At 38.5% G+C, this 72,089-nt stretch overlaps 3 protein-coding genes and 2 long non-coding RNA genes across 5 annotated transcripts in view; 3 read left to right on the top strand and 2 right to left on the bottom strand.

Moving 5' to 3' along the window:
* Nucleotides 1–3,488: 3,488 nt before the first annotated feature.
* On the top strand, nucleotides 3,489–12,483 carry Sfxn1-3 (Sideroflexin-1-3). The gene is made up of 4 exons (XM_046609439.2): nucleotides 3,489–3,954; nucleotides 4,310–4,486; nucleotides 8,433–8,821; nucleotides 8,940–12,483. Exons 1-4 carry the CDS (start codon nucleotides 3,773–3,775, stop codon nucleotides 9,182–9,184), a joined length of 993 nt encoding a protein of 330 aa, XP_046465395.1. The 5' UTR covers nucleotides 3,489–3,772; the 3' UTR covers nucleotides 9,185–12,483.
* A 1,455-nt stretch (nucleotides 12,484–13,938) lies between these two features.
* mRpL2 (mitochondrial ribosomal protein L2) lies at nucleotides 13,939–16,460 on the bottom strand. The gene is made up of 2 exons (XM_069133443.1): nucleotides 16,141–16,460; nucleotides 13,939–14,652 (listed from the first exon to the last, which is right to left on the bottom strand). The coding sequence occupies exons 1-2, from the start codon at nucleotides 16,371–16,373 to the stop codon at nucleotides 13,977–13,979; spliced, it is 909 nt and encodes a 302-aa protein (XP_068989544.1). The 5' UTR covers nucleotides 16,374–16,460; the 3' UTR covers nucleotides 13,939–13,976.
* A 955-nt stretch (nucleotides 16,461–17,415) lies between these two features.
* LOC138190548 (uncharacterized) lies at nucleotides 17,416–20,533 on the top strand. Its single transcript, XR_011176581.1, has 4 exons — nucleotides 17,416–17,907; nucleotides 18,301–18,405; nucleotides 18,646–18,719; nucleotides 19,181–20,533. It is a non-coding gene; the product is annotated as an uncharacterized lncRNA (long non-coding RNA).
* Nucleotides 20,534–27,008: 6,475 nt separating this feature from the next.
* LOC138190533 (uncharacterized) lies at nucleotides 27,009–29,817 on the bottom strand. The gene is made up of 4 exons (XR_011176540.1): nucleotides 29,625–29,817; nucleotides 29,127–29,231; nucleotides 28,813–28,886; nucleotides 27,009–28,351 (listed from the first exon to the last, which is right to left on the bottom strand). It is a non-coding gene; the product is annotated as an uncharacterized lncRNA (long non-coding RNA).
* Nucleotides 29,818–71,020: 41,203 nt separating this feature from the next.
* Nucleotides 71,021–72,089, top strand: part of LOC124222073 (uncharacterized) — an 8,239-nt gene continuing 7,170 nt past the window's right edge. Inside the window, exon 1 of the mRNA XM_046632665.2 lies at nucleotides 71,021–72,089. This exon is cut by the window's right edge and continues 334 nt beyond it. Coding sequence (XP_046488621.1) covers nucleotides 71,469–72,089 — 621 coding nt within the window. The 5' untranslated portion in view covers nucleotides 71,021–71,468.

Raw genomic sequence — 72,089 nt, forward strand, 5'->3', positions numbered from 1 at the left:
ACTAATTTAATAATAACTTGAAAAATTAGTGTCGTAGGAAAAACAATTTGGGATAAAGAAATTATTATTTTTTTTTTTTTTTTGTAAAATGCAAATTTGTTTATAGCAACTACACCTTTCTGTTGAAAAAACCATGTTAACCTCGAAATGACATTTTGAACCTCCACCAAATAAAAAGTTCGGTAGTACAGTGTTTTGCCCCTTTCGAGCCATGAAACTTTTATCGCAAACATGTTTCTCTAAAATGCATTGTTCCCAAGACATTCTGCTGTGTCAACTTAAATAGACCACCCTGTATTTACTTGTTATGAATTCGATATTTTTTTTCTTTTTATACAGTTGATTGGTATCGATGACTTTTCTTCAATTTATTACTCTCACTGAATTCAAGAATCCAGTTGCACATAATATGTGGTAATTTCGAAACCTCATATTGTATCGAATCTACAACAAAAGTAAAGATTGTGTTACGATTACTTTCGAAATACTACAATTCACTTTTTTATCACTTTTTCTGTTACGCCTGAAGACGAAACTGGTGCACTGAAAATTGTTTGGAAGACTACATACTTCAAGATCCAAAATATCGTAATCTGGCATTCGTTAATCAAACTCTCGAAACACTTTTCAAAATTATTGAATTCAAAAAACAAGAAAATCACAAAGTTTTAAATGTATTGAATGACTGGTTATTCTCTAAAAGCCAAATTTTGAAACAACATAATTTCAACCCATGAATGCAAACCCAATTGAAATACTTAAATAGTTTCCTCAGAAGAAATATTTAGTCCAGTCAATATGGAGTAAAAAAGGTCTTTGCCTTAAAAAAGGTGGGGTAGTACTGATTTCGATATATGTTATTTAATTCCGGGCCCCGCGGAAAAATCTAAGATTTCGACCTTGGCGGAGATGGGGGGATCCGCCATCTTGGAGCAATAGTTCAAAAAATTTTGTTTCCAAATCATTCCTGAACGGTTGGTTGTACAACAAAAGTGTCTCATACAAATTTGGAGAAAACTAAAATTCCTACCTTTTTCGTTTAATACTTTTTTGGTAAGTTAATGTGTAACGAGTTATTTGGAAAAAAAAAATTTTTTCATAGCATTAATCCAAGATGGCGGATCCCTCCGGTCCAAGGTCGAGATTTTGAAGTTTTCATCTGGGCCTGGAACTAAATAATTTATAACAAAATCACTATACATATAGTGATATATATATTACCCCACCTTTTATAGGGCAAAAACCCCTATTAACGGGACTAATTGTCGGACAACTGTTTTGGGGGATTGAGAAAACTGACTTCATGAACAATACGTTTAAAAAATTCAGAAAAATCATCCACCATAGGCTAATCATTTGAGGTGATTTTATTCCGATTTATAAATATAATTTATGTTGACAATTGAAAATTATTTCAACTGGAGTATATCTATTATTCAATGAAATTTTTTGGGCTTAGATTATCGTCAATTCCAAAAAACAACTTTTGCAAGACAAAAGCTGTCTACTATCAGTATTGTTTGGGAAATGGTGAATTATTTCGAAATCGGATATCTCATCGCGATCATTTAGAAAACTTTTTGACTTTAGTGTTGATTGAGATCAGTTTGATTTCCAAAAAAAAAAAGTTACAGTCAACCGTTTGTCTATAGTACGATCATAGCGACAACAGAATAATACAAGATTTGCATTTCAAAGTGTTTTCAATAATCATACGAATCGGCGCTATTAGTTTTGTATACTTTGATGTTGGTCCGAGTGACATGATGTACCTACTTGCTAGAGAATACCTCGTTTGCAATTGATCTGAGAAATAAATGAGCATATTTTCATTCTCGCCACGATAAATTGGTGCTCCTGTTTATTGCTACCAATACCACCTGATCAAAAGTAGCTGGTTGAGATGTGGCGAACAGAAATTCGAGATGAACTTTTAGAGCTCATAAGTCGCGAAGAATCACATAGAAAACTGATTTTAATTTACGTAAGTGGAACCAATCCCGAGGCCAGTTCGGGAATTCGATATAGTGTTTTATTCAACACGCCGAAATACAATTCAACAAAGCCAATGCTTAGTAGCTGAAAAGAGGAAGGCGTACAAAATAGAGATAAAGAATCCTCTAACGGACATTAGACGAATAGATTTAAGAGGGGAACACAGTTATCCACAAACATTCTTCATTCTGTACAATTGGCGTACCTTTTAAAACCTCATTTTGCTATGGGCAAAAGTTTAATTACCGAAACTCCTGAGGGGCTAAAGTCACGTACGAGCTCGTAGAAAGGCACCGATCCTACAACCACACAAAAAATTTATCAAGAACTACTTCGGTATGCAAACTCTCAAATTTTATGCCACCTCTGGATCACGCGGAATAACCACAAAGAATTTTTAAGCAAAAGAGCTCCCTCATGAAGAGCTGTTAACCGACTACAACCACGGGCTGATGGAATCTTCAATGTTTGGTAGTACTTCAATTTTAATGTTAAAGTAATTTAAACATGAAATTTTAGACAAAAATATCCAAACATAGTATCAATGGTTTTACACAAGCCTTTTGCCACAAAGTCTAGACTCACGAGTAAGATGTTCCTGGTATACGTTTGTTTCTATAAAATGAGTTTTGAATCGCTTATAACGTATTCTTATCGGCTTGAAAAACTTACTCGTGCACAGAATGAGCCGCAGGTTTGATACCAGTTTTAAAATATTACCTCAACAGCGTGAACTGTATGTGGAGCCTTGTTTGCAAGATACAGCCTGCAGTTTACCTCTTTTCAAGTTATCACCTCTCGAAATACGTCAAGAACACGTTATTTTGTAACATTAATCTCAATTTATAACCAGACTAAACGTAGTAGAGACTTTCAATTACAAATAACTGGTTAAATCTCGGACGACTTTTGGTTGTCAACCTGTATTGTCAGAGTTTCATAATACCCATTGTCGATGTAACCACTCCGTCTCAATTTGCCTAGAGTACAGTGAAAGTGAACCCATTCTCGCCAAATAACAAGAAAAATATGTAGAAAGTATTTTGATCCTTATAATGCTAACGTTGCTTAGATTTCCATATATAACTTGCAGTGAATGGGAACGAAATGGAACAAAAAATTATCTTTACGACTACACTGGCGCAAGATAAATGGACAAGGAATAAACAATTTCTACATTAATACCCAGTCGTAATGATTATTTTAAAAATTTGATTTTTATTCCCTGGCTTTATTTACGTTGTCTAACAATAAGCGAAACAACGAACTGCCAAGGTGTTCCAACGCTTCGGGTACCAAGATGTCCACCTACTGTTAGTGGTTGGAAACTTGGAAATACCCGCGAACCTCTTATGCTCAAAGTATGAATAATTTTAACGACACAACCTCGACCTTGCGGTCGTAAGCTGAACTAAAGTTGCGCGCGCAGAAGTTACACACCTACGCATGCATTACGCTTATCGACGAGAATTCAGAATTCAGATTCGAACGAGTCCAGCGCACGCGTTCGCTCTGGCCCCATTCCTCGTACTCGCCAGTCTTCCCAATTCCCTTCTCGGCGAATGGGTAGCTGCTCCATAATAGCAGCGCACCATTGCCAGCGGTCAGGCATAATCAATACCTGTTTTTCATCGATACAGATTCGCTTTATCTCGAAATTTTTCAATCAAACGTGCAATTTGAATACCAGCTTCAGTTACACGGACAGAATCGGGGGCTGTTATATCTGATTCTTGTATTGAAAAGTGGTAAACAGCAGGAATAATTTCAAGAAAACATGTCCGTGAACGGAAAAAGTAGTGAGCGAAAAAGCCAATTTATTGATATTGAGAAGCCAAAATGGGACCAAGGATCGTACCTGGGTCGGGCTCGCCATTTCTTCACACTGACCAATCCGATGAACGTTTTTGCCACCGCTGAACAACTCGCCGAGGCTAGCGATATTGTTCATAAATATAGGTAGATTAATGCAAATATATTTACACGGTGTTCCTATACGTGCAATTTATTCAGCTGCTACCAAAGATGTGCCAAGTATTCACTCGTAACATAGGCATTCTTTTCAATTGAGTGTTATACACTTTGAACAATCGATTCTTGGAGTCATTAAAGTATAGCAGTATCGAATTATCCACGCGATTGCGTTGCGTAACTTTTCACACGCGTATGGTGTTTTGAACCATTTGAACCCGTTGAACGTGTCACCCGAATTATAATTTCAGGATTTACCATTTCCGTGACAAAATATTCATTGATGTATGATTATCAGTCACGAATTACACTTGTGAACTATAATTGTTGAAATTTGAATCAGGAAAGGTGAAAGCCTGGAGAAACTGGGGATAACGGAAGATAAACTGTGGAGCTGCAAGTATCTTTACGACAGTGCGTATCATCCCGACACCGGGGAAAAGATGATCTTAATTGGACGTATGAGTGCTCAGGTGCCTATGAATATGCTGATCACTGGCTGCATGATGACCTTCTACAAGTGTGTAAATATTTATAATTTATGGCAGCTAGTGTTGTACCAGTTTTGCCTACAACTTATCAGTTGAGCCTACTATACAACGCTGACACCGTAAACGCTCGTACATTTAATCAACGAGCAGTTCGATAACATTTTGCACTGACCCAAAACCTCAAGACTGTAGATTGATCGAGCCGTGTACCGAGAATATATAATCATAAATCAACCTCTCTCGTCAACTTGAAACGAATGACAAATTGCCCCTCTCGATGGTTTCATTGATCACCTTAATCGAAAGATTACCTGTTACTTTATCGATAACCTGTGATACAATACGTGCAGACCATACTGCACAGTCTACGAGTCTCGAATTGGAGATACAAAATCTCAGCAGACCGAAACGGAAAAGTTGAAGCTCGAAAAATTTTTTATGAATCGCTATTGAGCAACCAAAAAATTGTCCGAAGTGTAATAAACCGCGAATAAGAACTTTAATGAAACAGGATATGCTTGTGCACAATTTGGTATAATTTTTAAGTTATGAAATTTTTAATTTTTTTTTTCTGCTAATATTTCGCTTCGTCAATATTACGAACTGCAAACTTCATTCAACATGTTTGTAAACAAGTTTACTAAATGAAGTTTATAAATATACTAATCAGTCATGCAAATTGCTTAGCCTCGCAATTATTCATGCAACGAATGCATGAACTGACGATGAGTTCCTCGGATAACCGCATGTCACATCTACGGTCACACACAAAACAATCTTGACCCTGAGTGTAATAATAAATGACGCAACACGTAACTTTGAGATGTAATATTATAAAAACTCCACCCTTTAACCTCATAGAAAAATGCGTCTTGCAACATTCACACGGCTGAGAATTAATTGGTTCAGCAACATTATAATCGAGAATTGGATTGAGAAACATTGTATTCCAGGATTTAATTCAAAATCATCTCAGAATTTGGACCAAAAACATCCTATATGATATAAATATCAATATTTCGTTTGCAAAGTTTTTCTCATACTAAGACATTTTTGAATACATAATTTTTGTAAGAATAAAAGTGCTGGTTAAAATATAAACTGGAATGAAATTTCAATCTTTCTTTACTAAATTTTTATGTGCCACGTTGACTTTATTTCATAAATTATTTATCAATTACGATTTTAAATAGTTATAGCATTAATTTTTAGATATAAATTCCACTATAAAATAACTTTATTAATTGTATTAAAAACTAACGTCAAACAAAAAGAGTGACGGTGAATTTTTTTTATTAAATAATCGTTGTCATCTGTTATTCAATATAATATGAATTATGGTTTATATATATTGTTGTTCACCCATAGAGAAGAGAAGAGACAAAGTAAACTGAACCGTAATACAAAAACTCCATTAGTACTTGATACTTACAAAGCTATGATATGCTGTGATATAAGCTTTCGTGCATTTTCGGTAATCAGCTGTTTTCCGCAAAGAAACGACAGAGCCGATTTTTTGGTATACAAACCCAGTAATTCGTAAATAAAACATCAAATACGGTCCAATATTGCATTATGATTGAGTAAAGTCATGCTAACAGTTAATCGCATTTGACAAGTTAACCACCACTTTTAGCCTTTGAAAATCATATTCACCAATCTCTGAGATGGAATGGTTTTGAGTACAATTCTGACGTATGATATATTTCAATAATTTTGAGGTACGATGTTTTTAAATTCAGAGCTGAAATAAGATATTGTTAAACCAAATCCTAATGTACAATGTTGTCTTGCTCAGCCGCTAATTTATTGTGTGCCATGCCTGTAACCGTTACATAATTTTTTTCCGCTTTCACCTGAAAAACTATCCGTACAAAGCAAAAAAATTATTCTTGCTCACGGATATCTCTTAATCGAATTATAGACACATCACTCTCGGAATTCGAGGTAACTAGGTTTTTAAAAAACACGATGATGTTATTATGTTTGTGAATTTTGACCACTTAACCATTTTGTAGAGAATAAATACTCTACATTCAATTCACGTCAAAGTGCTCCATTGAACAAAATTCATGTCAATCGTACGTAAAAATCCAACTTTGAAGGTTTTGATTAGCTAAAATATTGACTTTATTGCAAAAATTAAAGTAACAAAGTTGTGGGAAATTCAATTACTCTACAACAAAGTTCCAAGGATCAAATTCTGTAGATTCAACAGTCCGCAAGTTATCATTTCGCAAATCAATTTCATGTAAAAATTAAGTAAACGTGCTTCGTGATTAAACTGTCGATTTTACATTAAAAATTCAAATTGCACTTTTGCAAAGAATTTTCTACAAAATGCTTCCACGATCAAATTCATATACTCGGACCTCAGTGCTTTTCTTGCGAATTCATTTAGTTGGGCCCTATATGTGTACGCATTTTTGGAAATTTTTAAATATGAATAATAGATACATGATACTAATTGATTTCATTTTCTGTGCATACACTGAAAGAAATTTTTAGTTTCGGTTACCGCTCAGTCCTTAACTATTTTCATTTTTTACCACAATCGAAAAATATGGTTCTAGGTACAAAATGAAAATCAGTTTTGTAGCTGTTACCAGAAAGTCTGGTATCCGTTACTATTCTTTCTAATTACGATCACTGTTACTATATTTTCTTGTAATGTTGCGAAACTTTAATGCTTGTGCAGCAATAAATTGATGTTAAAGCCTCATTTAACTAAAAAAGTAGAGTAAAAGTAAAGCAAAGGACTGATTTTGTGTTATAATTACCAAAAACGGATCGACAATAGCACAAAATGGTTACGCGTACCTTGTTTTTCGTAATTCCAACAATATTCAAACAGTTTTTTTAACGATACCTGTGTTACTGAATTTTTCTAGTTACTGTACCAAATGAAATTTTTCTCAGTGTAAGAACCCGTATCGAGACCATTTGACTGCCCAGAATGACGCAGATCGTCCGAATTTCTTATATATTGCAACCAAGTTCCATAAAAGAACCTCAACTTTCACCTTAAAAATTGAATATCTTTTTAAAATGCCCCTCAACCCAATGTTTTACCATATTATTTAGAATCATCGTAATTTGTGACGACTATGATATATTGGACTCCTTTTAAGGGGAAAAATTATTCAATTAAAGTGTTTCGGTGTCCGCCATCTATATGCTAAAAATTGATCAAAATCAATATTCGAAGAAATATTTTAACTTAGAATATGTGAAACTTGAAGTGACCAACTTTATACGCACAAACTTTCAGATTTGGTTAACGGATATATAAGAAAAAAACACGCAATATTCGATCCGATACTTTCAATGTTCAAATTTCGAGTTCAGATTCGTAATCAGTGACCGCAAAAACCATGTAACGTATAGTTTTATCGAAATTAAATAATTTTTTCAATTTGCGTCTGCCATATTCGATCCACCATTTTGGATTTTCAAGTTTCGAAATTCGTAACCAGCAACCGCAAATGCCGGGGCACGAAAAATTTCAAGTGAATCGCATGTAAGGAAAAATGCACATGGTAGTTTCTAATGTTTTTCGTTATACGATTATTAGCGGTTCCGTGTGGATGAAACATGAATAATCGATTGAAAGGACGTCCATTGGAGGTCCAAATAACTTCTCCGTAAAATCCATGAGGTTTCTAACGAAGATCTGTGTATGTAGTTATCTTGTAGAGTTCTACAGCAGATACTTGGATCTCAAATAGACCTCTATTGCACCTCATTTCAGTTGAAATGCATGTCTAATAGAGGCATTGCATATCCATCATGGATGTCCCCCTGAAGGTTTGTTCGCGTTAAAGCCCTTATACCTACATACCTTCTCCGCACTTTGATTGGGGTCTTTGATTGGTGCCGAGTGAATTACTGGCGCAGATACCACGTACGGAATATGTATCCACGAAATTAGTACGTAAATAAATGTACAATCTACCAACGGTTCAAAACTTGCAGGTCAACTCCGGCAGTCGTATTCTGGCAATGGTTCAATCAGTCTTTCAACGCTTTGGTTAACTATACGAATCGGAGTGGATCCAGTCCAATCCCAGTATCAACTTTGGTACAAAGTTACGTGGGGGCGACCGGGGGCGCCCTTTTTACGGCACTATCCTTGAACCACCTTGCAAAGAAAGGACCGCCGTTGGCGGGGAGATTGGTACCGCTTGCAGCAGTTGCTGCTGCTAACTGTGTCAACATACCCATGATGCGGATAACCGAATTACGCGAAGGTATCGAGCTTCAAAATGAAAAAGGACAAAAAGTAGGAAGCAGCGTTTCCGCCGCAAAACAGGCAATCTTCTCCGTTACCTTTTCGCGAATTCTGATGGCCTCGCCTAGCATGGGTTTGTACATTTCAATTTATACGGTTTCCTCAGCGTGATATTAATGCCGCGACAATGGACCTTGGCCTTTGTTCGAACCAGTAATAACCTACTTTCAACTTTTAAATGTTTCTTCCAGTATTAGCACCGCTGCTCATGAACTACATGGAAAAGAGAAACTTATTGAGGCGGATGCCATGGGCAGCGGGTCCGATTCAAGTCGCCCTTTGCGGTGTTTGCTTAACATTTGCAACTCCCCTTTGCTGTGCATTATTTGCACAGCGCGTTGCCGTTCCCGTGAAAGAGTTGGAACCAGAAGTGCAAGAACAAATACGATCCAGGGATCAAAACGCCGAAATAGTATACTATAACAAAGGTTTATAAGAAAACAGAAATTTAGATTTCACCTCATATTGTATAGTCGGGTTGAATATATTGCAAATCGAAATAATAATTGTATCGACTGTGTTGGAAAAAGTCTAGAGAATTAGCCAACTTAAAATTCATGACGATCTGTCAGAAATTTTTCTTGTGGTTTTTGTAATCGAGTTACATACACCGGGCCATGCCACCAGACCTGTCACTCGATCAGCGAAATTTTTTTTCAGTGATTTTACCGATTCTCGCGTAGCGAATGAAGACGTAAGACACAAGCATACGTGTATACGTACAGAGTCATTTATTCGTAACCCTGCATGTATTCACTTGATACGTGTAGTATCAGCGCTTGTATAATTAATTATACACATAAAATGACAATAATAGTGAAGATATTGCTTCTCGTGGCAAATTTTCTTGCCATATTATCCAAATTTTAGAATAATAAGTATTAAATAATAGTAACATCGTTTTAAACTGATTGCAAATATTAGTTCTCAGCCACATTTCGCAAACGATGTTATGTTACATAACTCTCTCGCCAATCAATTTTCACGTAATAAGCTATAGCCGCGTACATTAGTGGCACTTGACCTTTGCAGTATGAATTGTCTACTCAAGCTGTTAAGGCTCGGAACGGAAACTTTGACCGATTGCTGAATTACACGTCGTAAGCCTGATTTAGTTTTATGACTAAACATATCGTGGTCTCAAAAGTCCACTTGAATTTTCCGCAATAACGTGATAGTTATGCAATTGATAGTTTTATAATATCATGTATCCTCATTTATACGTCATGTCCCAGTGAACACGTTTATGTCAACTTTATGTCAACATTATGTCGTTCAATATCATGCTTTGCGTAAGATGTAACTCATTGTTTTTTCGTACTTATCGACGTCAGATACTGACGACGTAACAAAAATAATATTCCTGATATCAATTTGACATAACGCTGGTGTAATAATGACGGTTATAATTTTTTTAGTTTATAACTATGCCGTCAATATGACTTTGTGATTACATATACCTGATATCATGCAGATATAATGTAGTGGATTGGAACACAGGCGTACATCTTACACAAGAATATCACACAATACAATACTCTTAAAACTTCACCTTGGTACAATACATTATACAGATCAACTATACACTTGTAACTCAAACGTAGAAATACGTAACAGAATTATTTGGTAACTTCTATACATACTAAACTTGAAATGTTTCACCTCCCACAAGAAAGGATATCATGGATTAGACTCTGAATAACTCATTAAAAAACAATTTTTCTGTAAAACTACATTTGGAAGATGGACTTGATTTTTGAAAGTTGATATCACGAGAATGTAAAGATTTCTTTCAATTCTTTGAATTTCTTGATTTTTTTTAGTTTATTATTAATAAATGACAGAGTTTCTTTTCACCGGGGATGACTTTATATGACCTGATATGGACGTATATATCCTGATATTCTCAAACGTTTCGAATATACAAAATCATACGCGGACATATCTGGCTGAATGTATCGAAACTTGATTTTTTATTGACATTTTTTGACACGGACATACATTGAAATATCGGGGCATATATGACCTTCATATCAGAAGATCTATTGACGAGATAAAAAAGCTATATGTAGGCCATGTGCGGCCGGATATAGCTATAAATGCTTATATATAATGAAATCTAAGCATATATAGCTGCAGTAGAGCGTCGATTATCCGAAATAATTGAGGCCGGGAACCATTCGGATAGTCAAAAATTCTAATTCGTTCAATGCACACATGCATAGATAGGTATTTCAAACAGATGAACTATCTTCTGATTCGATGCATAGTACTTTTGGTCAACATTTATAACGCTTACGTAATAGAATATATAGTGTATAAAATATATGTATTTAAAAACAAGTGGCAGATGTATGTATAATACATATTTCGTTTACTTCTTTCGAAAGAAGTCCACAATTTTCATCCTATTTTACAACGGAACCTCGGCCTGTTATGCGAAAAACCAAGAACTAAATAATCTTTCGGATAGTTGACGTTTCGGATAGATTCAGATCTTCTGATTGGCAGGTTATACATAGTCTGACATATATACCGATATCAAAATGCAATTCCGGTAAAATATTTTCTGATATAGATACGTATACGAGAATATTAGGGTATATATATATGTCCATATCAGGTCATATCAAACCGTATCAGAAAATTATATCGGCCTATCAGACTATAAATGGACTTAATTAAGTATCAGACATTTTTTTCACGGGGATGTAATAAAGCTAACGTCCCTGTGATGTAACCACTGTGGCAAATTATTCTCGATAATTAAATATTGCGATTTTAAAGAAAAAGTTTAGATTGTTTTTCTTTGGTTTTATTAAAATTGCTAAGTATATATTTATAAACATTTTAATGCCGACATTCCTCATGGCAAATGATTAAACATTATTGGCCTTGCAATATCAAAAAACTTATTTTACGCTGCAATTTCAATGTTCCTCGAAAAAGTTGAAGAACTTTTTTTTTGTTATTCGAGAGACAATACGAAAGAAAATATTACCTATTACGTAATATGATTTCAATGTTATGTCAAATGTACATAGACAAATAATCTCAGTGTTATAGCACGGCGTTATGTAAATATTATGTAGCACTTTAATCATTTTTAAGTCAGTATGACGTCAGAATGATATCTTATAATTTTGCATCATATCTTAGTCAGAAAGGATGTCACTATTATGTCAAATTTACGTCAAATTTCGTTACCTACCTGTGACCTACTAATGATGTAAAATCAAGGTCATGTGTTCTCACTGAGGTGTATTTTTTCTGAATAGAGATGTCTTATGTTCGATATAGTTTTAAGCGCCGGTGACTAACGATCCACCATCACAATACAAGATATGAAAACTAAAAGAATCTGAGTCTGTGTCGCTTATCGATCGTCATATTGAGACTGCATGAAATTCTTCTTTTTTTTCGCAATTGTAAAAGTATAATTTTAAGCGTATAAATAGTTCTTGATTTAGTTGTGAGTTCGTTCTAACGAACAAGCCAAGTGGGGCAGCCTGAAAATCTAAGCATCGGTAGCATAACTTTAACATTGATACGTTCTCGCAGAATGTGATTAGTTCATGGTTAAAAATTTGTTAAGTTTGATTATTATAATTCATATGGAATAAGTATTGTAGTAAATTTTATGTACAATATCGATAAGATATTATAATTAATGATCAGAAACGTTGTCTGCCTCTGAGTTATACAAATTAAACGATTTACTGTTTTTAATCATTACGTATTGATTTTAAAAGTATGCAACAAATTGGAAAAATAATTCATTCTCATCTCTGGAACGTTATTTGGCAGATGCTAAACTTAGGGTATAATGATTAGGGAATGAAAAAAGGAATATTATTGAAAAGTTATGACGACCGTTTCGTTAACTTTTTTCACTGCGCACGTGCTTCATTGGAGTTCATGATGAGATTAAAGTTTACTACGTTAATGTGCAGTTACTAAATTTTTTCAAAGTTACTCCAAAGTTGTAAAACAGTAATTTTTTCAATGTTTCGTTAAACTCACGTACAAAATTTTAATATCGTAATCTGTGATTTCTCACCATAATACGCAAGTTCAGAAAAGGAAGTCTAGTCACATTCCACTACAACTTAAAATAAATGTTTTTTTCCAAGTACAGAATGTAGTGTATAAAAATAATGCAATCATTTTTGAAATATTAAAAAAAATGTGTTCATTTTCGACAGGACGAAACTTTTGGAACGAATGATATTCAATTTTGAACAGCGTATACTTGAGGAAAGTAAGCTGTTAAACCTGAAATTTTTCTATTGAATGTTCAGATTTTGAGATGGAAATATTACTCACCAATGTATATTTTTTAATTTCCATATTCCGCATTAGTACTATAAAAGATACTTTTCCTTTCTTTTCATGAAGTTAATCTCTATTATCCTATTTACCACGCTGCAATACTGCTACGTAAGAAATAACTGTAATATAATATCATGGTACGTGAAGCGATTGAATTATTCGAAGAATATCATTATGTAGAAAAGCAATGAGATTGTTTAAAAACTTTAAGATATGAATGTGGGCTACAGTGAAGTTTTAGGTCATTTAGAAATAAATTTTTTATCTGGCCACTTCGAGTCAAACAGTTGAAGATTTTTTTTCGAGTTTCCAACTTTATAACCACTCTAGTTGATAATAAAATACACTTCATCTACTTAACAAGCAGCAGTTCACAGAGTCTGGGAGTAATTGATAATTAAAACCGATTTCAACATCATTTCTACAGCTTGAAACAGCAGGTCCAGTTACAAACTTTCATTTTTGAATTTCCTAAGTCCCAGATTTTCCAGAGCAAATATTTCCTTTATATACAACTTGTAAAGCATTTATTCACACAATCTGGTAACACATTGTATGTGAAATAAAGTTCGTGGATGATTATATAATCATTGAATAATTTTTGTAATCAATGTCACCGCCAAATATGAAATAACCAAAAAATCATGACACAAATAGAATCTAGAGTACAACACTACCTTTGAGAAAAATATTCATTGTAGTATTCAAGATGTAGCCTGAACAAATGACGATATTGCATTATAAATTTCAGATTCTGTTTCAGGTTTTCAGATTTCGCAACATAAAACTTATAACGACCCTTTTCAAATTGTCAAAATTTCACGGAGCATTGATTAAATCAAACTATATGAGCTGATATAGTGTTTAATAAGTTTATTAACAAGCTTGAAAATAAATTACACGCTGAGTGTCAGTCTGACAGAAGAGGCAGGTGTTAGTTTACTATTAATCGAAAATTCTTTGACTGGAGGTAACGGACGTATTTTACGTCCATGACGTCCCTCCTTACGTTTCCATAATCCACTTCTTGGTCGGTTACCTAGCAATCGATTGTTCTGAGCACTACCAATTGGAGTACTCCCGTGGAGATGGTTCGACAATCTTCCGACAGTAGCCATACACGAATTGTGCAAACTGAACTCGCGCTTGCTTGGCATTTTTATTATTACTCTGCCCGTGCCATCATGTCGTACAATCGTTGCAAAAGTACCAGCTGCGTGTACTAAAGTTCCACCGTAACCAGGATACCTTTCTACACAATGAACCTGTGTGCCAACAGGTAATGCACCCAAAGGAAAAGCATCTCCCTCGTTTGCTCTTACGGGTATACGTGGTATGGCTTGAGACGTGCGTATGACATCACCTGGCTTCATGTTCTGTGTAGCCAGAATGTATTTCAATTCCTGACCACAGGCAACGAGTGCGATGAATGCTGTTCTACATCCATCCTTCAATACCTGCAGCACCTTTTCCTCCTTTGGTTTCTCATCTAAGCCCTTGGGACCTTCCCGTTTCCAGTTTATCCAGTGATACTTGTGCTTTATGCCTCCTCCAATCCCCTTCACCACCAATCTGCCTGCGCACAGAACAAATGTATATTCAATAAGTATGAAAACGATATCATTATAAACAACAAATGTGTATCTTTTCAATCTCCATTTCTAATTGTATACTTCATGGGAGAGTGAGTGACAGTTTGATTTATAACAAAAACTCACTGCAAAGTAGAATGTTTTCTTAATTATACTTCATTCATATTTTGACTAACAATTATTTTGTGTATATAAGTCAATCATAATTGTGACGTCTGGACTTGTTTTGATCTTGTTTATGTTCTTCTTTATTGTAAGCTCTTTGTCAAATAATTTTCAACATATTACCGTTTTTAAAGTAACGAGTGCTTTGCGGTTGATTACTGAGGATAAATTTTTGAATTGTATTCATATACGATATAATGTTTTTCAGGGATAAACCTGCCTAAAGAAAGTTATTGCTACAGGAATTGAATTTCGTTATAACGAATATAACATGGTGGCCGCTAAAAATAGTCGAACAAATTCTGTCACTTTTCCGTCTTTCTTTGACCAAATTACAAGTTTTCCCTGAATAAAATCCTAACTAACAGAGCCTATTTGTGTACCCAATAAATGAAGCTCTCAATGAATCAATCTTCAAAAATACATTTATGATCTATTTAACGATAATGGAACCTAGTACATGGATAAGAACTGTTCTTAGAATTTTGATTTTACATAATTAGTAGCTTTATTCTTTCTCTTTTCAAACTGCCATAAAATTTCCTAACTAATTGAAGAATACCTTAACTTCCCTGATCCTTTTTCAAATTCTCTACCTTTTTGGTTTGCCCTGACCAGTGGCCACTATGTATAATCGTTTGAGGGTCAGGGTTCGTTACATGTGACTAGTTACGCAATAAATACAGTTCAAAAAAAAGCAGTGTTAGAACATTTTTATTCAGCACTGCTTGAATCTTCGTTTAATCAGGTTCCTGGCATAAGAGCCAGAGCATAAGGCATGACCGTTTTAGCGTCGCCGCCTGCCGTGCAGCGCTAGTAGTCTTGCACCTAGCTTGCGTTGATAGCAAGGGGGGTAGAGTGACGAGGAGGATAGCACGCTTGTTCATTAACGCTGTACAATCTGAACTACAATTGGTGACGCTAGGAGGTGTACGCAAGAATTTAGTCAGGTGGATCGAGTGTCAGGGACCTGGTCCGAATGCAAAATTATTTTCCATGAATGCAACATGCGCTCGCTGATTGGGTCGCCAATAACAGGCCATCGATGGCAAATGGTTATTCTAGCTTCGCAGATTTATCATCGCCTTCCATTTCTAAGAGATCGAAAAGATAAAGTTAGCAATTTGCCATGAAACATTTCAGCAAAAGTATTATCAGGATGCGTTAGTTTACGATAATTTCAGGTTAGGGTAGGTGAGGGCTAATTTACTACAGAGTTGATGATCCTCTAAAATTTTTTCATAACAATTGCAATTACCACGTGAAACCTCATTGAACGGATTTAACGGATAAATACAGATACTTGCCAGTGACAGGGTCTCTGCCACCGAGGTTAGTGACCTTCAAAGGTTTCACTGTGTATTCTTCTGGATAGTGCACAATGCGGCGATAGCATGTTCCAGGCACGCCTGGTTTCGGCTTGTCGATCCCTTTCCAAACGTTTCTTTCTTGTTGAAAACAACACGCCAACTGCCATTTTACAGGTGTATTTAAAACTCGTCTTATCAAACTGTGAGTTATCACGGCGGCTGACATTTTGTCTATACAGACCCTAATATCGCCTGCAGCGACTACTGTGTGCGCAAGGTCACGTGACAACGTAACGTTCGATTCTTCAGTCGTTGACTGAAGAATATAAGGACAGTAACCCTAATGGGCTTTGGTGTGACAAACGAAAATCGTCGTACGCTTGCGCCCCCTGAGGTCTACCAATGGTGGAGTTGAGAACTTATTACAGAGCATCAGAGAGTTACCGATTTCGAAATGATGCTGGCTACACTTACCTTCCGAGTAACACAGTCTTCGCAATGGTGAGGTCAAGCCAGTACTTAGCTTGTGTGTACTTACCGACTTGTCGGCGATAAAATATATTGATTATGAGAAAAAGATTCTTCCAAAATTCGTAGCAAAAAAGGTGATTTAATTAAAGTATAGGTACCCGAGAGAAGAATGTGTACACAGATCACGAATAATGATAAATCAGTCGTAATAATGATGCAGAGATCAAAAGTATGTATTACGTGATCTATTTACGATTATTACGTGATGCATACTATGAATTTTATAATTTTCTAGGAGACAAACTAGATTATCTACAATAATTGACTATGATATGAAAATAGAAGAATTATTCAGTTTGAATTGGGATTCTATTCGACACGCGCTCGATGTATTCCATATCATTATTATTCATAAATATTCAAACTTTTCATTTGCTCTCTCGATCTTGAATTTTCATAGGCATAGAATCGAAACGCTGTTTTAGCTGGTCGCAAGTGAAGTATCTGCGTTGGGTGGAGGAGCAGAATTGTTTTTCGTAAAGTATTGGGATGGAAAAAAATTCAGAGTAACTGTAATACATCACGGATGCGCTAATTTTGATCGAGATGAAATGGATGCTCCGTATATGAGAGAGTATTTGATGCAGTGCAGTGATTTGAAGACATATGAAGGTGATGGGGCGAGGATGAACGGATCTTCTTAAAACTTCGAGTGTATTTTAACAAACATTTAAAAGGTATGAGCAACATTTTTTATCATTCAACTATCGCAGAACGGCAGCGTTATTAGCTGACCCGTTAACTGAAGGATATATCTTCAGTCAACGGCTGACCATCGAAGGGCCTGGCCGCTTGAGTCTGGAATCGGCAGGAGAGATAAAGTGCGTATTTCTTGTATGAAATGTGAAAACTAAAATCATTATACATCATATCATATCATCGTACATCATACATCATACATCATACATCATACATCATACATCATCATACATAGTATTAAAGGTCGAAACCAAAGTTTGGATGTCGGATGTTCAGAAAGTGACGTCACCAATTCAAAATCAGCTAGCCGAATTCCTCAGTCTGGAAACAACCGCGCAGTAGAGCAGACGGATGGGAGTCGCGCTCCGCAAATTTCGAGTACCGGGTTCTCAACCTCTCGGATCCCGTGCTTCGGGTCCGCTACGTATTTCGAGTACCGGGTTCTCAACCTCCCGGATCCCGCGCTCCAGGTCCGCTACCTGGTGAAACTCGACTTCCAGGACAAGGTGGAGGAGAAGGATTTCTACACAGTGAGTATATTTTTATAATATTTAAAGGCAATTGTAATTATATTGTATCTAACATTATTTTAACTTCTCATGTATACAATAAATTATTTCAATTGATTTTTCGTGCAAGCCCAAATTCAGAAGCTATCAATGCGTTTGCCAAATTTCTAATTTTTCATAATTTTCCTACGATCTTCTTGGTGAAATCTGTCAAAGAAAAAATTATATTAATCCTTCAGCAGTATTCTTCATGTGTTCTAATACTGAAAATATTTTTTAGTATCCGAGATGGTATTATATAGCTATAAATGCGCTAATGAAATTTATTATATTGGATGAATTGATTGGTTATACTAATCCTTACACAATATTTTCGATATGTTCTTATACTGAAAATATTTATGACTATTGAAGGTACAACCCAAGGTGGTTATCGGTGGTCGTTGGAGGTGGTCGTAGGTGGACGAGGAGGAGGACGAGGAAGACTAGGAGAAGAAGGTGGCTGAGGATTTGTGCTCGGTGAGTAAAACACTTTTATAACATTTGATGGCAATTGTAATTATATTTCATCTAAAATATTTCAAACTTGTCATGTTTACATTAAATTATTTAAATCCATTTTCCGCGCAAGCACAAATTCGGTAGATATAAATGCGCTAATAAAATTTATTATATATTTGATTAGTTAATTAATTACATCATTCCTTACACAATATTTTTAATGTGTTCCTATACTGAGAATATTTATTACTATTCCAGGTATAACCCGAGGTGGTTGGCGGTGGTTGGCGGTGGTCGAGCTGGACGAGGTGGAGGACGAGGATTCGTGCTCGGTGAGTTTAACATTTTTACAATATTTGACGAAGTAGAATCAGCATCAGGAGTAGGATCAGGGGAAGATGTAGAAATAGGAGTAGAAGTAGGAGTAGTGGTAGGAATAGGACTCGGAGTAGGAATATGAGTAGAAGTAGGAATAGTAGGAGTAGGAGTTGGAGTGGGATTAGGAGTAGGAGTAGTCGGAGTAGGAATAGGAGTAGTCGTCGTAGTAGGAGTAGGAGTAGGAGTAGGAGTAGGTAGGGCGGGGTGGGTCGTGTGAGGGGAGGGGAGGGGTGGGAAGGGGATATTATCACATCAAGTCATCAGTAATAAGCAATTGCGGGTAAAATATTAGCTTACTTTTGTGAGTATTTATGAATATAGCCTCTATGAATATTCATTGTTGGTGTATAAGGTCTGGAAACGTACCTACTTTCTGTAAGAGATGTTGAAGATTTTCAACATAATTATGTTTCAGTTCTGTGCCCCGCCTAGTGATCCACTAGTACATATCCTCCGACGTGACATCGCTGTGCTACGTATAAAGAAGAAAAGATTTATTAAGATGCAAATCGCTCCTCTCTTCTTGTCATTGTGCTTTCAGCCATTGTTGTGCTGTGTGTTTAAAATTTAGGACAGTATATAATATAGAATAACAGGTACAGCTACGAATATAGCACTACAATAAATCTTATAGAAATGAGCTCTCATTGAGATTTCTCTGTATTTATAACTCGACGCGAGAAGGCAAAAATCAATGTAATGCCATCTGTAAGGTAATTGGACTCGTATTTGCACTACGAGAACTCGTTGGGCATTTTGCGGTGAAGTTTGAAAAATTGTTGTACAAGACATTAAATAACTATAAAAATGGATAAAAAATATTATCCCTAATTGTGAACGTAGCTAATACAGCTTTAACCGTATATTGATTATGTTAATGATCTATTGTTACAAGATCGGAATTAGATAAGCTCTCTAAATACTTTTGTCTAGTCTATTAATTTATATCATGTATATGTAAATGTATATTTCTTCAGTTTATACAATCACTGCACTAGGATTACCCTTGCCACGTTTTATGGTGCGCTTGTGTAATTTGTATATTATTAACCTTACGTTTTACTCTATTTGCGACAAGTTGTAAGTGGTTCTAATTTCTTGGCAATTATTTATGTACATGTATGTGTATATATGTATATGTATACATATGCATGTGTATATACATATATACACATGTTTAAAACTAGATTTTTACAATAAACACAGAGGTTTTAGTATATTCACATACGGATTTCTGTGTATAGGTATACTTGAACCAAAATATCCTTATCTCTAAGACGGAATTCTTCGTAATTCGCATTTGTTCTTGTAACCCAATGTCCTACGTACGATAGCAAAAATCGAGATCCAACTTAACTGAGTCTCAAAGCCCTGTTGACATAAAAGCAGCTATTTGATAGAAATTATAGTTATAGTTTACACAGCCTATTGCATGATATTTCATCATAAATACGTATGTTTCAATGTATTTAGGAATAATTTATCAAATGTACAGAGGTCATGTGCAAATAATAAATGAATTCGACCGCAGTTTGATGTATTCATTAGAGCTTTAACAATAAATTTAAGCTTTGTTACTTCTTTTATTTTATTATGGATAATCAAAAACATTTCCGACTATTCGTGCTGTGGAAGCATGGGGATTAAACCAAATGTAGCAAAAGATTAGAAACAGTGTATGTAGAGTACGGGTATTTTTCTAATAATGCAAACACGTGCCGCTAGCTTAGTTTTGACATATCTAGAATACCACGCCTTGCGAATTAGCTTTCCAGACAGAGATGAATGATGAATTTTAAGGACTGCATTACCGTTGTTGAATACTCTATGCCTCGTGGGAAACGAAAATCTGTAACGATAAAATTGATGCAGCGGATCATCGTCGACTTTAACTTTTGAAATGTCCTACCATTTCCGAACACCTCCAACCATCCTATTTACCTATATTACTAGATTAGCTATGATATGAAAAGAGAAGAATTATTCATTTCGAAATGGGATTCTATTCGACGCGCGCTCGATGTATTCCATAACATTAGTATTCATAATTATTCCAACAACTTTTCATTTGCTCTCTCGATCTTGAATTTTCATAGGCATAGAATCGAAACGCTGTTTTAGCTGGTCGCAAGTGAAGTATCTGCGCTGGGTGGAGGAGCAGAATTGTTTTTCGTAAAGTATTCGGATGGAAAAAAATTCAGAGTAACTGTAATACATCACGGATGCGCTAATTTTGAACGAGACGAAATGGATGCTTCGTATATGAGACAGTATTTAACGCTGCGTAGTGATTTAAAGACCTAACAAGGTGATAGGGAGAGAAAGAACGAAGCTTCTTAACACTTCGAGTGTATTTTAACACACATTTGAAAGATACGAGCAAAATTTTTCATCATCCAACTGTCGCAGAACGGCAGCGTTATTAGCCGACCCGTTCACTGAAGAATATATCTTCAGTCAACGGCTGACCATCGAAGGGCCTGGCCGCTTGAGTCTGGAATCGGCAGGAGAGATAAAGTGCGTATTTCTTGTATGAAATGTGGAAACTAAAATAATTATACATCATATCATATCATCGTACATCACACATCATACATCATACATCATCATACATAGTATTAAAGGTCGAAACCAAAGTTTGGATGTCGGATGTTCAGAAAGTGACGTCACCAATTCAAAATCAGCTAGCCGAATTCCTCAGTCTGGAACGAACCGCGCAGTAGAGCGGACGGATGAGAGTCGCGCTCCGCAAATTTCGAGTACCGGGTTCTCAACCTCCCGGATCCCGCGCTTCGGGTCCGCTACGTATTTCGAGTACCGGGTTCTCAACCTCCCCGATCCCGCGCTTCGGGTCCGCTACGCGGTGAAACTCGACTTCCAGGATAAGCGCTCCGTGGTTCCTGGTTCATGTTTACAATAAATTATTTCAATTCATTTTTCGCGCAAGCCCGTATTCAGTGGCTGTCGGTCCGCTAATAAAATTTCTCGACCTCCAGGATAAGCGCTCCGTGGTTCCTGGTTCATGTTTACAACAAATTATTTCAATTCGTTTTTTGCGCAAGCCCGTATTCAGTGGCTGTCAGTCCGCTAATAAGATTTCTCGACTTCCAGGATAAGCGCTCCGTGGTTCCTGGTTCATGTTTACAATAAATTATTTCAATTCGTTTTTCGCGCAAGCCGAAATTCAGTAGCTGTCAGTCCGCCAATTAAGTTTCTCGACTTACAGGATAAGCGCTCCGTGGTTCCTGGTTCATGTTTACAACAAATTATTTCAATTCGTTTTTTGCGCAAGCCCGTATTCAGTGGCTGTCAGTCCGCTAATAAGATTTCTCGACTTCCAGGATAAGCGCTCCGTGGTTCCTGGTTCATGTTTACAATAAATTATTTCAATTCGTTTTTCGCGCAAGCCGAAATTCAGTAGCTGTCAGTCCGCCAATTAAGTTTCTCGACTTACAGGATAAGCGCTCCGTGGTTCCTGGTTCATGTTTACAACAAATTATTTCAATTCGTTTTTTGCGCAAGCCCGTATTCAGTGGCTGTCAGTCCGCTAATAAGATTTCTCGACTTCCAGGATAAGCGCTCCGTGGTTCCTGGTTCATGTTTACAATAAATTATTTCAATTCGTTTTTCGCGCAAGCCGAAATTCAGTAGCTGTCAGTCCGCCAATTAAGTTTCTCGACTTACAGGATAAGCGCTCCGTGGTTCCTGGTTCATGTTTACAACAAATTATTTCAATTCGTTTTTTGCGCAAGCCCGTATTCAGTGGCTGTCAGTCCGCTAATAAGATTTCTCGACTTCCAGGATAAGCGCTCCGTGGTTCCTGGTTCATGTTTACAATAAATTATTTCAATTCGTTTTTCGCGCAAGCCGAAATTCAGTAGCTGTCAGTCCGCCAATTAAGTTTCTTGACTTACAGGATAAGCGCTCCGTGGTTCCTGGTTCATGTTTACAATAAATTATTTCAATTCGTTTTTCGCGCAAGCCGAAATTCAGTAGCTGTCAGTCCGCCAATAAAACTTCTCGACTTCCAGGATAAGCGCTCCGTGGTTCCTGGTTCATGTTTACAATAAATTATTTCAATTCGTTTTTCGCGCAAGCCGAAATTCAGTCGCTGTCAGTACGCTAATAAAATTCCTATAAATTTAAAATCTTCTCATAATCTTTTTGGTAAAATATGTCCATAAAAAAATTATATTAAACCTCACACATTATCTTTGATTTGTTACCATGCTGAAAATATTTATTAGTATTCGAGGTATAACTCGAAGTGGTTGGCGGTGGTTGAAGGTGTTCGGAGTTGGACGAGGAGGAGGACGAGGAAGACAAGGAGATGAAGGTGGACGAGGATTTGTGCTCGGTGAGTAAAACACTTTTATAATATTTGATGGCAATTGTAATTATATTTCATCTGAAATATTCCAAACTAGTCATGTTTACATTAAATAATTTCAATTCATTCTTCGCGCAAGCACATATTCAGTAGCTATGAATAAGCTCATGCAATTTATTATATTATTGAATAAATAATTAATTATAATCATCCTCACACAATATTTTTGATGTGTTCCTATTCTAAAAATATTCACATTAAATTATTTCAATTCATTTTTCGCGCAAGCACATATTCAGTAGCTATGAACAAGCTTGTGCAATTTATTATATTATTAAATCATTGATTAATTATATTAATCCTTACACAATATTTTTGATGTATTCTCATACTGAAAATATTAATTACTATTCCAGGTATAACCCGCGGTGGTTGTCGGCGGTTGGAGGTGGTCGGAGGTGGACAAGGTGGACCAGGAGGAGGACGAGGACCAGGAGGAGAAGGAGGTGGACAAGGTGGACCAGGAGGAGGACGAGGACCAGGAGGAGAAGGAGGTGGACGAGGAGGAGGCGGGGTGGGTCGTGGGAGAGGAGGGGCGGGGGAGGGGAAGGGAAGGGGCAGAGGTGGGCGGGGAAGGGGGTGAGGTGGGAAGGAAAGGGGTGGGGAGAAGGGGGGAGGGGGGAGGGTTGCGGGGAAGGGGGCGGGGAAGGGGGGAGGGTGGCAGGAAGGGAGGGAGGGCGGGAGGGAGGGAGGGAGGGCTGGCGAGGGCGGGCGTGTGGGGGGCCGGTTCTGCTCTTCTATTAACTCCAACGGGTTCGCACTGACATCCGTCCTCCTCTCCCCCCCCCCCCCCGCCCTCCCGCCCTTCCCTTTCTTCCCGGCCTCCCTCCCGCCCCTCCCCCTTCCCCTCCCTTCCCACCTCACCCTCTTCCCCGCCCACCTCCGCCCCTTCCCTCCCCCTCCCCCGACCCTTCCCTCCCCCTCCTTCGCCCCTCCTCTCCCGCGACCCGCCCCGCCTCCTCCTTGTCCACCTCCTCCTCCTCCTGGTCCTCGTCCTCCTCCTGGTCCACTTCGTCCACCTCCGACCACCTCCAAACACCGCCATCCACCTCGGGTTATACCTGGAATAGTAATAAATATTTTCAGTATGAGAACACATCAAAAATATTGTGTAAGGATTGATATAATTATTTAATTAATTGATAGTAGAATAAATCGTATAAGCTTATTCACAGCTACTGAATATGTGCTTGCGCGAAAAATGAAATGAAATAATTTAATGTAAATATTTTCAGTATAGGAACACATCAAAAATATTGTATAAGGATTGATATAAATAATTAATTGTTCAATAATTCAATAAATTGTATAAGCTTATTCATAGCTACTGAATATGTGCTTGCGCGAAAAATGAATTGAAATAATGTGATGTAAATATTTTCAGTATAGGAACACATCAAAAATATTGTATAAGGATTAATATAATTAATTAATTGCTTACTAATATGATAAATTGTATTAGCTTATTCATAGCTACTGAATAAGTGCTTGCGCGAAAAATGAAATGAAATAATTTAATGTGAACATGACTAGTTTGAAATATTTTAAATGAAATATAATTACAATTGCCATCAAATATTATAAAAGTGTTTTACTCACCGAGCACAAATCCTCGTTCACCTTCATCTCCTTGTCTTTCTCGTCCTCCTCCTCGTCCAACTCCGAACACCTTCAACCACCGCCAACTACTTCGAGTTATACCTCGAATACTAATAAATATTTTCAGCATGGTAACAAATCAAAGATAATGTGTGAGGTTTAATATAATTTTTTTATGGACATATTTTACCAAAAAGATTATGAGAAGATTTTAAATTTATAGGAATTTTATTAGCGTACTGACAGCGACTGAATTTCGGCTTGCGCGAAAAACGAATTGAAATAATTTATTGTAAACATGAACCAGGAACCACGGAGCGCTTATCCTGGAAGTCGAGAAGTTTTATTGGCGGACTGACAGCTACTGAATTTCGGCTTGCGCGAAAAACGAATTGAAATAATTTATTGTAAACATGAACCAGGAACCACGGAGCGCTTATCCTGTAAGTCGAGAAACTTAATTGGCGGACTGACAGCTACTGAATTTCGGCTTGCGCGAAAAACGAATTGAAATAATTTATTGTAAACATGAACCAGGAACCACGGAGCGCTTATCCTGGAAGTCGAGAAATCTTATTAGCGGACTGACAGCCACTGAATACGGGCTTGCGCAAAAAACGAATTGAAATAATTTGTTGTAAACATGAACCAGGAACCACGGAGCGCTTATCCTGTAAGTCGAGAAACTTAATTGGCGGACTGACAGCTACTGAATTTCGGCTTGCGCGAAAAACGAATTGAAATAATTTATTGTAAACATGAACCAGGAACCACGGAGCGCTTATCCTGGAAGTCGAGAAATCTTATTAGCGGACTGACAGCCACTGAATACGGGCTTGCGCAAAAAACGAATTGAAATAATTTGTTGTAAACATGAACCAGGAACCACGGAGCGCTTATCCTGTAAGTCGAGAAACTTAATTGGCGGACTGACAGCTACTGAATTTCGGCTTGCGCGAAAAACGAATTGAAATAATTTGTTGTAAACATGAACCAGGAACCACGGAGCGCTTATCCTGGAAGTCGAGAAATCTTATTAGCGGACTGACAGCCACTGAATACGGGCTTGCGCGAAAAATGAATTGAAATAATTTATTGTAAACATGAACCAGGAACCACGGAGCGCTTATCCTGGAAGTCGAGTTTCACCGCGTAGCGGACCCGAAGCGCGGAATCGGGGAGGTTGAGAACCCGGTACTCGAAATACGTAGCGGACCCGAAGCGCGGGATCCGGGAGGTTGAGAACCCGGTACTCGAAATTTGCGGAGCGCGACTCTCATCCGTCCGCTCTACTGCGCGGTTCGTTCCAGACTGAGGAATTCGGCTAGCTGATTTTGAATTGGTGACGTCACTTTCTGAACATCCGACATCCAAACTTTGGTTTCGACCTTTAATACTATGTATGATGATGTATGATGTATGATGTGTGATGTACGATGATATGATATGATGTATAATTATTTTAGTTTCCACATTTCATACAAGAAATACGCACTTTATCTCTCCTGCCGATTCCAGACTCAAGCGGCCAGGCCCTTCGATGGTCAGCCGTTGACTGAAGATATATTCTTCAGTGAACGGGTCGGCTAATAACGCTGCCGTTCTGCGACAGTTGGATGATGAAAAATTTTGCTCGTATCTTTCAAATGTGTGTTAAAATACACTCGAAGTGTTAAGAAGCTTCGTTCTTTCTCTCCCTATCACCTTGTTAGGTCTTTAAATCACTACGCAGCGTTAAATACTGTCTCATATACGAAGCATCCATTTCGTCTCGTTCAAAATTAGCGCATCCGTGATGTATTACAGTTACTCTGAATTTTTTTCCATCCGAATACTTTACGAAAAACAATTCTGCTCCTCCACCCAGCGCAGATACTTCACTTGCGACCAGCTAAAACAGCGTTTCGATTCTATGCCTATGAAAATTCAAGATCGAGAGAGCAAATGAAAAGTTGTTGGAATAATTATGAATACTAATGTTATGGAATACATCGAGCGCGCGTCGAATAGAATCCCATTTCGAAATGAATAATTCTTCTCTTTTCATATCATAGCTAATCTAGTAATATAGGTAAATAGGATGGTTGGAGGTGTTCGGAAATGGTAGGACATTTCAAAAGTTAAAGTCGACGATGATCCGCTGCATCAATTTTATCGTTACAGATTTTCGTTTCCCACGAGGCATAGAGTATTCAACAACGGTAATGCAGTCCTTAAAATTCATCATTCATCTCTGTCTGGAAAGCTAATTCGCAAGGCGTGGTATTCTAGATATGTCAAAACTAAGCTAGCGGCACGTGTTTGCATTATTAGAAAAATACCCGTACTCTACATACACTGTTTCTAATCTTTTGCTACATTTGGTTTAATCCCCATGCTTCCACAGCACGAATAGTCGGAAATGTTTTTGATTATCCATAATAAAATAAAAGAAGTAACAAAGCTTAAATTTATTGTTAAAGCTCTAATGAATACATCAAACTGCGGTCGAATTCATTTATTATTTGCACATGACCTCTGTACATTTGATAAATTATTCCTAAATACATTGAAACATACGTATTTATGATGAAATATCATGCAATAGGCTGTGTAAACTATAACTATAATTTCTATCAAATAGCTGCTTTTATGTCAACAGGGCTTTGAGACTCAGTTAAGTTGGATCTCGATTTTTGCTATCGTACGTAGGACATTGGGTTACAAGAACAAATGCGAATTACGAAGAATTCCGTCTTAGAGATAAGGATATTTTGGTTCAAGTATACCTATACACAGAAATCCGTATGTGAATATACTAAAACCTCTGTGTTTATTGTAAAAATCTAGTTTTAAACATGTGTATATATGTATATACACATGCATATGTATACATATACATATATACACATACATGTACATAAATAATTGCCAAGAAATTAGAACCACTTACAACTTGTCGCAAATAGAGTAAAACGTAAGGTTAATAATATACAAATTACACAAGCGCACCATAAAACGTGGCAAGGGTAATCCTAGTGCAGTGATTGTATAAACTGAAGAAATATACATTTACATATACATGATATAAATTAATAGACTAGACAAAAGTATTTAGAGAGCTTATCTAATTCCGATCTTGTAACAATAGATCATTAACATAATCAATATACGGTTAAAGCTGTATTAGCTACGTTCACAATTAGGGATAATATTTTTTATCCATTTTTATAGTTATTTAATGTCTTGTACAACAATTTTTCAAACTTCACCGCAAAATGCCCAACGAGTTCTCGTAGTGCAAATACGAGTCCAATTACCTTACAGATGGCATTACATTGATTTTTGCCTTCTCGCGTCGAGTTATAAATACAGAGAAATCTCAATGAGAGCTCATTTCTATAAGATTTATTGTAGTGCTATATTCGTAGCTGTACCTGTTATTCTATATTATATACTGTCCTAAATTTTAAACACACAGCACAACAATGGCTGAAAGCACAATGACAAGAAGAGAGGAGCGATTTGCATCTTAATAAATCTTTTCTTCTTTATACGTAGCACAGCGATGTCACGTCGGAGGATATGTACTAGTGGATCACTAGGCGGGGCACAGAACTGAAACATAATTATGTTGAAAATCTTCAACATCTCTTACAGAAAGTAGGTACGTTTCCAGACCTTATACACCAACAATGAATATTCATAGAGGCTATATTCATAAATACTCACAAAAGTAAGCTAATATTTTACCCGCAATTGCTTATTACTGATGACTTGATGTGATAATATCCCCTTCCCACCCCTCCCCTCCCCTCACACGACCCACCCCGCCCTACCTACTCCTACTCCTACTCCTACTCCTACTACGACGACTACTCCTATTCCTACTCCGACTACTCCTACTCCTAATCCCACTCCAACTCCTACTCCTACTATTCCTACTTCTACTCATATTCCTACTCCGAGTCCTATTCCTACCACTACTCCTACTTCTACTCCTATTTCTACATCTTCCCCTGATCCTACTCCTGATGCTGATTCTACTTCGTCAAATATTGTAAAAATGTTAAACTCACCGAGCACGAATCCTCGTCCTCCACCTCGTCCAGCTCGACCACCGCCAACCACCGCCAACCACCTCGGGTTATACCTGGAATAGTAATAAATATTCTCAGTATAGGAACACATTAAAAATATTGTGTAAGGAATGATGTAATTAATTAACTAATCAAATATATAATAAATTTTATTAGCGCATTTATATCTACCGAATTTGTGCTTGCGCGGAAAATGGATTTAAATAATTTAATGTAAACATGACAAGTTTGAAATATTTTAGATGAAATATAATTACAATTGCCATCAAATGTTATAAAAGTGTTTTACTCACCGAGCACAAATCCTCAGCCACCTTCTTCTCCTAGTCTTCCTCGTCCTCCTCCTCGTCCACCTACGACCACCTCCAACGACCACCGATAACCACCTTGGGTTGTACCTTCAATAGTCATAAATATTTTCAGTATAAGAACATATCGAAAATATTGTGTAAGGATTAGTATAACCAATCAATTCATCCAATATAATAAATTTCATTAGCGCATTTATAGCTATATAATACCATCTCGGATACTAAAAAATATTTTCAGTATTAGAACACATGAAGAATACTGCTGAAGGATTAATATAATTTTTTCTTTGACAGATTTCACCAAGAAGATCGTAGGAAAATTATGAAAAATTAGAAATTTGGCAAACGCATTGATAGCTTCTGAATTTGGGCTTGCACGAAAAATCAATTGAAATAATTTATTGTATACATGAGAAGTTAAAATAATGTTAGATACAATATAATTACAATTGCCTTTAAATATTATAAAAATATACTCACTGTGTAGAAATCCTTCTCCTCCACCTTGTCCTGGAAGTCGAGTTTCACCAGGTAGCGGACCTGGAGCGCGGGATCCGGGAGGTTGAGAACCCGGTACTCGAAATACGTAGCGGACCCGAAGCACGGGATCCGAGAGGTTGAGAACCCGGTACTCGAAATTTGCGGAGCGCGACTCCCATCCGTCTGCTCTACTGCGCGGTTGTTTCCAGACTGAGGAATTCGGCTAGCTGATTTTGAATTGGTGACGTCACTTTCTGAACATCCGACATCCAAACTTTGGTTTCGACCTTTAATACTATGTATGATGATGTATGATGTATGATGTATGATGTATGATGTACGATGATATGATATGATGTATAATGATTTTAGTTTTCACATTTCATACAAGAAATACGCACTTTATCTCTCCTGCAGATTCCAGACTCAAGCGGCCAGGCCCTTCGATGGTCAGCCATTGACGAAAGATATATTCTCAAGTCAACGGTTCAGCTGATAACGCTGCCGCTCTGCGATAGTTGGATCATAAAAATCTATGTTCGTACCTTTCAAATGTGTGTTAAAATACACTCGAAGTTTCAAGAGCTTCGTTTTATCTCTCGCTATCAAAAAAAAAAAAAAAATCTTTGACGATCATATTTTTATGTCGTTAAATCAGGACACTGCGTTGAATTAGAACAATACGTCTCACATACGCAGCATCTGTTTCGTCTCGATTCAAATATGCGCATTCGTGATGTTTTACTGTTACTCCGAATTTTTTCCCATGCGCACACTTTTCGAAAAACAAGTCTGCTTCTCCACCCAACGTAGATACTTCACTTGCAACTAGCTAAAACAGCGTTTCGATTCTATGCCTACAAAAATTCAAGATCGAGAGAGCAAATGAAAAGTTGTTGGAATAATTATGAATATCAATGTTTTGGAATACATCGAGGAGCAGGGGACAAAGGGGTCGAAGGTGGTTGGCGGTGCTCGGCGGTTGTTGCGGTGGTTGGCGGTTGACGCGGCGGTCCTCGGGGGTGGTTGGCGGTGGACGGGATTAGGCGTTTTTTTACGGTGATGATCGGGTTAATCGACATTTCTAAGTCGCAGTCGACAAGTAATTTTACGTACTCACTTTGTACCAACTCTATCTTAAGCTTCAATACCGACACTATTTTGGCTGCTACGAATGTCGGTGCGAGCTTTTGGTAGAGTCGATAGAGCAGAACCCTCCTACGCTCCCAGGCTCACCTGGGCCCACTTGCCCACAGAAAACTGGTCACAAACATTTACCCAGGGGTATCCGTCTTCATATTCTGAAGTCAATGCTTCAGTCAACGCGTTTGACGACGATTCGTTGACTTATGTGTTGGCTGAAGAACGACTTATCGAAAGCCTACTCTCGTTTGTTTCTGATTTATTCGCAAACAATTCAGAAGCAAGTCATCAAAATAATAGAGTAACATGGAGTAATTAAGGAGCGATGCAGAGCGTTTCCTGTTTCGGTGAAGGAACGAACGTTTTGCCACCAAAATTTGTTTGAATATGGCGCCATTCTGCTGGAAGCGTTACCGACTCACGGTATCTGCAACGTTTCTTTGGATTTTCTCTGAAATCATGAGGGAGCAAATAATAAAAATTACGGAGCAATTAAGAGCAATTTAACGGTACATGAATTCCTCGGAAATTTCACGATTTTTGAAAATTCGCGAAACACCCGGCCACTGCCGAATATGAGTTTTCTTTTCTTTCGATCTTCTCGAAAACCGTGTAGCAGAAAATGATAAAAAATAGAGAGCAATCGTGAGCAAATAGCTAGCAATTTTTTGGCATAAAATTTTTCAAGAAATTCGTAGATCGCAGGCCAATTTCACATAGGTAAAATCGGAGAGCTCAGCGCGAGAGATCAATCGACAATTAGCACCCGGCAAATTGGGTAAATCTTCGTAACTACTATTCGGCGAGTGAATTAGTCTGAGGCCATCGGCTGAGAAAGCCGTATCGTTGACGCCGTGTTAGCGAGGCGGTATGTTCGTTATCGGCAGGAACCGTTCAACAGTCAGTCAACGCACTGAGTAACTATATCCACAGTATTGTGGAAGAGAGCCCAAAGTAATATTTCTTACTGCTTAAGAGCGCCAATCTTTTGTCGGTAAGTTGTCTAATTCGTAGTACTTGTCGATAAGCGAAGACGCTGTGGTGGGGTCGATAGGGTGCTTCGTCGATAACAGTAGATCCGCTGTCTTTTTCTCATACTCCAAATACTTGTGAATATCTACAGAATCAGCTGTCAGCATACTTTATATGGTGCCAGCAGTGAAGTGACATAAAAGCATAATACTGCATCTTCTTCGATTACCTGCATCAGACAACGGTAAAGAACTAATCAAAACGCCACGAAGAGAACATCGTCTCTTATCGGCCAAGCTTTACCTATTTCTACGATTTCCAACAGCAGCAATCGGATGCTTTGCTCACTTTGCCCTGTGAAGTGACACGCAGATGATAGGACAACCAGGAGAACACATCTCATCTTATTACCTAGTGATACGTTTTTGAAGTGACATTACTCACTACTCAAATAATATGTAGAAAAAAGGTTGAAAGATGAGCGCTTGTGCGATAAGTAATAATAATACCAACCTCCAGCTCCAGTCTGTGTGATTTATTCTGCACATTTATGTATCTGATAAGCCATAATGAAATTATTTCTCAACACATCTTTGTACATGCAAAGATGCATCTTTGAAATGGCGGGATTTCTCACAGCGGATTGTCCTCAGTGAAAAAATGCCTGCTTTTCCTTTCATGTGAAAAGATAGTTCTCGGCAATCAGCTGCTTATTTTACATCTTCTAAGCGGAATTTTCTGCCGACTTCAAATCCATTAACTCGTCAGGCGCGTAATCCTTCAACTATTGTCAGAGTCTCCGGACCAACGCAAGTATCACCAAGATCGGGGTGAACGATTGATCACTCAACATAAAAGCTCCGTAGAGAACCGCCGTGACTCCTGAGTCATTATTGCTCACATGAGACATCTCATAAGTATCGTCAAAAAAGTTATAGATTGAACTGTTTTTTTGGTCTAGCATAAATTTCATAACGCTGTTTCTTTTTTTAACTACCATTCCCTATTATATTCACTACCAGTTTTATAATTGAAATTTCATAATATTTTATTTGCCTTACGACGTGCATAGTAGTAGCAATTTATGTATAACAAATATCAGATCACATTAAAATGGGACGAAAGCTTTTGAAATCTTTAGTTTTCAACCATTAAAAACAAGATCGCTCTAAAGGATATCCAAGGACTACGAATACAAAACATCGCGACAGATTTCCTCTGCACTGATATTTTTAGGGTCATTCGATCCGGAACAGAATGAACGACTAATTGATTATTTTTAATTGTCAAGTTCGATATATGCGTTATCGCCAGATTAGTTCTGAAGGTGCATTTATCAAATTGATACAACAACATCAATATTTTTTATCTCAACTTTGTTCGTTTCCATTTTTTTTAAATACCTCATTCTCAAATGATATCGCGCTTAAAACTGTCAACGGCAAATTCTTTAGGTAAATTTATCACCGCGACATTTGCACTCGAGAGTAGAGAAAACCGAAATGTTTCTAAATCAATAGACTTCATAGCTATGCCTGGCTTACTATGATATTTAACCAGAGCCAACCCGGCATGACGCACAAGATAAATGATTCAAATAATTCTTGTTGAAATGCTTTCTACAATAATACTTTTGAAAAATTCGTTCTACACCTGCATTTATAAAAAATAACTTCTGTCAAGCTCAGCACCACGCCACTAACGATATTTTAAAACATTTTAGAGACTACCAGAGACAAATTGAACCAACAGAAAAGTAAACCAACTGATTTCGCAACTAATTACACGTGAATGTATGAAAATTATAATGCACCTAGTTCAGTGGAATCTTCAAAAGGTGCCACTTGCCAATTTTTATGAAATTTTTTACATGCGTTCCGTACGTTAAGATATGAAAGAAAATGCTAACATAATTAGCTCAACTGTGCAGCAGGCTTTGCCGAAAAGCTATCCCCATGCTCGAAGTATTAGTGGGACATGCACGTTGTTAGTGATTTTTATAAATACTTATGTCTTCGAAAAGTAACCCTCCGCGAAAAAATTTTCAGATAAGCCCGTACATGGTCATATCAGAAAATCATACATAAATAGATATGGCCATTAGGGTGTTCCATATTCAGGGTATTGACGATTTTTTTCAAGCTCAGCCCCCAAATCAATTTCAAATAATTCAAAAACAATTGCCTAATTTTTTCAGATTCTTATCTCAACTCTAGCCCGTGCCGATAACGGGGTGGATTTACCCGATTAGAATAGACGCGATTCGGACGCGTTATCAGTATATATTTTGTTGTAAAAGTAATTATGTTCAAAAAAATCTATAACTGCGAGATTTTAGTGGTCATTAGTGGTACTATCTGAGAAAAGATGCACATCATCATAGCATGCAATCTCGACGAATGGCACATCCTCGAAATTTGATTTTTTTGGCGTTTAGAGGTATTGCAACTTCGTCGAAATTGCATAGTATGATGATGTGAATTTTTTTTCAGATAGTACCACTAATGAACATCAAAACCTCGCGATTACAAATTATTGGAACATCATTACTTTTATATTACAATATAGCAAATATATACATATACCTGGTATCAGATCTTTTGACATTGTCTTATGTGACATGATTTGTTTTATATGATCTCATATGGACGTATATACCCTGTTATTCTTACATATTTCTATATTATAAAATATTTTACCGGAATTGCACTTTGATATCAGTATATTAGACTATGTACGGTCATTTCAAGTTACATAAAGCCATGTCAGGTAAGAAATCTAAGCATTTACATCTATATCCGGCCACATATGGCTACAATAGATTATTTATATCGTCAATAAATTTTCTGTCATATGTGACCTGATATTTCAATATAGCTGCATATCAGAAAATGTCATTAAAAACCAAGTTTTAATATATCAGCCGGATATGTCCGCATATGATTTTGTATATTCCGGTGAAATGTTTTCCAATATAGAAATTTATGACAATATCAGTGTATATATGCCATATCAGGTCACATAAAGTCGTCCCTGTTGAAAAAAAATCTTTTTTCTCATGTTCTAATTGATCGCAAATAAAAAAAAAATTCACTTGAAAAAAATGTTTCTATTCTTTATAATTGCAACTTTCAAAAATCAAATGCATCTTCTAGATACAGTTTTACAGGAAAACTGTCTTTTAAAGAGTTATTCAGAGTCTTAACCATGATATCTTTTCTTGTAGATGGTGTAATATTTAAAGTTTAGTATACATATATAGACGTTTCCAAATGATTCTGTTATGCATTTCTACGTTTGTTGATATTGTTGTGGAACGTGTACGTGTACGAAATATTTAGACGTAGCCATATATAGTCTAAACTATGAATATAAGATCAGATCCGGCCAATCTTCATATCAGGCTTAATATGGACGATTCGTATGAGGCCATATCAGGGCTTATCAGAAACTTTTTTCACGGGCCAGCAAAAGCCTAAGATTAATTAAATATTTTTAATGCACATTTGAAACGTTAGATGTTAGAAAAATGACAACATTGAAAATTACACCCTGAAGTATCAAAACAAAATTCTATCAAGTCTTTTTATGGTAATTGGCTATCGCAAACTTTGGATATCAATGTGATACATTTCGTACTGAATTTTCAGTTGTACATTATACAACTCATGAAATATTTCTGACGTACATGTATTATCGCATGTTTATTACATCATCGATACAGAGTTTTGACTTCATTCTATAAATATCGGATACTTGAAACTATTCACTTGCTATAACTGTACATTTAGCTTTCTAGGTCAGTTAATTGTTTCACTTCATCATCACACCATTTGTTGGTGTTATAAGTATTAATTTTCCTCAACATTAAGCTGATCCTGATAAGATATTCTTTTATATCACGGTACATCGAACGATGCACAAAGTCTGAATTGAAACGGCGAGCAAATGCTGACATAGTTCAAACAATACATATTTTAATCGCAACTTGATTGAAAATCTTGCAACGTTGCAATATTGCAAAGTAGGTAAGCCGACTAGAGGAAATTAATTATTTATGTAACTACATTTCCTCGATTCAAAGACTCCCTGTTTTTACAAATAAAATTCAATTGATTCGCTTCAATTGAAACTTATAAAATTAGAAGAGTCAGCTGGTTACTTAAACAGTTAAATACTTCTCTTTGCAATTTACGGTGAGATTCATTTTGGACAACAACGTTCGATACGTTCTTGGTGTAATTTGTTTATCTAGAATTGCAGGTGATGTATAATGAGTTAAAATCCCAAAAATATATCGAACAAAAGGTATCCTCTCAGCGGTTCCAATCATCGTGAAGACTGTTTAAACAATGGTACAGGGATGAAACCTGGATACCACCTAACTCACAATCAGCAATAACCGATATAACGTGTAACATTGCGTTTTCGAATGATATTCGGGGTAGGGGTAGAGGGGATACTTGCAAAGAGGAGGGATCAGACGCCCGGGGCGCTTCACGCAACTTACCGTAAAAGCCAGGTCGAGCGTCGAGGAGAGCGGGAACGGCGGAGCAGCGAGGCTTAATTGACTCAGGGTAATTATTTTATTAAGTGAGAAGATGGCGGCCGGAATGCTAACAGAGGTCTGAATTCAGAGTGCGGCTCCGGCGCGTTTAAATGCCCCTGTTAAAGTAGCTGGTATCACCGGTGCACCGGTGTAGAGTCCATGCACGTTCCCCGCAACTCTACCGACACAACCGAACGCCGCCGAGAGGATCGTCTATTGCCGTTCCGTAGTCACACCGATACCCTCCTCACGCTTAAAGATCCTGCACGTAGCGTTGGGCCCACTTGGCAAGGTTGAGGGGTGGTGCGGGCAAGGGTAGTCGAGCGGCAAATTGTCCGCCATCTTACCCACCTTATACCTTATACCTTATACCTCAGCCCGCGACTCGCGGACTCACCCCCCACCCCCCATTTGCTCTTCACCTCCCTTCTCGAAAGCTCGAGATTACCTACCCCTTATAAGCGCTCGTGTTGCCTATTTATTACCGGGTAAGACGCCAGTCGCCTTGCACCCATACCCGCCTCTTCGCTACTTTTCGCCCTCCGAAGCTTATACAGGAAGAATTCTCGAGAGGACGAGTAGAGGTACTGTGTCATTGAGGAGAGATTTCTTTGTTTTTTTTTTTTTTCTACTTCGTTCTCCAGCGGCTCTTCGCTTTCGATTCGAGACTTTATACACCTGAGATGTACGGTTATTTTTAATTTTTTTAATTTTTTTTATTTTTGATTTATGCGCGGACGATGATTATGGAAATTATTCTTTTCTGGAGATTTCAGTTTTTTTTATTTCTTCGTTGGAAGTTATTACGCAACAGCTATTGCTTCGGTAATGTTCAAAACTGGAGAAGTCTATTCGTAAAAACGCGTGACAGAGATTTATACCTGATTCTTTTGATAAATACCGGCTTCATAGTTTTAGATCGTGGATAACACCGAGACACTGAGCTAGTGATTTGGCTTTGATTGGAATTGACAATTGTCTCGATTGACTTTCAATCTTTAAGATGAGAAACATATTTTTGAAGAACAACGAAGCACACGAATCTTTTTTGACTACTTGGTCATTTTGTGTGATTTCTTTCTCAAGATTTATGATGGAGACAATAGTTATTGGTAAATTCTGTACGCGAACCGTCGAATTAGTTACCAATGGATTATTTGTATTAAAAAAATTAAAGACACGCGTAAACGGCATTTATATGTATACGAAATCAAAAAATGGTGATTCTGGCGTATACGCCATAGTGATAAAAGTAATTTCGTTCAAAATTTGATCTTCCGACTCCATGAAACTTTATTCTGCAAGTTCGTTGATCAGCTTATTCGTTTGTGCTCGATCTATAAAAGTTTATTTATTCTCATTGTCATTATTCTCATCTAGACTCATTGTTTATTCATTCTCTTGTTAGGTAAAGTGAAAATTTACAATTAGTATGATTCGTGACTATTTTATCTATAAATCTGAATTATCTGTAAAGACAGTTATTATCCAATCACAGATATTTTTAATCGCACAAAAATCTTAAATTGAAGTGTTCTTACATTTCTTTTCATAGAAAACTCATGCCTTCATATATCGTATACATTCACTTAATCTTCACAATAATACAATCACTCCCTTTTACAGTTAGTATTATTTCCGGGTATGCATAAATTTCTTCAGACAATACGTATTAAATTGAAACATTTCTTGTAGGTACAATGAAGCTGCACCGTCTTAAAATCTTCGAATAAACAACAAACACAAGTATTGCTTACTATTTTTCATACATAAGGTCAAATGTAGAAAATTTTTCTCCATGTGCTTTGTCGAGCCTTTTAATATCGAGAATGAATCGGTAAGGTATAAATTGGTACTACGTTATAAAATGGTTTCATGAAAGAATAAAATAAAGTTGTACCTTCATTTTGTTCACCTGAGTTTGAGCTAAAAAAAAAAAAAAAAAAACCATGGGAAAAAACAACGTTCGTCTCCTCCTCGATACCCGTTAACCGAAAGTTACAATGGCGATCAGCCAGCGTTGCACGCGTTTATATAATATATATCAGCACGAGTCGACGCGACGCGGCGGTGAGAAATCGTCATTAAAATATGTATACACATATAATTACCGAGCGTTAATTACAACTTTATAAGCATCACTCTCCGGGTGCAGAATCCGGGTATATAACAAGAGGTTCGCGACGGGCGGCGGGCGGACGAAGAGACGAATGACGAAGAGGAGGAAGAGGAGGAGGTAGAGGTGGAGGAGGAGGAGGAGGAGGAGGAGGAGAAGGAGGAGGAGGAGGTACTCACGTCACCCTTGCGCCCTCGGTAGTCGCGCAAAAGAGGAGCGGAGAACGGAGAAGAGAATAGAGTGGAGGGTGCGAAATAATAACAATAATCATATTTCCAGGCAACATGGCCGCGGAAAGAGGGAGGAATGCGGGGCGCGCCGCGGTGAGAGAAAGAGAAAGAGAAAGAGAGAGAGAGAGAGAGAGAGAGAGAGAGAGAGAGAGAGAGAGAGAGAGAGAGAGAGAGAGAGGAACGTAGGATGATGGCGGGGAGGTTATCATAATATTACAAACCACCCTCGCAGGGCCGTACAGGCGGGACGCTACACGCGATATGCTCCCTCGTCTCTATGGCTATGCAGTGCGCGGGCTATTGTGCTGTAAATTTGTGGCGAGGATATGGATCGGATGTATTTTGTCGATTATGCGATGCCCGAGCTCTGTAGGAGGTGCTCGAAACACCAGCGATGCGGAATACACGTATATCTACATCTATACGATCGAGAAACAGAGGTAGAGAGCTTCCCCTATTTCATATTTTATACACGTACTACAGGTGTATGGGGCATTCCGTGGCAGATTTCAAACTTCATCGATATATACGCGAAATTTAAACTATTAGGGGAAGTTTCGTAAAACGAATGTTCTCATGTTTCTTATATTTGATTCAGAGTTATCGCTGTCGTAGATCAACGATGAAAACTTGAAATCAACTTTGCGACATGGCGTCGTTGGATTGAAAGTTTATTACAGCGAAAATTATAAATCCTCAATTACAATGGCGAATAGGAAAAAAACACGCCGACGTTTGTAAAATCCAGAGTTTGCTTATTCGAAAAGCTGATGACTCTGGTGTGACACAACGAGCTTTTTGATGAACATCTTTGACGTCATTTGGACCAGTAGCAGGGGAATACTTATTTCATGAAACTTTATTGACAGTAAAAATTTCACGTCAACTGAAGAAGTTTCGAGTTTCTATGATGTGGCTCCTAAAAAAAATCCTTTCTTTGCTCTTAAGAGCTAGAGGTTATCAGTATTGGTCACCGTGTTTTTTTGAAACTTCGTAAAATCAACAACACGTCGTGGATAAAACTCAGCGAATAAAATACAGTAGTAGATTATAGAATAGAATTGGAAAACATGTTATTCATTAATGAATATTCCTGTTAATAAGAGTAAGAATTTCTTCTCTGCATGCACGATGTAAGGAGACTGAAGTGTGTAGATGTTTATGTTTACCCTTTTCAATCCTTTGCTTCCGATGAGAAGCCCGTAAGACGGCAATGCCGTCTAATAAATGAGATGCGGGTGTGCAAATCATTAATCTACGAGAGAATTTTTTTTTGTTGAGAATTCCTGTTAATAATTTGAGCAAGAGTATTTGACTAAAGCATGATGAAATGACGACTTTCATATCATTGGACATCTTCAATTCTTCATAAATATTACGAACTAATTCTTCGTAAAAAAACCGAAGTTCGGAGATGACTTTGAAAATCGGCTTGGTACTCGTTTGGATACAAGAAGCAAAGTAACATCGTTTTTCACATTTTCACACGTGGAACATTACACAAAAGTATTATGAATAAGTTACTAGATTTTTTCTTGTTAATCTAACAAATTCTTCGTTATGAAAAAAGTGAAAATTCGAAGTAGAGAAAATTATCGGCATGAATATTTACGCAGAATTTTTTTCCATCCTCATATAAACAAGAGCGGTATAAATAACTTTCAAGTTAATTTTGGGCTTTGACATAGAAATTTCAGTACCAGTTCGGTACTGTACGGTATAAAAATCATCGATCGAATCGAAGATAGAAAGAATTTGCGGTCGGCAGAGTTTCGTACTTAAACCTGGGCATAACTCTCACCGCTTTTAATTTCTTAGTTGTACTTTACAGGTCGTTAGAAAAAAAAACACGGTTTTGAAAAATTAAAATATTCAATAGAATTAAAAGATTTGTAAAATCACTGTAAGCCATAATCGATTTTGATAAAACTTACACAGTCAATTCTTCGTAAAATAACAAAACCTTTGAGTTCAGAGCAAAGATGGGCGTGCATTTCGTTTGAAAGATACGAGAAAATCAATTGAGAAAAAGAAAAAAGATTCGCATCTTACTGGATTTTGTTTTTCAAAATTCTTTTTGACACGCAGACCATCTCCGCTTTAGGGTCAAAATTCTATTCGGATATTCACAAAGAAATTAACATATAAATTCCAAAAAAATTGCTTATAACGCTCAATCTTTCAATCAAAATCGAATATAACGCTAAAAATGAGCTCTTGTGACGCTCTGCAACGACAAAGAGGATATTAAAATCGAAAATAATGAAAGTTGAACTGAGAAAAATTCCATTTGTTATATTAACTAGAAAAATTCGGTAAAACAGGTATCGTTAAAAAAAACTGTTCGAGTATTATTGGAATTACGAAAAACGAGGTACACGTAACCATTTTGCGCTATTGTCGATCATTTTTTGGCAATTGCAACGCAAAATCAGTTTCTTCGGTTTACTCTACTTTTTTAGTTAAATAAGGCTTCAACGTCAATTTATTGCCGCACAGGCATTAAATTTTCGCAACAGTTACAAGAAAGTATATTAACAGTGATCGTAATGAGAAAGAATAGTAAGAGATACTAGACTTTCCGGTAACAGCTAGAAAACTAATTTTCATTTTCTACCTAGAACTATATTTTTCGATTCTGGTAAAAAATGAAAATAGTCAAGGACTGAGCGGTAACCGGAACTAAAAATTTCTCTCAGTCAGTGTACGACCATCTCGAGATTGTCTACAGGAACGCCTCATACACACACACACACACACACCTATTGTCCAAGCGTACTCGCAAGACATCGCGAACTGCAATGGCATTAAGAACATGTGCACACTCACACGTTCATCCAGGCAGCCCTCGATCACAGCCAATAGGTAAAAAGGTGCAACCGGGTTGCCATAGCTACATCTAATTGTTACCTGGCCTAGCATCGCGTAGGTTCGTCTCTCGGTGCGGTGCCGTCTTACGTTCCGGCTTGTGTTCCGCATGTGTGCCCACCCACGTATTGTGCAGCCTTGTGTATGATACGCGTACTTACACACCGGTTAGCCTTGCTAACTGCCCCGTTCCGGTCGTCATGCGCCAAGCGATAGGTGCCCCGCACCCCATTAGCCACGTCCCTACACCTACACCTACACCTACGCCTACACCTACACCTACACCTACACCTACACCTACACCTACACCTACGCCTACACCTACACCTCGCTCCTCACTCTGCTCGCACAGGCGTGACTCGCACCCCACTATATCAGCTTAACCAGGTGTGTAGGCATTCTTGCCTTAACATCATCCCATCCAGACTCACCTTTGGGTATATCCCCGGCTATATGGGTGCTTATAAGGCATTCTGCGCGCCGTTTGAGCGCGGGTTTTTTCACCGAACACTCACAATCTTGCTTGTCATATTTTATGCTTATACGCTGTACGATAATATGTTGCAAAAAAAAACATTTTTATCTTATTTTCAAACGTGGATGAAATTTCGGTAGAGCATCTGAAATAGAATATCTCAGTCAAATATGAGCTCTTAATACTGATATTTAGACGTGCCTATTTTATTTTTTCCATTTTCCATTTGAATAACGCAAAAAAAAAAAAAATAAATGCAATACCTTTGATTTTATTTTTTTTTTTTATTTTTGTTCCCGTAACCGGCTTGACTTATAAACCATCCAAATACAGATTCTTGAAGAAAATTTCACGCGCTATAAGAAAGTACCGAGACGAAATTTTCCCGACTCTAATCGATTAAGAAATATTCAAGATGACTCAATGTTTATAGGGGAATACTTCTTAAACGTCAGGAAAATTCTGTCCCAATACTTTATTATCGAGCGTTAAATTTCCTTTCAGAATCTATATTTAGATAATTTATAAGTCGACACATCTACGAGGAAACAACAGTCAAAAATTTTTCAATTTTTCAAGTGTTATTTAAATGGAAAATGGAAAAAATAAAACAGACGCCTCTAAATATCAATATTAAGAGATCATATTTGGCTGAGATATTCTATTAGACATGCTCTACCGAAATTTTGATGCGCGTTAGGGAAAACAAAATTTTTTTTTATTCTCTTTTGGAACACCCTACTAAACATATTGGGTGGAGTGCATATTTCGCGAATTCTGGTTGGTTTATACTCGACACGGGCACTTATCTCTTGATCAAGGGTCACTAAACCGAATCTGCAATTGGATTATACATTTCTCTGAAACTATATCCCGCTTAGAACTAAATTTTTCATGAACCAATCTGTCACATTAGATAATTTTTTTTACTAACATTTACGAATTGCTCAACTGCCCGTTCGGTGAAGGTATTATTTTCTTCAGAGCAAACCTTTTATAAACTATAGGTTACGATTGCACGAGTAAATCGAATTCATGCTCGTATCGTTTCACGTTTCAATTAAGAGATGCAAATTTAAAAAAACCAATGTATGCCCGCCGATTTATATTCGTTTTTGTTTCTAAAATATTGAAGTATTCGGAAAGTGAAGAATATGTGTGTATGTAGATCATTCTTTGTTGTATTATATTTTTTTTTAAACTTGTCTCCGGAAAATTTATGCTGATTGAAAAATCGCCAGTCACCACCAGTCTTCTCTAATTGACTGAAACTATACGTGCGTAAAAAAGGTGGAGTTATAGGTACAGATTGCGGTTTATTCAATCCTCGTCGCAACGAATTTTTCAAATCAATATCGCTGAACGAACATCGCGCCACTATATTTTCCGAACGTAATCCTCTTCATAAACGAAGCAGAACATAATTTAATCTTCAATACAGAACTTCCAAGAACTTGAATCTTTTTTTAAAAAAAAAAAAAAGTTAAGAAATATAGCCATTGAATGAGAATCAGACGTGCAGAAAGACTGAGATGGATGTTGTAAATAGATACTCTTCAACTTCAACAAAGGTTCGAAAAGAAATCACTCTTCATTCTACACCCAGATAAGTTACAACTTGTTGGTACCTGCATGCAAAAATCTAATGGATTCGCAAAACATTTTCTATAACCGGCAAAAACGAGAGGTGATCTAAAAATTTGGCGAAAGATGTGAGATGCCCGATATTCATGAAATATGCTTACGTCTCTACTCTGTATAACTTGCCATTACTCATTATATGTATATATAACGCGATTCGCTACAGATGACATCGTATCTTGCGTAGGTACTAAAAGTAAGCAATAATAATAATGACAATGATCGTAATAATCACAATGATAATCATAGTAATAACGAATAAACAAAAATGAGAAGAATAGTATGCACCGTACTTCAACGATATAATTTTTTATTAAAATGCGGTTCTAGCAATAATAATAATGCTGAAACGGAGGTCACGAGTTGGCGTTAAACACCTCGTTTTAGTACCGCGAACGAGTCTCGCCCGGCGAGGGTACTCAACGGGTGAGGTTTTAATGTAAAAAGTTAAAATTAAAATCTCATTTCGTGAATGGTTATCGTCGACGCGCCGCTCGGCGCGCTGATTAACGCATTGACGGAAGGATGGATTCCCGGTTGAATGAGTTAGGATCACGCCCGCTGGCGAGTGAAACCCGAAGTATACAAGCAGTCAAACAGACTGTGTAAATACCGGGTTTCGGGAAAAGGGGGAACTTCGAAAGATTATTTTCTATATTTCAAATATCATCAGCCGACTATAAAAAACGAGCCTTAAATTCATTCCAATCAGCCATTTTATATCAGGGGGTGAATTTTCGCAGTTTTGTGAACGATTTTATTATTATTCGAAATCCTCTAGGCGTAAACGGGTTTCCAAAGTATAAGCGTGGCTGATCGCTTCGGGTATACAAAGGCACAGAAGACGTTGTAGAAGCTGTTGGTCCTTAGTTTTTATCACAATACTTAGTTTACACGGAGTGAAATATCGGATATAAACTATTTTTCCAATCAAATACGACCCGAAAATTGAAGTAGTATTTTTCTTCTCCTACATGGTATCCCTGTACAATTTGGCTCCCGAAATTATCGCACGAATAACAATGTTATTCAATGAATAGCGGAACGAATCAAGTCGAGTATGAAAACCCGGCTACGCGGTGAAATAAATCGCACGAAGCGACTATCTTATTATTTTCTGCTTTGGGTCACGGTGGCGTCGCAATTAAGGTCGTTGTGTCCTCCGAATTACTTGTAATTACGCGGCTACCTAGAGGTGTACAATTTAGTGGACGTGGGGAATGATTAATGCGTCCCCACGCGATACCGCGGGCGTCCCATCTAAAGCGTTACGTATACGTTATAGTCAAGAGGTGTGCAGAGATGTGCTCGTAATTGCGATAGTAATAACATTCTGCGCTCTCTCCAAGATACACTCACTAATTAAGGCAGGTTTATTTGCTACCGTAGCTACACTGCCATTATTTTTATTCCGATTTTGGTACGATTGTAGAAGCGGGTTACCTGTTCGTTTAAAAAAATTTCGCCCGATGTAATCGCGAAATGAGAGAAGAAGAAAAAACGCTGCAGGTAACGGAGATAGGAGTTTGGAAGTCTTGCAATCTTTGCAGATAAGTGACTGAACATTTAGGAATGAAAAGGCTCTGGAAACTTTGGTCATTTTCCAGAACTTGTTCCTATTTCTGGACCCCTTCTTTTTTGTCTTGCCTGCAGTTTCGCCGAGATGATATTATACGAAAATAGGTGCAATGAAGGAGTTCGTTCCGGCTAACGGAAGATAAAACTTCGTTATAAAAATATTTCAATTTAATTGTGTAAAGAAATGCTTCGACCTTAACCCCTTGTAACCCAAAATTATAAATTTTAAAATAAATAGCATTTAAGGACTTGAAATAATACCTTCCTTATGGATTTTGTGGGATCTTATTTAGTTTGTTACAGAAATGTCACAAGGGGCTACAAGGGGTTAACAACATTCCGTATTATCGTTACTTTACGACACCGTACCTTTGACACGATTAAAATTTCACCTCCGGTACCAAGAATTTACGCAACGCATCAATTTGTATATTACGAGGCAGATGATGTATGGCCGATAGGGTCCGAGGGCGACGAATAAGGCCACGGGCGATCAAAGAGAAAGAGGAAAGTTCTTTTTTCCTCACTTAGTAGTTTTGGAATGGTTTAGTAGCTAGCAGCTAATTTCCTCCAGATGCTGGCGAGGCTGTGGGTGGCCCTCCGGGGAAACGGGGCCGCACGTTGCAGTCTGCGGAAGACAGAGGCGTGAAGTACGACGCATTGAGAAGGTATATGTTTCCCCCAAGCTTCCCTCCAGCGCAAACAAATTGGCCGATAGATGTCTCTCGCCGCGCTCGAACGGGCGAAGAGCGATATTGCTGTACCGAGCGTCACTTGTTCCGCCCCAATTTCGTTTTCAACCAAGAAGCTTAATAGACTTCGTAATCGTAGACAGATGTCGAATGCGTTTTCATCCTTCGTTTCCTACCCCCGTAGTCCAAGCCCAAGTCTCTCGACTGTGGATGTGACTCTGAAATATGCAAAGCACTCGGAGTTTCGCTTCAAACATTCCGTGTATCTGCATTTCACATGTAGTACTCCATATATTCGCGACATGGGTAGATTACACGTCTGTGATTCACAAAGTAGACAGCGTTGCTAGCCTTAAGATCTTCAAAGCATCGAGATCGTGGGTAGGTGCGTGGTTGAAAATAGATACTACACAAATTACGATAGAACATAGATGCTGCATTTTCTTTTCTTTAAAACACCTAATTCTAGACTATGCAGCTCCGATATATTCAAACTGCAGTGCTGAAAATTTATTAATTAATCAGCTAACTATTTCGATAATTTTCAACCATCGTGTGAAACGGTTTGCTATTTAAAATATCCTCGTTGTCGGCGTTCTCTGAAGACCATCGTTCGGTAAAAGATGGCTAATCGAATAAATTTTTATTGAAAACTTTTCTTATGTACGCAGGTTGTTGTTGTTGTGTATGCAGGGAAAACCTGGTGAATTTGGGAATCTTGAGGGATTTTAGTTTTCAGAGACTTCTTACGGAAATCTCACAGAATTTGGAAAAAGATCTGGGCACGTGTCGAATGTTTCTAAATCCAATACAAACGAATTCAACGCCACAGTTTTTACGTATACGTTTAGTTTCTGACAAAAGTAGACATAAGTATTGGAAGAATGACAAATATTAGTCTGGAAAACTTGAAATCCCAAAGGAATGTTAAAATTTCCTGCTATATTCATGTGATTTTTCAAATTTCCCGCTATTCCTAGCCCAATTTTCTATTCCCGGAACGTTGGTTGGTCTTAATAGTCCATGAATTATGTCGTGTTGTGTCTACACAAACAATAGATACGATTGAACTTGACATCACGTTAGCTTAGCTACACTTAGGTTCGTCGATCTTGTCGACTTGCATTTTCCCTTATTCCCTCCCTCTTCGACCACGTCAGAGTCCGGTAATCGTCAAAAAATTGTTTCGAATTTTGGAAAAAATATCAACACGTTAGTCATGGTACCGAAGAATCCAGACAAATAGAAATATTCGTCACTTTATTTTTTCCGGCATGGGTTGCAAAGTTTTTGTTGTAGTATTGTTGAATGTAGTTAACAAGATCGACGAACCTAAATTAGTTTATGTCATTGTAATTGATGACCTGCCTATTCTCCAGAACATGAGTTGAACTGACGGATTGTCATTTTTTCCGAATTTAAATTTCACGTAAACTAATGTAAGTATTAAAGGACTTGTAAATTTGTTTCTCGCATTGATTACAGTTTGTATTAAAGATATTGATTGTGAATAATACATATATTTTCTTATTGTTAGTTATAAGGAGGTTGCCCCTCAAAGGGCCGAAACGTAAATGAAAATTTTTCCTTAACATTTTTTCGATGTACGACACCGAAAAACGTTATTATATACAAAACAATGGACATTACGGAAAAGATTTGACCCTCTTATAGTATCTAGTTGAAGATCTCGGTCGCCGGTCGCGAATTGATGCAAGGATGAAGTTCGGAACCCCACATCGAGGGTATAACCAACAAGAGGGTACATCCATCGTTTTTAAATTCATGAAAACGTTGACGAAGCGCAGTCGTCGGTGAACAACCGAAAATGTCGAGCGATTTTCACGGGGGGTGGAAGAGTTTCTTGTGGGTGGATGGGTCAGGGGTCGAGGAGGTTGGCGGTTGGCTGGGAGGATGTCGGGGGTGTCGGGGGTGTCAGAGGCGAGGAGGGGTAGGAAGCACTTAAAGAATTATCTGAACTCGAAGGGATGGGATCATAGCATGTGCACTTGTTCCCAGGCCAACACCTAATACCTACTAATGCCGTCTCGTATATACATAGTACACATGTACACATCGCGTCTGTACACGAGCCCATATCCACGTGTCCGTACAGGCGCAGAGACCTTCCTCCTCGACACAAACGCACCTCCTTGAGTCCAACACAAATGCATACTTGGTGTGTATGCCATGACCACCCTTTTACCGAGCAAGTATACAACGGAGGACCCTCACCCCTGCAAATACACGTATAATACATGCGTGCTTGTTACATGTGCGAGAGTTTCCACTGACACGCGTGGATGGTGTACTACCGTGGAAAGATCATCCCCTGTTGGTAAACATTAGATGCGGAGATTTAATACCCTCTCGGGATTCTCATTTATAAGTGATTCGATCTTGTCGAATTACCATCATCCGTTGGGATTTTCCAACACAACTGCCCTGACTGTGTGTTTATGTTCGTTTGTATTCTGACACCGGCGAATGTAATTAATGCTCCCGTCGAAGTCATCCGCCGATCGTCGACGCCGCGGCATATTTAATCGGTACCATCTGGTCGGAAATCTTGACCCTCTGATCGACGCACTCGGTCTCTAAGGAGACGTCCGAGAAAATGATCAACACGGCTTTTGGATTGCTGTAAACACTGAAGTTATTCATTTTCGAACTGGTTTGGACAATGGGGCTGTACAAACAATTATTTTTTTTCTACTGTAACGCCTGCTTTCCTTACTTGTTACCGAAGTATCGAATCATCGAAGGTTATCCTACCGATTGAAATGCAAAGTATAATTACTTATTTCGTCAGTAAATTCAACACAACACGCCGTTTGTTACCATGTAACCTACGTATACATTGACCGAAAGGATTATCGAACTTTGGCAGGTGTCTTGACTTTGCTCGAAAACGTCTTCAATACGTGCGAACTTTAAGTTTCTCAATCGATCGCCGAGCATGTCAAAACACTGCAACTTGTGATGGTACAGTTGACGAATGGTAATTACACGTGAAAGTCGTGTAGAGATCATCCTTTTGTTGAAGTTATAAAGTTACGAAGACAATCACCGGAATGAGTCTTCTAACCTAACGGTGATGTTCAAAAACTTGAACTCTTCTGCTCTGAAATGATCATAATACTTGGAGCGTGTTACGAAATTTCAATCCAAGCATAAATTGTTGAATGCTCCTGAAGCTACGCTCCAACCACGTTGAAACTGGAGTTGTCTACTCGAGGGTCACTGTATCAGTCCGTTCAGTCGACTGATCGGCTAATATGGTCACTTCAAACGATCTCATCGAATACGTTGTAGAGCGAATTAACGATACGAAGGAAAAAAGGGTTGAGGAGACTATAGAGAGAAGAATCGAGGAAAATCGAAGTGTGAGAAGGGAAGGGGGGGGGGGGGGGTTCCCGATCGAATTGCAGGTCTCTGGAATAAGAGAATAAGAGAGTGAAAATTAAGAGAACTGGTATAGGAGAGTGGCGCGCACGTGTTGCAGCGAGCGCATTCCCCGACAAATTGACTTCAGGCCTCGTCGGACGCGCTCATTCCTCCGAAACCGCTCTCATTCCATTTCACGTGTCCCCCTCTCTTACCCCCTGCAGCCACCCTTTCAACCCCCGTCGCAACCGCCACCGATCCTCATCGCTCAAACGACGGAGTCCAACCTCTACCCCCGCCTCCGCCACTCGAGTCGTTTGTATTATTAGCCGAACTAGTTAGTTAGCTAAGTTAGTTAAGTGAGAATTATTATTTAGGTGGCTGCTGCTGCGCTGCTCCCGCGCTCCGGGATTAATGGACGTCTCCTTCGTCCTCTTCTTCTTGTTCTGTAGGTCTTCGTCTTGGGCTTCCTCTTGGTCTGGTAGGACCAGGCCTAGTCTTTTCGGCGATGCGCGCGACAGCGCTTGTTTGTCCAGGAGAGTCGAGGTGTCGAGCACTTTATGATTTCCTTCCAACTCTCGCTTACACGACACGACTACTTTCGTCTCGTCTCGTTCCATTCCTTTCCTTTCCGTTACGTCCGCGTCTCTTCCAATTTCTAGCTCCGCTATCCACTTCATCCTTCCCACTCTTTGCCCGCGGTACTTTAACGCTATGCGGCACGGTACTGATATACCATATATATATTCACGTTTACGCGCATGCATCGCGTAGTTGGTACAGTTGCGATACAAAGGCCTGACTGACGTGCCGCATCTGCAAATATATCTATACTTAGCCTACGCGGCTACTGTGGAACATGTGATTTTCTCCTCGTCTCAGCTCGCGGTAGTTTTGAACAAATAAACAAGCGGGATGGGCCGCTAGCTAATTATTGGGGACTGCCGAAATCCTAAGACAACACTAAGCGGGTCGATGAAAAAGGGCGCCGTTAAGTTTTCTCGACTAAAACGGAGTGGCCTCTAATTTCTTACTGGCACGAATTACTTGCAGACCACGGAATACCTTCACACACTTCTGCAAGGTTACCAGCTGAAGCCTCTCAGTTCTGATTTCCAATAAAATTGTACTCGCAGCTGTTCATTGTATCATTAATCGAGTTCTTCAGCTACCTTTCGACCCTGGATTGTGCTACGCAGGTAGCACGAGAAATAAAAGAAGTCCTCTAAAAAGCTGACTCACCATTTTTGGGAGTAAGTTGTCAATTTCTTTCTTGAAAATTCATCTGAGACGACGATGCGTCAATGAGATGGAAAATGACACGCTTAGCGGTTGGCAAACCTCTGTTGCTATGCTATTTTTTCATTTCATTTTTTTTTTTTTTTTTACATACATGTATCACTATCATATAACTCATTCAACACGACAGTGTATTCGAATCTCAAGTACTCATGCAGTTCGTTTGTCACTCGTTAATGTGATCAGCACGCGATTGCATCAAATCGGTGTTTACCATATAATTAACAGTGTTACCTGCCAACGTATAAGTGTCTTATTTAGAATGTTGGAAAACTAATTCGCTGATAAGTTAACGGCACCAACAGATCATCAGCCAATCAGCCTAAAACAAGATTATCCACCCGGAGTTCCTGTACGTTACACAAATAGCCAAGTATCTCGGATTTATGACCAAGAACCCATCACTGGCTCTACGGAAGACGGTAGCAGTGACACTTTGTCCATCAAGTATATCCGAAGTCAGGGAAACGATAATAATAAACTAACACGGGACATTTATCGGATTATTTCAATAGATACATAGTTTGAAACTATCTTCGTTTCGAAAAATTTATTATAATTTCTGATAAATTCTACGAAATGCTGAACCGAAATAGAAATTTTTCGTAATGGAAATTCCTTTCTTAAAAGAAATATAAAAATTGACTGCAGCTAGGGAGAAAATAGATTAAGGAAATAAAAAGGAAAGAACACGAGAGCTCAGATTCTTCCATATGAACTCATGTATTTAGGTGGAGGTTGAAGGCACAGATGTGATGGGCTGAGTTCGGGCAAAGAGGCGATGTGGTGGACAAAATAGATTAGTAAAAGCGTATAATTTTAGTTGGTAGTCCAGAGGAGAAATTTAGTACTTCCTCGGGCAGTCGTACAATTTGCACCGAGACTATTCGTTGATGGTACCTTCATATAACCTCGAAACGAATACCCACATACCCGTCAACAAAACTGTTTTTTCAACTCGTTTCCGTTGCTTTTCTGGACGTCGTTTTCGTCATTGCAACACTGCACGCAATCCGACACCTAATTCGTTTGCTTAAGCCTTTACGGAGCAATGATTTAGAAACAACCTTATAGACCGTTTAACTCGTCTGGAGTCGCTTGTTAACTGATTCTGAATTTATTTTAATGGTGCAGCACACTTAATGGACGAATAAATGCGTTTTTTATGCATTCCGTGCCAATTCCATTTGCTTTAAAACCTCGACACCTTCATTTTGAATCGTTGCTTGATTACTAATGATCACTCTCATCGTTACAAATTTTGTATTTTTCCTGGATTGTCGTGGTATACGCACGTAAAGCGGATGGAAAAATATTTGACTAATCGTGCTGGTTAATCGACATAATTGTTTCATGCTAAGTCGTGATGAAATGAGAAATTATGTATCGATAGCAATTTTAGTAAAAAGAAAAGTTCGGGCATTCGTTTATAGCATCTAAATCGAAACCGTGCTCAGATTTCGGATGGTTTTAGAATTGCCGTATTTCGGCGAAGAATTCACGGTACGATTATCAAAAGGATCAACGACATCGAGCGCTATAAAAATTACGATATAATTGCGCATTGGTTACAGAAATAACTGCGTACAATACTTGATAATACGTCTTTCCCCAACTGCTTCACATCGTCGTGACGCGTACTCGTTGAGAAAATTTCAATTGCAAACATCAAAATTTCTTGATGCTACCTTTCGAACATCTTATAACGCAAATTTGCTCTCGGAGACCTGGATACCAGATGTATTTATAAACGAGACGTTGATTGTCTATGACGCGAGGAAAACCCACCAATCAGTAGGTACAGAACTTCGGTGAATGAAACGAAATTGCCCACCGTCTATTGGCTATTAGCTATTGACTATTGGCTAATCAATTTATCCTCGTTGGTAATCTCCGGTCGCCTAAATGTCCGCTTGATAACTGTAGCTACCCGCGGCACGAGGACTCGACTAACCATCCTGAACACGTGTAGCGGAAAAATCTCACTCCGATACCCTGACCCTATTCGACGTGGGGCCTGAGTATTTTCTTCTCGTTCTGATCCTGTCTACCATACATAGATATATACTCAGCGTGTTGGATCCTGACCGTCCTGATTAAGCGTTCCGTGTTTGAGAGGTGGTCAGCAAAAAACCGCGCCAAGTGTGCGCTGTTTGTCCAATTCAGGGTGTATTAGGCTCTGCTTCCACTCAAAACTTGACTCGAATTAAACTTCAGACTTTGCGTAGCATCTGGCAAGCGTATTCCCACGTATATTATGTACTGTGTACCTATGACCTGCAGCGGCACGTAACGTCCTTTGGCTGCAACTCAAGCGTGATGATTAAAATATCATGGGTATTGCGCGTAAAGATTTTCAGTCCTTGTATAATGCGTTGAACCGGAATCTCGTTGAGTCGATTAAATTGAACGTTCACAGTATCACCGTGCTCGAGCTCTTTGCAGAATTATTGATCACAGTGTGTCATTTTAAGTTGGGGATTTTCTTTGATGAATTTGTAAAATAAGCGCAGCGCACGTAATCATACCGACATACATGTCAAGGTTAAAAAGACTGTTTCGAATCTGATGTTTATACATTTTTTCTCGTTATCTTCATTTTTATTTTCATATTGAATTCATTTCAGGAAAAATCCCAGTTATTACAGATATGAACAATTTGTATTTCACCACAACTGACATAAGCTTGGTTCCAAACTAATCCAAATTCAGTGCTTCTGAAATATGAAATCGGGGCAAAAGTGCAGAATCTAAAATAGTACCTCGCACGAAGGATTCTATTTTTTAATACTTCGTCAGGAGCTATAAATATTGAGATTCAATTTTCTACTAGATGTAATTGAATAGTTGCACGGTATTTTCGTGAGTTAGATGTTTATAATTTATGAAAAACGTAAAAATCTAAGATCAGATTCTCCGGTATAAAAAAAAGGAAACCGCCAAGAATGTGACCAAAAATTTCACTAAATATAGTTTCCGAAATATCTTTGCTTACTTTTGTGTACGTTTTTCGGAAATTTAATTACATGTACGTTGATATAATAAAACGTATAATAAATCAAATGAATCGAGCTTTTTCAGAGGGCATCGGATTTGAATTATTGTTATATACCCTGGGCAGTGGAAAAGGCTGACAATGAGATGGACCGATATAAACCGGTTAAAAATGTGCCGTACTTTACAGGAGTGGTGTAGCAACGTGTCTGCAAAGCAATTACGGGGCAAGGATGGATATTGTCGGGTAATAAAGAGCCGCGATAATTTAAGTATTATCGAGGCATCGCCCTGCCTGCATCGGTGAAGTGTTGAAAACGAGGAGCGAGCAACGGCAAAAGGACAACGAAGTAGCGACGAGATAGGAGGAGTTAGCGAATAGTAGAGAGGAGTTCTATTATTTAACCGAGGTAGTTTAGCCGAGTATTAGGGGTTCGAGTTTATGACACCCCTCGGCTGCCCAGATTGCCTATTAATACGATATGAGCTTCGCCCGCCCGCTCTCCACCCTTCGTCTTTTGCCTGCGCCATGCACGTTTGTTCGTTCGCTAACATGCATGATATAAACTCGCACCGTAATTTTAATAAATAAAGAAATTACGTCGGTGACGCAGAAGTGCGGGAATGTGTATGAAAAATAAAAATAAAAAAATGAGACCTGATTTTTTATGGACACTACCGTATGTCTCGAGAACTTTTACCATTTTTGCATCGCCCTGGAATAAATATAGTTGGCCGGTGTTTGTACGTGGAGAGACTTTACATGTAAATGTTTGCTTTATTGCTTATCCGTAATCACAATTAAATATACGAGTTTAGGAATAATCGAGGTAGAGTTACAAGAAGTCGCATAGTGACTGTGAAAATGCAGAGTTGATATCTTTTTTTGGAACGGCCCATACAGATTATTAGACTCTTACATTAAACGGATTACATTATTTCCAAATCAGTATATTAAATTTTGTAATGGACTCGAATAACGAAAATTAATATAGTAATTTTCTAAAGAGAAAGAGTTCTTCTATATAACGCGTTCGATATCAACGCATTGCCATTTTTCTAAATCACTGTACGAGAAGTGTAGTTATAAACAGAGTTATTCAAAATCTGATGAATGAAATTCCATTGGGTGTCATCATTTTGAATATGTATTCTGATAAAAAAAGGTTGAATTGTATGTCTAGATTTTTCCGGGATTATTGAAAATATAATGTAGTGGGTGACTGTCAATCGGTATACAGAAAAACACGACATTGAGCGGTGCTTCAATAAACTATGGAAAACAAACTCGGTGTAACGATGAAAAGACCCCAAACTTTTTATTACGAATGTGCGATAACTGGAATATCACCAGAGCTGGAACAATACGCTGTACAAAAACGTACATTCGAATTAGTCGTTGCCTTTGTTACAAACTTGCCCTTTCAAATAAGCTCATTGAAGAACAAATCTGTTACCTAGCAACCGTTTGCGACATAAAAAAGTTACTTTCAAGCAATAAAAAATAGGTCTCTAGTAAAGTTCTTTCGATGCTGAGACGCCGTTCAAATATAACGTAATGCTCTCATGGGAGGGGGGGGGGCGAATATCTTTAAAATTAGCGTTACATAATTTTTTAATATAAACTTGTAATGTAAGGAATCTATTATTATAATAACTCGAAGAGGGCTATTGGACGAGATCAAATAGAACACTTTTTTTGACTATAATTTTAATCCCTCCTTCGATATGAAAAAAACCTGCACACTGTGAGAATTTCAAAAAAGGACGGAGAAAAACCGTCAATAAATTTTTCAACTACATACCATATGAGAAAGACTGCTAATACCAAATTTCAAGTCGGTGAAGTAAGTCATCGAGATACTCGATAATGCCCCACGCTAATTAGTGTTTCCCGTACTTGGACAGCTCTGCGTGACAATTATGCGCTATATACTTGTCTTTTCTTTTTAATTTCATTCATCTCTTTTTTCCCGATGTAGTTAGTGTATGTGCTTAATATCAAATCACCTTCACCTACACCATCAGTTCATAAATGGTATCGTCAAGGAAAGTGAGCAAGCCGTACCGAGGAGTGGGGTTTGAAAAGAGCCGCTCGTTACGTCAGTTAAATTAATGAACGAATTACTTAAGTAACATAACAAGAGGAGGGTGAACGCTCATACAACCCAAGGCTATGTACGAACCGAAAACGGCGCTGTAAGGACAAATCTATATACCTAAATATACACACTGTATATAAAATCGCGTATATATACCTTATACACAATACACATACACTGAAAGGTTTTCTTGTTTAAATTGTTCGAAGGTTGTCGACGATCGTCTGTAGTTTCTTCCCCCGAACTTCGCCGCCTCTCACCCACCCGCGACTTAGCAACGTCAATTCGATCGCGGGAACCGAGCCGACCGGGGGCGGTAGAACGGGAACGAGTCCTCGGCGCAGGGGAGGAATCGACACGGGATACTCGCCCCTCGACGCTCGGCTCGACCGTGTGTGTAATGCACGGATATATGTATGTACCTCGATCGTTTTCTAATTTGGTGAGTAAACACGAGCGCCGCGGTGTACGTATGTACCCCCCTTCCAACACCATATCATCGCTCGTGATACACCCCGAACGCTATAGCCTCCGGTTCGCGGTCCCCGTGGACCGAAGAACTTGCGGCTGGCTCCGCAGCTCCATCTGTATTAGTTGCAACAGCGTCCCGCGCGCCGCGCTGTTGTCGCTATTCCGCGGACTACGCGATACGTGTGATACGCAAATCGTGTTTTCATCCACCTGCAGAGAGAAGGCTGGGCCTATCTTATACAAAAAATAACTCGGAGTCAGCTGCTTGACCGATGAAAAATAATTCACGCTGTTTTTGAAAAGGGATTTCCACATTTTATGGTTAATTGGATTATTTTTATGGATGAATTTTCGTAAACGGTGTAAGGGTTTAGCACACTTCGTATGTATTAGAATAGTCGTCCAAACTATAAAAATGTGGATCTTTTCTCAAGCAACTTATGTATTTTTCTTCAAGTGTAGTTTCAAGTCAAGTAAAACATTTCGATTCTTTCGTCTTACTATTGCTACACTGAGAGAAATTTTTAGTTCCGGTTACCGCTCAATCCTTGACTATTTTCATTTTTTACCACAATCGAAAAATATAGTTCCAGGTACGAAATGAAAATTAGTTTTCTAGCTGTTATCAGAAAGTCTAGTATCCGTTGCTATTTCTTTCTCATTACGATCACTGTTAACATATTTTCTTGTTACTGTTGCGAAAATTTAATGCCTGTGCAACAATAAATTGACGTTAAAGCTTCATTTAACTAAAAAAGTACAGTAAACCGAAGAAACTGATTTTACGTTGCAATTGCCAAAAAAGGATCGACAATAGCGCAAAATGGTTACGCGTACCTCGTTTCTCGTAATTCCAACGATATTCAAACAGTTTTTTTTAACGATACTTGTTTTACTGAATTTTTCTAGTCGCTATAACAAATGAAACTTTTCTCAGTGTATGAAAAACCGTATAAAATTATAATTTCCCATATACTGTGAGAGTTTACTATACTGTAAAAATAGTTACCCTCACTGTAAAATGTTGATATCACCTCAGACAACTATATTTTTCTCTGGGATTAAATTCAAGCAGAGCAAAAGAGATCATGATTAGGTAAAATTATATAAGTAGAAATTTGTGAATTTTACCGAGCCTTCCGTACTTGGCTTAAATTATGACTTCTTTCTCGTCAAGAAATTGACCCAAGCTCAGTTTCATCCGGAAATGTGTTTATAGATATAGGTTGATACGCGAAACGGAGTCGCGGTTGCCGCTACGGGAACGTGGCTTATACGTGTGCGTGTTCCAAGCATCTCCTACTGTATGTACAAAGCTCGGCGCGGTGCACGCCGGGAACAGAAGGCAGATCTCTCCCCGGAGACTTGACGCTTGTTTGCGCTGCTTATCATCAGCTCCCATTAATATTAAACCGCATTCAGCGAACGAACCACCCGACCAACTACCCCCACAGCACCCGACCCCCAGCCACCACCGTTACGTACATATCAGATGTTCCCCGCGGTGAGCCGGCGCCCGAGAACCGCGCTTGTATGGCCCGTTCCCTGCCAATACCAACATCGCTTCGTCTACCTGCACCTTCCATGGATTTGTGCCGTAAGTTTCGCGGCAAGATGCTAGACAAGAGCACTCGAAATATTTTGCGTAAATTCTAATAATGGACGAAGAGATTTTTTACGAATTGTAGTACACGTTTTTTTATTTATCTGGGATTCAATTTTTAACCTCGGAAATACGTTACAACTAATTTTAGCTGTTCAGACGCATTTTTTACGTGGGCCTTTGAAGCTGGATCACTATGTATATGAGTATAAACATCGTGAATTCGTTCGATGGTAGGCACCTGATCAGTGGCTTATTTCAAAAAAACATCTCGTTAGATTCAGGGGAATGCGTCCTTTGAGGTAGATATTAAGCAAAAATCACAATAGTTTTTGTAATTAAATTTTTCTTCAGTATATAAATCTGATTTCATAAACGGAAACCTGATAACAGAATATTGGAATTGAAGCTTTCCTCACGGCTGTTAAGCACAATGAAGGTTTTTTCCTGTAGTTTTTGATGAGCTTTTCTTTTCAACTACTCGAAAAAAATGATAGCTTTAAAGATGCACGTATAAAGTCTTGTGATCACAAGCAAACGGTTATTGAAATTCAAGCGTGGGACCAAATTATTCTGTTGCGGCGTAAAATGCAAAATAACTTATGTCAGAGAAACCTCGATGTTTCTACTAGTAGATACTGTGTTTTATCAATTACTGATTCCACGCTATAATTGTTGCTCTCAATGCTTACATTACAAGTTTCTAATGGCTGAAAATTCATTCCACTTTATTTATTTATGTGTTATACGAATTTTATATTCAAGCGAATATATTATTTTCATTTTCACCCCCAAAGCTTATCTCGCAATTGATGTAGATGCATCTTCATGTCAGTGGATTCAAACAGCATTAACAATAATTATCGTGTGATAGCTGGTACAGTAAAAACTAATATATCCCAAAAAAGTCACACTAAAATCAGGTTCAAATCATATTTTACTCTGCGTAGACGTTATACAACATAACATAATAGTTATGCACTATTCCTCAAGTAAAAATTTGTACGAAGTTTTAGGCACCATTTTTATGTTACTCGATGAGTTCAAACGCAAGCAGTGATGCTGAATTTCCTCCAGTTTCCACTATTAAACGATCGAGGGCCCGTTCTCTTCCAAATCAAATGAATAATTTCGGTTCATTAAAATAGATTTTGAGTGATTTCAATTGATTAAAAACTTGTCGTGGGATTTTCATTGATTTCTATCACAACAAATGATTTTTATTCATTTCCGATGTTAATGATTTCCCAGCGTTCTAGGCGATGTTCAGTGGTTTCCGGATTAGATAGAAAACTAAAACACTGGCAAATCGCTTGGTAAACTTGAAATAAATGAAAGCACATGTTAAGATAGAAATAATAGGACTTCAATAATTTGAAACCATTTGGCATTTATCGCCAGAATTACAACGATTTTCATGATTTTCCAACACCAGCTGCGCGATTTCTTCAACAAGTGATTTGAAGTGCTGTGCAATAATTTTTTTGTCGCTTTCAGTTACCTCGATTCAGGGGTAACACCATTGTAGAAACCTAAAATATGCACAATTTTTTTTTTTTGCATTCAAGAAAAGATAATGGGATAATAATATTTGAGGAACTTATTACGCATATATATTTCAAGTATGATACCAAAAATTAGCATCAACAAATATTAAAAAATGGCGACACCGGAGCCATTCTTGCGAGACATTCGGCTCGCAGTGTACCTGGTGCAAATTTGAATTTGTAAAAAAAGAAATCACTTAATCTACATATTAATAGCTACAGAAATGCGTTGGGAATTTTCGATAAGTTAATTTAAACATTATTTATTAACAAATAAGTGAGCTTCCTTCGGTCAAAAATTCAGCATTTTCATTCAAATACTCGCCAATTACACAAAAATCAATATTTTAAAAATCCCTACGTATTTCTCTAGCTGTCGACACGTGGATTAAGCAGTTTATTTTTTTTCTAAATTCAAATTTACACCAGTTACACTGCGAGCCGAATGTCTCGCAAGAATGGCTCCACTGTCGCCATTTTTTAATATTTGTCGATAATAATTTTTCGTGTTACACTTAAATATACGCCCCATAACTTCCTTAAATATCATTATCATATTACCTTGTTTTTTCATTTAAACAAGTGTCCAAAGAAGTGCTGCTCTTTCGTTTTTACAGTGTTACCCCTTAATTCCTCATTATTTCCATAATTTGAGTTCCTTCGATTAAAAATTTGATTTTCCGGTTATAGGAAAACCTAAAAATAGTCAAGGTTTGCCTAGTAACCACAACTAGAAATTCTTTCTCGCACAGAATGCCCGATATATACCTACGATGCCTATGTAAAGCGCTTCCTCTTCCTCCCTTCGTCTCTCTCTTCCTCGCATTTTCCCCGCGCCCACCACAAGTAGGTATGCAAGAGCACACAGAGTGAGTCGAAGAGAAACGGCTCGTCGCTCTGTGGTTGGGCGAAACGGAGGCTCGAGTTAGCGAGTCGTGATTGCCGAGGTGCGTTTCCGCGCCGTGCTTTCGTACGGTACGATTGGGTGGTGCGATGTGAAAACGGGTGTAAGCATGGTGGTGCTCAGTTTCAAATTTTCACCCTTTGTTTAATCGTCTACCGAGTATCCGACTGCAGCATTAATTCATTACCGCCGCCGCCGCAACTCTGTTGTATACTTTCGTCATGCTTCGGAGGTCCACACAGTGCCAATGACTCTGGCCCCTTGGGACTTTGCCTACTTTTTCCTATAGGAATTTCTTATGGTTTACTTCATAGATCTGCGGAACGATGCTTGAAGTAGAAGTAGTAGTAGTAATTTATTTGTTTAATTCAAAAACAAAGAATCATACAAATTAGTGTACGGCCACGTTATATATTAAGATTTCCTAAAACAGTTGGAAGATCCTGAGTAGAAAATATTCTTGGCTAGTCCTATTAAATAAATACAATAGTAGATGGTTGCAAAATTATTCGGAAAATAATATACTATGAGTGAGACGTCCCGATTAATTTCTGCTGTACATTAAATAGTTGTTTTTTTTTTTTTTTTTTTTTCAATCAATCCAGGTTGTTCAACTCAGTTGCAATAATGTTAATAGTAAATGAAAGAAAGTCTTGGTTGCTATTAGCCAGACTTGGAAAGTATCTTAAACTTAGATTTCTGTGACGTTGGCAGTTGCTATTTTGTGAAAAAGGGTATCCGGATCGGAGCAGTATTTACAGAATTTTATTTTCGGAAACTTGTACTGGTCCTTTTTCAATATTATTCTAGCGTTAATGTTGATAAGATGCATGAAGTAAAACTGCTCTCCTTATTCACGAAGATCTTTGCGACTCTTGGCGAATATCGCAGATCAAAGAAGGCTTTCCAGCCCTCGTCGTCAGAATAACTGCAAGTATAGGGCCAAACTTTGTTTTTGTCAACTCTGGTGGAATACGAATTCTACGTTAGATTAAACTCGTAAATTTTCTGTTTTTTTCAGGATTTAACTCCGTGCAGATGACTTAAAGTTTAAAAATGAGTGCAGTTGAAACAATCTGATTTATTTATCAATCTATCATCTGAGATGGAGCAGCGCTCGCTGAAGAGACGGTTAAAATATTATGTTTAAATTTGGCGCATCGTCCGAATGACACTTAATAATTTTTCAGCTTTTTTTGACTCGGAGACACAGCTGCAAACCACAAACGACGCAAGCTCATCAATCTCAAAAAATATTTTATATTAAAACGTTTATAAAAAATCACCCAGTATCTGAAATACAGATATTCACGCTTGCTCAATTTTTACACTATACCATGAGCTTGATTCATCGCTTCTTTCCTTGTTTCCATTTTCTATGGTATTTGGATATATTTTTACGTATAAGGCTGTAAGTTGTAGAAAATTTTACGTTATTGCAGCCCGCTTCGCCTCGCATGACACTTATTTAACAATAACTGTTAAAAACACTTATGAGTTGACAAAATTATAAAATAAATGTTTATAACCTGGGTACCATTTTTTACATTTAAAACATGTATACGAGACAGCTTGTTTTTATCGTTTGTGAAACGCGATACAATTGACAACTGATCGTGAGTTATTTCTACTTATTGTCACTCGTTTTCTCTTCGTCTGGATCTGTGAAATTCAACGCATTAAATGAAAATGACTAACTTGTAGAAACCACGATACATTTTGCAAGTTTCACTGAAATCGGAATGCGAAATATTTTTACACCAAAACGAACAACTTTTCCGGTTATAATCACGAGTCTTCAGATTTTGCAACTACAAGAACCAGTGATAATATAAGTGAGTAAGGTGATTGAGGAATCAGTTAGGCGATCTGTTAGGTTAATGGTGCAATATTGTATATGATATTTCAGCGAGGAAGTTTGCGTCGATCGTTTTACAAGATTTAATCGTGAACTAAGTGCGTCGCATTAACTACTCTTCAATTTCTAATTTTACCGCAGTCATTTGTCATCCGAGTCACTATACATATTTAAAAATAGACACCCCTCCGCTCGAACGATTAACTTTTTCTATATATCCCTTGAAGATCTACAGCTAATTATACTGTCGCTTCATTATAAACCCATATATGCGGTAAGACGCGTGAGCGTATATATGCATATAGTGATATTAACCTACACAGAAAGAAAAAAAACTCAACTTATCGATTTATGGCTGGATGAAAAAACTGAAAAAATATGTCATCTGGACTGTGAAAAATATTCATAAATACAATATTTTCTTGCAAACGAAACTCTAAATTTAATTCAACGCACATGATTAAAGATTATACTTTTTCTTTTTCTGTTATAGCGTATTATTTATATTCTACAGATTTCGTGTTCGCGATCAGGTACACGTATCCAAACATGCAAAAAATTTTCAACGATACAATTTCACTAACGAGGAAGAACGTGGATTATTTTTTTACTACAAAACTATAATTCATCGACGTCCAGAATATAAATGACCACAAAAGTCGCCAAAGATTGAATGAAATTTTTGTACAATTGGATTTATTTTTCTATCGAAATGAAGCAGATTTTTTTCATTTCCAAACAATCGTCGTCAATTTTGGATGACGAATCACAATTATTACGGCACGACCGAAATTGAATTTATTTCACAATTTGTCAATTCGGAAAACCGAATAAAGTGATAAGAATAAACGCGTTATACGAATATCGCTTATGCATAGTCAGAACCGGGATTACGTTGTAAGCCAGCCAGGCCACGGACCAATCAGATCAACCGGCACAAACAGCGACACCACCGCCCAGAGTAGATAGAAGAGGCAGTGATATGGATATGGTGACACCTCATTAAAGAGACAAATTGCTTCTGTTTCATATATGTATACCTATAAGTGACTATACATAGATTTACGAAGTCATACCCACTTTCGATGTATAGGTATTATCACGATGTATGCGCATACATAGGTACCTCATGCCCACGCTAGAGTTCAGTTACGACGAGTTTCTATCCAGTGGCACACACTTGAACGGAATCTCACACATGTATGGGCATGACCATCATATCACGTATCGTGTAAACGCAATAGACCAAGAAAAAAATCGAAAGGTAGTACACTGAGTGAAATTTTTAGTTCCAGTTACCGCTCAGTCCTTAACTATTTTCATTTTTTACCACAATCGAAAAATATAGTTCTAGGTACGAAATGAAAATTAGTTTCTAGCTGTTACCGGAAAGCCCAGTATCCGTTACCATTCTTTCTCATTACGATCACTGTTACTATATCGTCTTGTAACTGTTGCGAAAGTTTAATGCTTATGCAACGATAAATCGATGTTAAAGCCTTATTTAACTAAAAAAGTAAAGTAAACCGAACAAACTGATTTTGCGTTGCAATTACCAAAAAAATGATCGACAATAGTGCAAAATGGTTACGCGTACCTAGTTTTTTGTAATTTCAACAATATTCAAACAGTTTTTTTAACGATACCTGTTTTACTGAATTTTTCCAATTACTATGACAGATGAAATTTTTCTCCGTGTACTTTTCAGGTATGAATCAGGGAACTTAATCTAAGGTTTATTCGATGACTCTGAATTGCACGTTGATAGTAATTTTGCAATCAACCCCCGAGATCATTACAAAAAAAAAGGGCTACACTAGTTTAATTTGGAACCTAATAACTTGATCAAAAAATATGCCAAACAAAAGTTGTTGGCGACAAAAAAGAGAAACGTAAATAAGTATTCTGTGTTCATCTTTGTATATACAAAATTAAGAGAGAAAAAGGCGAATGAAAATTCTCTATCGCATAACCCCCCCCCTCCCCTTCCCTGCTGCCATTGAAATGGTTTTTCCTTTTCTTCTCGTTTCTTTTCGAAGATACGAGGATGAAGGTGGAATACTGTTTTACGTTTTTTTTGTTTTATTTTTCGTCCCCAACAACTATCGTTTCACCGATTTTTTGACAGCTTTGTTACGCTCCGAATTAAATGGGTTCAACCCTTTTTTTTACAACGATATCGGAGGTTGATTGCAAGATTATTATCACCATTCAATTCAGCGTAATCGAATCAGCCTCGAAACAAGATTCCGGATTCACACCTAAAACTACCACCTCCGATGCTTACTTACTGGTCTACAAACTCCCCACGCAATATTATCCGGCGGATAATCGCGCGTCGTTTGGATTCTTCCTTCGCGCCTCGTTCTCTCTTCCATGGCTATGCATGTAAGCACCCCTGCTCACGCAAAAACACACACAAGCCGCCGCCGCGAGGGCCTAATATTAGTAGCGCGACGTGTCGCTCGGCTTCTCTCTCTCTCTGCTTGCTCGGGCTAGGAATGTATTAGGGCTCGCATAGCTTAACTAATTGGTTAAATCTGTTGGGCCGCATAACTGGAAGGCTAATTGGGTGATTTCCTGACAAATTATATCCACCCCTGACGGGCACGCCTCTCCCTCTCACTCTCTTTATCCTTCTCCGTGCTTCTCTTTCTCTTTCTCTTTCTCTCTCTCTCTCTTGCCGGTACGCCGCCTGCTTGTCACTTGACACTGTGAAAAAGGCACTGCAAGAACAGATGAGTGACTGACAGACTAATATTCCCTCTTCCACACGCCGCAACCAAGATCAGTTTCCGTCAATATGCCTCTGTTCAACTTACCCTGCTATCCAGTCTCATTTTCCTACACTTGAATTTTTAACTGGTATAGTAATTGCTAGGAAATTCGAGGAATTGTAGAATGCGGTTGCGAGACACTGAGTTATTGGTAGCCACGAGAATAAGACTCCCCTGATTTTCACTGATTATATATATATATATATATATAATCATATATATAATATAATCATAATATATATAAATCTTACCCCTTAAATTGACTCGGAATACTAAAAAATGATTTTTAAAAGTGAAATCCGCTCTTAATTTTAATATTAACCCGTGCCCCAAAGGCCCTTTAAAGAGGTTAAAATCGATTTTTTTTTATAACTTTTTTGATCAATATGCATATAAACAATTAAATAACGTTTTGTGGCAACGTAAAGTAATCTAAAAGTAATTTTGCCGCATTCCGCCCATTTATATGAATTTCTTAAGGTGATACGGACATTACAGCAATGTGAAGATAAAAAACTGAATTTTTGATATGTTATTAATCGCTAATAAATACGTATAAAATAATCGTGTTTAATTACATAAAATGAGAGATTATTTGATTTGAATTTAAGAAGCAGAAATAAGGAATGTTTTAAGGAAAATTTTTTATGTGAAAAAAAGTGAAACTTCTACAAAAATGAGCTGAAAATCAATGTAACATCTTTGAACATAATTATTGCCAATCTGGCGTTGTGGTTTTTTGATCCGATTATTTTTATATTTTCGAAAAGGTAATGCTGTCGAAATACGAATAACGATATTGATTTTCTCAGGCATAACTATGTAAAACTTATTTTTTTCAAATTTTTTACCTTCATAATCACTCCTAATCGATTTTAACTCCTTGAAAGGGCCTTTGGGGCACGGGTTAATATTAAAATTAAGAGCGGATTTCACGTTTAAAAATCATTTTTCAGTATTTCGAGCCAATTTAAGGGGTGAGGGAAAAAAATGTTATCCTACCAATGTTAAAGGCCACCCTAATGTATATACAAGTGCTCCTTGTCAGCTATCTGAAACAAAGCATTTGTCGTCGTCATTAGAACACAATAAAATTCCAAAAAACATGCTGTCACTCGATTATCTACGAAAAATGTAGATTCCTCTACCAAATTTTTCACCGCTTCGGAAAAGATTCTCATGCAGTAACTTGTGCACGTACAATCAATTATTTTTGGTATCTTCGGATGCTTGACAGGTATAAAATACCCTGCAACGATTTTCCAAATCGATTTAGGACAATCCTATAAATCAAGACAGATGTACACATCTTGTGCAGCCAATATTATGATTTACCAGTTATTAAACAGTATGTGTATGTATATATATTATATATGTATATAGTGTATAACTTGGCAGATCAATCGCAAATTTCAAAATCGAAACTCTACGAGAGGAAATTACGAGTTGTCAAGAAACTGCAGACGATAAAAATGCTCACGCGGCTCGATCAGTGAGTGCCGAGATACTGATCGGTGCACAAATATGATATACCCTTCTACTGAGCTGTAACGAATGACGAATGGAGATTCGTCGGCGTATTAATGCATCGGTATAACATCCGCCATGAGACAACGTACTCTCACTTTCGCGTCGACCCGGGTGCAGTTGGGGATCTCGAAAAGCAAAGTAGTAGGGAATCTTTTAATTTGCCGCACCATAAAGCACCCGCGAATCGAGGATACTGCACCATAAGTATATATATATATGTATGTAAGTGTCAGTAGCGATATTCGCGTGCTAGTTCAGGGTGCAAGGATACGGTGTGACAGTTGGTGCCGATCGGTGCATTGTACGGAGTTAGTAGATCCCTCGGGGATCTAGAGCAGGGATCCTGGGAGGTTACGGTGACACCATGTCCTATCGTGGCAATAATAAGGCGAACGAGCGATAGATATCTGCACGGTGCTCTCGCCTACACCGTCGGATCCTCCTCTCCGTCTCCTTTCGTTGCTGCAGGACGCGGCTCCTAATACGACATTATAGATCCATCGTTAGACGTAATCGTATCCTTGGGGGACGATTCGATCCTCGCGCACATGCCCGACTCTCCCTCTTTTTTCTCTCATCCCGCAGGACGCCCTGCCTCGCTTTTACACGCACTGCAATCGTTTGTCGATACGCCTGTGTATAATATGTACGCGAATCGCAGGACCGAGGCGGCCTATACTCGATGTCTCAAATGATCGAAGGGATTACCCTTTGCACGAATAAATTCTATCGTCCGTGGGGTCACATGTTTCGGTGAAAATCAATCAATCTCCGTTTCCTCTCCGATATTCACGGATTATCGTTCAAGGCCATTTAATTGCCTGATTCTTGTCACACTGAGAGAAATCTTTAGTTCTGGTTACCGCTCAGTCCTTGACTATTTTCATTTTTTACTACAATCCAAAAATATAGTTCGAGGTACAAAATGAAAATTAGTTTTGTAGCTGTTACCAGAAAGTCTAGTATTCGTTACTATTCTTTCTCATTACGATCACTGTTAGTGTATTTTCTTGTAACTGTTGCGAAAATTCAAAGCTTGTGTAGCAATAAATTGACGTTAAAGCCTTATTTAACTAAAAAAGTTGAGTAAATCGAACAAATTGATTTTGCGTTGCAATTACCAAAAAAGGATCGACAATAGCGCAAAATGGTTACGTGTACTTCGTTTTTCGTAATTCCAACAATACTCAAACAGTTTTTTTAACGATACCTGTTTTGCGAAGTTTGTCTAGTTACTGTAACAAATGAAATTTTTCCCAGTGTACGCATACATCTTTTTCCATACGCGTATTCATAATATGCGTATAATACTGACGTCAGGTGCAATACGCACCTGCGATCGAGAATCAAAGTAGTGGTCACGAGTTGCGTCGACGAGATTTGTGACTTCAGTTGGCGGCAGTTGTAATTCGTTTCTTGAAATCCTAGACCTTGGCAGGAGTGGCAAATATCCGGATATAGCTGATCGGACGCCAAATGCTCGGGTCGTGCTGCGCAAGTATATAGCCAAACCGTTTTCACGCGTGATTAAACAAACGGCGATCTCTTCACGGTGCGTTTAGGATGCCCTTCCAAGCCAGAAAATATTAGAGCGTTACTTCTACACTTCGGAACTACTTAGTTCTGTAATTTACGGCCTTAACTTCCTCATGCATGTCCACGTTGTTGCATAACTTAATCTCTGCGTTCGTTTTTTTCTTTAATTCAAGTTCCGCTGTCGCTGATGAGAACTTCCTACGACGATAAACAATACATAGGTGAAAAAAGGGTCTTCTCATATAGTTGAAAATGAATTTTAAATATCCGATGTGATTCATGGGGATTTTTCAGAGATCGGTGCTCCACGCACTGAGAAAAATTTCATTTGTTATAGTAACTAGAAAAATTCAGTAACACAGGTATCGTTAAAAAAACTGTTGGAATTACGAAAAACGAGGTACACGTAACCATTTTGCGCTATTGTCGATCCTTTTTTGGTAATTGCAACGCAAAATCAGTTTGTGAGGTTTACTCTACTTTTTTAGTTAAATAAGGCTTTAACGTCAATTTATTGTTGCACACGCATTAAATTTCCGCAACAGTAACAGGAAAATATAATAACAGTGATCATAATGAGAAAGCATAAAAACAGTTACTAGACTTTCTGGTAACAGCTAGAAAACAAATTTTCATTTTGTACCTAGAACTATATTTTTCAATTGTCGTAAAAAATGAAAATAGTTAAGGACTGAGCGGTAACCGGAACTAAAAATTTCTCTCAGTGATATAAGATCGATGTGTGCGAATTCATTTGATGTAATACGTTAAAGTGTAGGTATAACGTCCCACACTCCAGAACCGTGGACGCAATAATAAACTCTATGTAAATTTTAATTGGCCAATTATTACGATATATAGGCGTGCGTACCAGCGGAACCGTGAAAATTTGGGGTGACCAACTCACCGGCTGACAAACGCAACTTTTGTGACAAATATCTTCTATCCCTTGTAGACCCCTGCAGACCTTCTCCTGCGCACAGGGGTGGTGGGCACTCGGGCGAGGAGGGCTCGGATCGGTCACGGCTCTTGGTCGGCTTGGCGACTCCTGCAGGCACTCTGGTTCCCGATTCCCCCCATTCCCCACGACACGTTGCACCGCGTCGTGTTGCGTTTGCCCGCGTCACGCTAATTGCCGCTGCGAATCAATGCGCAACACTTTGCAGGACGTTACCTTACACCGGCATATGTATACGTGATAGCACAGCTCAGACACTGCACCCCTTGCACACGTGTGCAGTACACCTACCCTTATACGAATGTACCTATAAATATGCGGAGAGAACGGTCACGCGTGTGTGTGTAATGTGCTTAGGCAGGCAAACGTGATGCAAGCCTTGGAAATATCCCGAGCGTGCCCAGCACGCTCCATTTGCTGAGGAACCTTTCTATCGAGCTTGCGGATTCTGCGATCCATCCGTGTCGATTAAGCACCGGCTCCATTTCGCAAGGGATCAGCGTACGGGGTTGATGTACCTATACTTATGGATGTGCTTTCGAAAGCACGGAGGAAACAACCGGCTCGACATAATGATAAGCATTCGCTTTAGTGTATGTATGTGTGTGTGTGTGTGTCACACCGACATACCTGTACAGGATATAACGTAAAGTTTCGAGAAGTCTGCGGTGTGTATTACGTCTGTTGTTTATACCCGCTGACGATGTCTCGCTTTGTCACCCGTGGTTCGCACCTGCTAAATTGCTAATTACTCGAACTTTATAACAACTCCCGCAATATCTGGCTTATTCCTACTCCCTTATCAAAGGCACTTTACGCATTTAGAATGAAAAGCGACTCGGTTGGGATAATAGGGATGATTTCTTCAGTGTTTCAGAGTTCTCTTCGAAATAGTCCTCTGTGGTTAATATTCACCTGTATAACCGAAACGCATTGACAAAAGTCGAATTCGAATGAAATCATATCACGATTCATGCGTGCATGCATGGTGAGCAAAGTTAGAGCTAGAGAAAAAATACTAGGGTTGTTTCGTTTAAACTTCAGGGACGATTAGATCGTTTTAATCTTGGCTGTCGAACTGCAGTAGTAAGCTTGTGGAGTTTCGAGTATAATCACGGATATTCATGTAAATTAGGAGTAGAAAAGAGAAACTCGGAAGAAAAGAAGAATGCATGTAAGGCAATTATAGTTACAGATACTTTCGTTGTTGGAACCTTATCATAGTGCTAACAACATTGCTATACCTGCTTCCGCTTCTCGAACATGACTTAAATATGGTTTTGTACATTTCCAAACCAACGAAGTAATCGAGTATAATGAATTTCTACATGTCTTCTTATTCTTAAATCAACCTACTGACAAAAAAACAGAGTTTCTCTATGCGGTTAACTTGAAGAAAGGCCGACTGTTTAAAGTCCTGCAGTCCAATTTTATGCGTTATCACATTTTTCACGATCTTATAACCTAGGAATAAGGAGTCTTACTTATCACCTCAAGCCACAAGCCGCTATTACTGTACGGTACGGTATGGCAATTACCTAAAAGGTCGAGTAAACACTACCACATCGAGCTGCAGAGTTAAGGGTCTCCACCGCTATATCCTCGCTTATGCAGTATCTCTTAGCGTCCTGTAGCTCGCCCCTCCCTTCCACCTAGGGCGACGCCCACTTTGCGAATACATGTACATACGCGTCGTCTTATGAAATAATCATCCTCGCGCGTGTGTATTTATATGTAATAATCCAGGAAGGCGTAAACGTGTGTACGTAGGTGATCACTCGTGTGTACCACATCTCGCCGAGATACGTAGGAGACACCGCAGCGGCGGCTAAATCAAAGACAAACCACTTTACCTGGCGACACAACTCCACCGCATTATATAAAGGACGCGCACATAGGCGCTATGTGGTATTATCCACCCCCGACGAGCGTCGGAGTCAAGTGTTCTCGCGTGCTCAAAATCGGCGGGGGTGAAAGTCCTGTTCCGTTGGCGTTCATTCGTCGCCTGCTAAATTTGTGGGCGGTTCTTCGGAGTTCCCGCCCATAAAATGGGCGTGCCCAGCGCTACATGCTCGACGGCCACTTTCCGGACCTAATAATACGTTATATAGATCCCATTTAACCACACCACACTAGGCCACAGCCACGCCACCAAGAGAGGCTTTGACTGGGCGGCAATCCACGGTGTGCTGCTCGACGCGAAACCGAGCTCTACTTATTCTTACCAACGGCGCGGACTGACGCGTTGCTCTTGTATTAAACTAGACTCAAGTATCGATGATTCGGCGAGGTCGGTTAAGTGCCTGACAATGCGGTCGTTTTCCTCATCATTCACGGAATCAAGATCCCCGTGTGGTAAACGGTGCTCGATCGATCGATCGATCGATTGATCAATTTACTTGTTGCAACAATTCGGCTCTGCGGTGTGTCCAGTGATGTATTCTGTGAACAGTGTGAACGTATCGAGCGGGCGCGTGCTCCGCTGAAAATTTAATACACCGTAACTTTAGTGCCCCCTGGTTTACGTCGTGATCTTGGTGCAGTAATCGCGGGTTGATATGCGAAGGCACCGCTAGAGGGACCGGCAACAAAGTTCTGGACAAAAGTTCGACCGATGCTTCGTGAGCAGGATAACGAGATAACTAGCCCTGCAGTGGTTTGTGGATCATCTCCGGACCCCGAGACGCCGGAGGCTACTTCCGAGAGGTCGGACTCAGTCGGAGCGGAAAGTGCGGAGCACTCTGTAACCTTCGGCGCTTCCCCTACCGCGGATCTGATGCAGACGGAGAAACGCGTCCACAGGCCGCATCCCTCCGGGTCGACATTCCTGATAACCGCACCCTGTACCTCACTCCACAGGGACAAGGGGTCTCCAGAGCTGAGAAATCCGCATCCCGTTGTCCTCCAAGTCCACGCCAACAACCAATTTCTCTACGGCACGTCGGCCGTCGGTCGAAACGGGCTCGTCGACGCCGCGACGGAGCGCGGCCGACGCGAGATCCGGGAACTCGACGCTAATTCCGAGGACGCGTCGGAGATGGAGATTCGCCAAGAGGCGGATGACACCGACGTCGTGGAACGCGTAGAGCGCGTCGAGATGGACGAGGACTACGCGGAGGACGCTGAGGAGCCCGAGGACGACGACGAGGAAGTCGAGGTCGACGTCTGCCACTCTCCTGATCGCAGCAGTCCGAGCCCCGTCGATCTTACCCACTCTTCGAGGGACCCGGAATTC

The sequence above is a fragment of the Neodiprion pinetum genome, chromosome 1, assembly GCF_021155775.2.
Source record: "Neodiprion pinetum isolate iyNeoPine1 chromosome 1, iyNeoPine1.2, whole genome shotgun sequence".
Classification (NCBI taxonomy): domain Eukaryota; kingdom Metazoa; phylum Arthropoda; class Insecta; order Hymenoptera; family Diprionidae; genus Neodiprion; species Neodiprion pinetum.

Excerpts from the sequence above, each read along its gene's own strand:
- Sfxn1-3 (XM_046609439.2), top strand. The coding sequence starts at position 3,773 with ATGTCCGTGAACGGAAAAAGTAGTGAGCGAAAAAGCCAATTTATTGAT. Across the intron at positions 3,955-4,309 it reads GATATTGTTCATAAATATAG|GAAAGGTGAAAGCCTGGAGA; the intron begins GTAGATTAATGC and ends AATTTGAATCAG. Across the intron at positions 8,822-8,939 it reads GATGGCCTCGCCTAGCATGG|TATTAGCACCGCTGCTCATG; the intron begins GTTTGTACATTT and ends TGTTTCTTCCAG.
- mRpL2 (XM_069133443.1), bottom strand. The coding sequence starts at position 16,373 with ATGTCAGCCGCCGTGATAACTCACAGTTTGATAAGACGAGTTTTAAAT. Across the intron at positions 14,653-16,140 it reads AGAGACCCTGTCACTGGCAA|ATTGGTGGTGAAGGGGATTG; the intron begins GTATCTGTATTT and ends GTGCGCAGGCAG.